Consider the following 71,106-nt stretch of genomic DNA (forward strand, 5'->3'; position numbering starts at 1 on the left):
GATTACAGAGAATTTAGAAACAAGTGAGAGCAGAGGAAGTGAGGACACCTAGTATAGTCAGCTTTCTCAAGGAGTTTAGTTAAGACGGAGAAGAGAGATATAGAACAGAACTTAGTTGAGATGGTAGAATTAAGCAGGAGCTTTTTAAGGTTGGGAGAGATATGAGTAGGTAGAGGCATCAGGGAAAAAGCCAGAAGATAAGAGTACTGGGGGCTTGGCTTGAGATGGTCAGGGCTCCATGTATCACTCGTCCTCTCCTGTCTGTGTCTTTGTTTGACACCCACGCGTCTGTTCCCCACCCCCACCCTCTTGCTATGTTCTTCCTCTAGTTCTCACCAGTGCCCCATGTGGCTGGCCTATGTGTTCCTCCTCCAGTTCTCACTTCTGTCTCTGGTACCCATGTGTCCTTGAACCATGTGCTGGCTCCCTCCCTCCATGGGGGGAGGGACGACCCCTTCCTACCTCTCTCTGTTTCTCCCTTCCCTACATCCACAGGCAAACTCACATTACATAAAAATCGATTTAAATAGAGGTTTGCTGAATGGTCCAGTTCCAAAAAGTAAGAACAGTCATATATAAAACAGGGATGTGCTGGTAAATGTTTAACAACTGGCTTTTCAAAAAAATTTTTATATATATACATATATGTGTGTATGTGAGTATGTGTGTGTATGTGTGTGTGTGTGTGTGTGTGTACGAATGGCACAACACACTTGCAAGTTTAATCTGCATTATTAGTATTTTTCTCCATCATTTTCTTAAGTCTAGACAATCAGCAAAGCAATATAAATCCAGCCTGATTTGCAATGTTTGCTGATTTCTGAAGCACAAATACTCACACCAAAAATTGAACAATCAGCGGGGCGCAACCCTAATATACATATCTTGTACAAATCTAAGTGGGTTGGTGGATTATCTGTGCCAACATCATAATGGTCTTTTTAAAAACCTCCCATTTCTCTTCCTCTTTGGAATTTCATCCCTGTGAGGATCCATCTCTCCTGGGCTGGCTTTCTCTGTAGAATTTTTGTCCATGGGATCCTACCACTTTTTCTTTGAATCCTTTGAAATCTGCTTCCACTAACTAAATCTAGAATACGTGCCAGACTGCGCGCTTTCTTTTCAGTATTGGAGGGAGTAACAAGGGATGCAGTATCTTGGGCGAGAAGTGGGGAACGGGAGCTAGATTTCTTTTCTTTTTCTGTGAAATTAAGAAATCCAGGACAAAAATGGATGTGTTAACAAAGAGTGAAGGTTCCAAAAAACAAAACAAAACAAAACAAAAAAACAATAGTAGACTGTGAGACTAGAGGAAGATATGGACTATGAAAAGTGGGGATGTGGCTGAGTGGGGGCAAGGTAGAATGGGGAGAGGATTTTGGCCTCAGTAGGTATTGACTCCAGGGGGGATAAGGGGAGCAAGAGCTGGTCATTTGACTTCCATAGCATAGGTGAAAGGAAGAGGGATAAATAAAGAATGACCAGTTGATAGGGGCTTCCAAACTCTATGGCAGTGGTCTTCAGGTGACTCAGGGCCCCAGAGTGCCCTGTAGGTGTGTGATACCCAATCAGAGAGTGGATTGAATGGGTGGAATTCCACCTTCTTTGTGATAATCAGTCGTGGAGCTTGTCTTCAACATAACCTCATCTACCCTGATGCTACAACCCTCCCCAACTCCATCCCACCCTAAGCCACACAGGCCCTTCAGGACAGTTGTAACCTAGTTGCCTCATGGCTGGGACAGATGTCCCTCCAAGGATAAGATTTGTGCTCTAAGACTAACTGCTCAGTTTTTGTTTTGGGATAGGAGCAGCAAGTGAGGATGGGCTGACAGACTGAAGACCCCCTAGTCCTACTGCCACCCCTCCTCCAAACTTCCATATTACTGTTGAGGCATCACCATCCTTCCAGTGACCTAGGTTCTGACCATGGTAAGATCCTTGACTCCTTACTGACACTCATCCCACATCCAATCAGTTGCCAAATCTTGTCATTTCTACCTCAATTTCTCTCTTATCTGTCCCATTCTTGCACACAGTCACCATCTTAGGCAACAGCCTCCTCATTGATCTCCTTGCCTCAACTTTTTCCCCTCTCCAATCCATCCTCCATGCAGTTGCCAAAGTGACTTTCTTTTTCTTTTTAGGCAATTGGGGTTAAGTGACTTGCCCAGGGTCACACAGCTAGTAAGTGTCAAGTGTTTGGTCTGAGGTCAGATTTGAACTCTGGTCCTTCTGACTTCAGATCCAGTGCTCTATCCACCATGCCACCTAGCTGCCCCTCAAGGTGACAGTCGTAAAGTGTGTCTGACAATATCACTTCTCTATTCAGTAAACCTCAGTGGCTCCCTAATAACTCTAGGAGCAAATACTATTTCATCTTTATCTCGTCCTTTCTTAATTTCTTTTTTTAAATTTTATAATATATATAAATGTTAGTACAATATAGATAATACATACAATTTACAAATAAGTAAATATGCACATATTTGAGTTGTATGCTCCAAAAGTTCCTACTGAAAGGGTTGTGTGATCAAAAATCTAGGATTTTGTGATGATTGCAAATGAATTAAGAGCCCCCTACTTCTTTTGGCTCTCAGAGTCCTGGAATGTCTTATTGTTCTGAAACCCAGGCGGCAGAAGAATAACAAAGTGATTAGTCCTAGAGGATGGCTTGAATTCAAGCTCTTCATCCCAAGATTTTGGAGAATGAGACCCATCCAGAATTGTCTGCTCTCTCCATCGAGCAAAGACTCAACTTCCAATCTTGTGTCCAGAAGTAAATATCTCCCCCACCCCGAGCTGGTGTGGTGCACTATCTCTTGGGATCTGTGATGGTTTAGAATTCTCTCCAGAGCCAGTCTTCTACTGCCTCTAGTGCCTTGAGGATGAGGTCTTCAAAGGTTGGATCCGTAGGACCTTAACTAAAGATATCTAGGCATGGAGCAGGCCCCAGCTTCTGGTCTCTGATGGTTCTGTCACTTGGGGGTCCTTGTCTGGCACCCAAACACACCCAGAGGCTCTGAGCCCCTAGAAGTCAGACATACCTGATGGTCTGTGTGTCTCTGGAGCTCTGAAGTACCAGCAGAGATCGGAAGCTTCCAGGGGCCCATGGCAGAGGCAAGGAGATCATTGAACGCTGCGAACAAGACCTTGATGTATTGTTTTGTTGATTGTTTGGACTTAATAAAGTGACGTAGAAAACATGAATAATGCAGATTAAACTTCAAAGTGGACCACGCATATACTTTTTCAGAGTGCCACTAATTCAACATTTGCCAGCACATTATTGTTATTGTCATTTCCGTCATGTCTGACTCTCTGTGACTTCATTTTGAGGTTTTCTTGGCAAAGATACTGGAGTAATTTGCTATCTCCTTCTCCAGTTCATCTCACAGATGAGGAACTGAGGCACAGGGTGAAGTGACTTGCCCAGGGTCACACAGCTAGTAGGTGTCTGAGGCCAGATTTGAACTCATGAAGATGAGTTTTCTTGATTCCAAGCCCAGAGCTCTGTCTATTGTGCTACCTAGCTGCCTCCATTTACCAGCATACCACTTCCCATTAGGTCCACCACTGCTAGTACATATACCTTGGGGAATTTATTTTGGCATCTGTGTGGAGGAAGGATTGAAGAGGAGACAGACTGGAAGCAAGTGGGACAAATAAAAGGCTGCTATAACAATCTGAAGGAGGTGATGAGGGGAGTGGACAGTCGGTGGAGAGAAGGGATCAGATACAAGAGATAAACTTAATATGACTTGGGCAATTGATTGGATTTGGGAGGTGAGGGAGAGAAAAGAGTTAAAAATTACTGTTAGGGGGAGGGAATCTGGAGAACTGGCAGGTCAGTGGTGCCGTTGACAGAAATAGGGAGGACTGGAAGAGGGGTGAGTTTAGGTGGGAGGATAATCTCAGTGAAGTAGCAGCCTAAGCCACCTGCTGAAAGTATGGCAACAAGGGTGTTGTTGGAGCTTGAGCAGATGGAGAAAAGTTTGGAAGGCAGCAACAGGATAGGTTTTTCACACAGTCATGGAGGGCTGATACTCATACTTAACTCATGGTCAAATGGCTTTGTTGGTTCATCTATTTGGATGCTCCCTCTAATATAGAGATCCTAGCCTGTCTACATCTACTGATCCTGTGCTACTCTGACCCATGTCCTCCCGTAAGCTCAGCATACAGAGCCACCTAACGTGCAGGGGGCCTCCCTGATTTTCTCCTGACATCTCAAGGACACCAATGGAGCACTTAGGCTGCACACTTATCATCCTCCACTCTTGCCACACACCCAGTCCATTTTCTTTTTTCCCTGATCACATCCTTCACTCTGGTACCTCTTTGAAGTTTCTTATTTAATACATGTTGCAGCCTGCTCACACATGGGATGCCTTTTGAGCCATTTTAGTGATCCTCAACTTAAGTTATCCAGTGATTGTACTATTCCATGACTTGCAGCCAGATGCCATCACCAGAAGAATATCGATATTAAAAATCTGGGCCCCCTTTTTTTTATCCAGGAAGGGCCTTGAGGGTATGATAAAAAACAAATTTCTCAAAGGCAATCCTGCCTGTTTTACTACTCTGTTCAATTCTAAGCCCAGCTCCGTTTTCAGTGCACCATCCGAGTTATATATGCTGACGGAACAGCTCTGTGCATCCGGACAACAGATGTTCTTCATTCACTTGTTTTTTTCTTCTGTGGATGGCTAGATCAAATTCTTTTGAATGGCTAGAGATCTAATCCAGGAGGCTCTGCAATGTCCTATGGCTTGCTGCAACTAATGTGCTATAATACACAAACAGGAGCATCTACAAGACTTTGCTATCCATGGGGAATTCCTCTTCAATCTGGGACTCTATCTTGAGTTGTCTCCAAAACAGTAGTGAATACCTTTGGAGAATAGAGAGGTCTCCTTGTTTGGATTTGCCTGATATTTATGGTCAGAGGGTCATGCAAGTTTATCTCTGTATATCTTTCAAGGAATCTTGAAGAATTTATATATATATGGCTAGGAGATGCTTCATTAGAAGAGAGGCTTTTTGCTCTACTGGAAGAAAACAGTTTGCTCTATTGGATTGATTGAATGCTTTTTTGATAATTAACAACCAATAAGCATAATTTTACTTGCAAGAGCCTGCTAGGTGGTGCGGCAGATAGGGGAGTGCGGGCAAGGGAGTCAAGATCTGAGTTAAAATGTAGCCTCAGTCAAGGGTTGAGATGGGGGTCACCAGTGCCAACAGCTCCAGAGAAGTCAATGAAGATGAAGATTGTGAAAAGGTGATTCAACTGATCTGTCAGAAAATCACTGGTAATCCCGAAGGAAGCAGTTCTGCTTTGGTAAAGTGATGGGATTAGAAGCCTGATGCTAAAAACTGAGAAGTGAGTGAGTGGTGACAAGTGGAGGTACTGACAGTTGGAGTCTGGCTGCAAAAAGAAGGGAAGATTTAGGATAATGGCTTGAGGGCATAGCAAGATCAAGTGAAGGTCTTTTGAGGCAGTAGGACAGCAGGGAAGGAGTCAGCCAAAAGGGAAAAATTGAGTGTGAGAGAATGAAAAATGGAGCAGGCTCTCAGAAAAGGTGAGAAGGGAAAGGACCAAGAGAGGTTGGTTTTAACAAAGGAAGACCACCCCTTCCTCAGAGACTAGGGCAAAGGAGAAAGAAAGGTAAAGATGTAGATGAGTTTTGAGGGGTGGAGTAGGGGAGAGAGTTCAAGGTGAATGGTCTCAATTTTCTCAGTGAAGACTGAGGTAAGTTGTGCTGAGAGGGAGAAGGCAAGGAGTGATTGACGTAGAGGTGCTAGGGACCGCAAAGAAGGTGTGGAGATCACAACTGATTCAATCTGGGAAGAACAAAAGGATTACTCTGAAGCATTAAGGGTCCAGTTGAGGTTCAACAACATGAATCTATAGTAAGCCCAGATGCATGACTTCCCCAGCAGTGTTCAATGGCTCTGGAGTGGAAACAGAGATGGAAGATGGAAGGGTCACCCAAGGTTGAGGATTGGCAGGGAAGCAAGAGGGGCAAAGGATGCAAAGGTGGTGAACAATGACTGGTTCAACAGAACCAAGATTGTGAAGAGAGGGAAGTGAGACCAGAGTAGAAGGGATGGGTTGGGAAAGCAGAGAGTGGGGAATGGAATGAATGGAAGTCACAGTAAATATAAAGAATGGGGAGAGATGAAAGGACAGGAAATTATGATCAGAAATGGGAATTTCAGAGTTCAAGAACATGGAGGTAGCATTCTTGGGTGGTGGTGACATTTCAAGCAGGACCTCTTCTGTGAGTGGCTGAGGTGAAATGAAATGCAGGTCATAGGTGCTGAGGAGGATGATGAACTGGGAGGCAGGCCGATCTGAGGAGATAGCAACAGGTATCCCCTAGGAAGGGGGCAGGGGAGTTGTATAGAGAAAGACTGTAAGCAAGGCACCAAACTCCTCAAGCATTCCCCTAGGCTCACAACCTGAGTCCTTTTCAAGTCCTCCCTTTCCCTCAACCTTCATATTTAATCAGATGTTGAGTCACGTTGATGCCACCTCCACGTATGTTATGTATGTCATTTCTCCCCTCATGCTGTTCTAGCCCAGATTCTCTCACTTGGACTATTACACTAACTTAATTGGTCTGCCTCCCTTCTCCTCTCCCCCTTCCCCACTCCCTGCAATACCGCCTCTAAACAGTTACCAAAATAATCTCATGAAAAGCACAGGACCACATCCCTTCTCTGCTCAGGTATCTTCGTTGGCTCCCCATTTTCTCTAGGATGTCATACCTTGGTCAACCTTGACTAGCTGCAGACTACCCTTCAAATAGCAAGTCCATTGACAAGCACCTATTATGTGCCAAGCACTGTCCTAGACACAGTACACAAAAAACCATACATACACAAGAATACATCTATATATTTTACTTCTATATACATATATACATATATGTGTACATGGATACATGTGTATACACACACATATACAAACTCTATATCACTCCTTGCCCTCTCCCTTTCAGCAGAACTTACTTCAGACTTTACTGGGAAAATGGAAGCCATTCACACCTATATAAATACACACATGTATACACACATGTGTATATATGCTATATGTAGATATATGTGAATAACCTCATATACACACTCATTTTGTATATGTGTAGACATATACACACAGGCAGATACATGCATGTATACATGTGTTTTGTAGCTATACATATATAGTGTGTATATGTTCGTAATGTATATGTATATATGGGTGTGTGTACACATACATACACATATGGGCTATGTCTTAAAGAAAAAGGACTCTGTGAGGCAGAGGTAAGGAAGGACTGCATTCCAGGCATGTGGGTTAGCCAATGCAAAGGTATGAAGACCAGAGAGTATTATGTGTGATGAAGGATCACAGAGTTCAAGGGGAGGACTTTCCAGGGAAGCTGGAAAGGTAGGTTGGGGCTAGGTTGCACAAGGCTTTAGAAGCTAAATGAAGTAGTTTCCATTTGACCCTAGAGGCAGCCATTGAAGTTAAGTGAGTGATTAAGGGAGTCAATCACATGGTCAGAGCTAGACTTAAGGAAGTTTACTTTGGCAGCAGTATGCAGGATGGACTGGAGGCAGGAACACTAGGTAGGAGGCTTGTTGCCATGATCCACACGAGAAGAGATGGAGGTCTGACCTAAGGTGGTAGCTGTGTGAATGGGGAGAAGGGGCTGGATGGAAGCGATATCGTCGAGGTAGAAACAGTAAGAATTGGCAACTGATGGGATAAGAGGGGTGAGGGAGAATGAGGAGTTGAAGAGATTCCTGAGGTCATAAAGGCTCACCCCAGAGACTAGAAGGATGGTGATGTCTGGACAGAAATAGGGAATTTTGGAAAATGGGAAAGTTTGGTAGGGAAAGATAAATTCAGTTTGGGGCATGTTGAGTTTGTGACCCAATTTAAAATGTCCAATAGACTATTGGTGAGGCAGGGCTGAAGCTCAGGAGAGAGACTGGATATGTGAAACTGGGGTCATCTTCTTAGAGATAAGTGTTGAAACCAATGGGAGCTAATGAAGTTACCAAGAAAGTGCAGTGCCAGTCAACAAGCATTTCTTAAGTGTTTACTACACACCAGGTACCATGCTAAGCACTGGAAAGAGAAAAGGCCTAAAACAGAACCTTGGGGAATGTTCACAGTTATGGGGCATGATATGCAGCAAAGGAGACTGAGGGATGGTCAGAGAGAACCAGGAGAGACCACAGACAGCATCTAGGGTGATCAAAGTGTGAAATGCAATCAGTACATATGTCCAAAAGGTTGAGGCCTGAGAGACAATCAGAATTGGCCATCACTGGTAACTTGGGGAAAAACGAGTTTTTAGTTCAGGGATGAGCTCGGAAGGCAGTCTGCAAAGGGCTGAGGAGTCAGTGGGAGGAAAGGAAGTGGAAGAAGCAAGTATAGACATCTTTTTCAAGGAGTTTGGCTGGGAAAGAGATGAGATACAGCATGACTGTCTGAAGGAACAGTCGAGGTTTTTTAAGGATACAGGAGACTTGGGCTCGTTGGAAGGTGCCAGTTAAAAGTTTAGAGGGGTGAGGATGATTGAAGATGCTGGAGGAGAAAACAGGAGGGTTGGCTGGGCCGAGGACTACCACTGTCTCTGACAGACTGGTTGAGAAAGTGGAATTCGCATCAAGGGGTTTTCAGATGAAGAGAGTGGGAGAAGAGGGAGCTCCCATCAAGTGGCCCTCGTTTTCTCAGTAACAGGTGAGAAGGGAAGGAGGAGGAAGTGTGGGAAACTTAAGGAGGAAAGAAGTTTGCGATCACTTCTGTGGGGAGTGAGACCAGATCAGTCAAGGAGGAATAAAAGGACTGCTTGGCTGAAGGGATGGCCCAGATGAAGTGGAAGCCCATGAATTGGTAATGGACCTGGTCAGCACAGTCGTGAGGCTTCCTCCAGCTGTGCTGGACAGCTACTGAGGAGGAGCAGAGGAAGAAGATGATGGGAATAATTCGGGGTTGAGGTTTGGTAAGAAATGCAGTGATGGGTCAAGGGGACCACAGATTGCAGAGCAGGGGACAGCCTAGGGCTAACAACTGTCGGGCTGAGGTTAGAGAGGAAGGTCAGAGTGGGGGTCAAGGTGTGAGAAAGCATGACTTTTCCAGACTGAGCTTACATTAAGCCACCCTGGGTTCCAGCCCCACTGAGCTACTTGCTGCTGTCCAAACTTAGAATTCCATCTCCTACAGGCATACCTCTGCACTGGCTCCCACTGGTCTTCACTTCTACCTCTCTGAATCCCTCACTTCCATCCCACTAGCAAATAAGTGTGGCAAAGGAGTCGGAAAGACCCGAGTTTAAAGCCAGCCCTGGACACTTACCTGGCTTGTGATCCTGGAAAAGTCACTTAACCTCTGACTGCCTCAGTTTCCTCAACGACAAAATAGGGCTAACAATATCACCTCTCTCCCAAGGTTGTGAGGATCAAGTTAGATATTTGTAAAATGCTTAGCATGGAGCCTGGCACATAGCAGGCACTTAATAAACACTTATTTCCTTCCTTCTCTCCTCCCAAGCTCCTCAGGGGCCACGTCCTGAACCTTTCTTGATCTCTTCACTTGCTAGTATTCTCTGGCCTCAAATTTCCTTGCATTTGCCTATTAATAGGTTATTTCCCATTAAAATGTAAGCCCATTGAGGGCAGGGATCAGGTTTTGTTTTGTTTTTCATTTTTCCTTTGTATCCTCAATACCTTATATGGCATGTGCTTAATAAAGCACGGGCTGGTTGAGCTGAATTGAAAGAGGAGAGTCAAGTGACCTGGATGCCAGTAGATCACAGCAACAAAGACCCAGAGCAGAAAGAATTGGGTGAAAGCTCAGAGGGAGAGAGGTTGCTGAGTGATGAAGCAGCAGAGGGAGGATCTGGAAGTGGCAATGAGGAATGTGGAGCAGGCTAGCAGCTCCTCCTCCTCCTCCTCCTCCTCCTGTGCCAGTGTGTCCTGGGCACAAGCAGAGTGCTGTCCAGTATTGGAGAGAGTGGCTGGGAATTAATTATCTTCTGGAAAGATCCTCATTTTCCATGATCACTAGAGAATGAAAAATCTTTTCTCTCCTCTGGGCTTTAGTTTCCTCATCCACAGTATGGGGTTGCTTCTACAATCTGAACCACTGGACTGTTGCAAAGAAAACATACAACCTTAAAATGCTATGGAAATATTATCTGACCTCTAGCCTGACTCGATTAAGTTCCTATTCAGGGCAGGGACTAGCTCATGTCTATCTGTGCCCTCACAACCCCAGAAATCGCTGAGCATGGGCCCTTTCATGGTGGATCCTCAGTAACCATGTATCGATCGTGTGAGGAGCACAGACTCCCCTCTACCCCAGCCAAAGGCTTAAGGACAGGGACTGCCTCCTTCAAGGTGAGGCTCCTCTCTGTGCCCCGTTAGGACCTGAAGGCCTTACATGATTGGGCACCAGGCTCCCCTACTAGAATCCTTCAAGTGTGCCTTTAACACAGCCCCGCCCCCCAAATTGTGTGAACTGCAAAACTTCCAACCTGCGCCCACCACTCAATGCCACTGGGAGTCATCCTCCCAGCTCTGGCCACCCTCGCCCTGGATTTTGCCAATACCAGGCTTTTCCAGGGACCTCTGGACCACGTGGGGAGGAGGGAACAGTACCGTGGCATGACCACCACTCCCCGTCACAGACTATGCTGCTTTGAACCAATCAAAGGACTCCCCGTGCCCTGTCATGGCACAGGCCAGAAGAGGAAGGAGAGAGGATCACATTTATTAGAGCTTTATTGAGAGTAGCTGGAGGGTTGAAATACATCCAGTCCCCCCTCCCCTCGATGCTCTGTCCAGGGGGGGCATTCCCCTCCCCCAAAGGAGGGTAGGGGGACAAAGGGAGGAGGAAGGGGGCTGCTCTGGGCCAGGCTGCAGGGGTGAATCGGTGGGAGTGCTGAGGGAAGACGTGCACCCTCAGACCTTGGGCTCATTCCTCTTCCCTGAAGCCTGAAGTCTGCCCCCACCTTAGGGAACAGGCAGGGTCAGAGGGCAGGGCTCATGCAGCATGGTAAAAGGAGAAGGGGCCTGGCTCAGTCAGTCCCTTTCCCTCAAACTCTGGAGTTGGGTGAGGCCGTGCTGGGGACACGGACAGGGCCACCACAGTCTTGGCTATGGTTTGAACATAAATATATGCACAATTATATACAGGGGGAGGGGGCTCCCTGAGCCTCAGCCTCAGCCCTAGGGAAGGAGAAGGGGAAGAGCACAGACTGCCTTGCCCCTCGCCCATGAGGCAGCAGCACCCAGACTTGAGGAGACAGAGAAGAGAGAAGGGAAGAGAGGTTAGAGAGGGAAAGGAGAAGGGAGGAGTGGAGAGAGTTAGGAGAGAAGAGGGAAAGCGAAAACAGAGACGGAAGGAAGGGGTCGGTGGCCAGGCAGGGCCCAGCCAGGGCTACTCCTTAGCCCGGCCGATGATGGCAAGGATGTAGAGGAAGATGTTGATTATGTCTGTGTAGAGGTTCAGGGCAGCAAACACATATTCCTCGGGGCTCAGAGACAGCTGCTTGTTCCCCAGAAGCAGCTGGGTGTCCACTGCCAGGAACTGGGAATGGGGACAAAAGAGAGAAACCCTGAGATCTCAGAAGGGAAAGCCCAGGCACCCAGGGGCCTGACGCACAGCTCCCTCCCCTAGGCACTCTCCCTGTTACTCACACAGGTAAAGAGCAGAGCTCCCAGCGAGGCATAGACTATCTCCATGATCCGGTTGCGGATGAAGATGCAGAGGAGGGCAAAGATTAACAGTACCACTGTGCTCACCAGGAGGATCCCCATACAGGAGGTGAAGTCATACCGGGTCTTGGGGGTGGAAAAAAGGAGTGTGAGTGCCAGAACCCCAAAGGGAAGGATAGGATGTACGAGGGGCCCTATCTACCTCACCTGCAGGGAGAAGATGACCACAGTGAAGCAGACCACGGTGGTAATGCCCACGGCCATGATGACAGCATCCGTATCATAGAAACTCGCAATCATGCCCACCATGTATGACAAGCTCAGGGTCAGGATGGACTGTTGGGGAGGGAGAAGGCAGAGAAGAAAATGGCATTTGGTAAACCCCCAGCCCCAGAAGCAGGCCCTGGATCAGGTGGTCTTTTTTAACAGGACCAGGAGGACAGTGATGGTAACCCTGATTACTAACTATCACCAGGAAGGTCTTGCCTTGAGGATGATTAGGGTCTAAGGGCAGGAGTTCAATGGCTGGAGTCCACAGGTGGGTTTCATGGGGTCTATGAACTTAGATGGGGGGAAAATTACACCTTTATTTTTACTAACCGCTACCTGAAATTTAGCATTTCCTTCCGTTATAAACTTAAAAAAAAAAAGATCATTTCTGAGGAGGGGTCCATAGGTTTCACCAGGCTGCCAAAGGAGCCCAAAAAATTAGGAACCCCTGATCTAGGTTTGAGAAAAGTCTGGGAGTGGAATCTCTGGACCCCCTGAGGGTCTTTAAGTTTGGCACGTCAGAGTGTGGTGGTCTCATCACTGGGCATCTACAGTTCTAGGGTCTAGGGGTTTACCAGGGCAATGAGGTTCCAAGGGTGCTTTCGTCTAAAATCCCCACAGCAGCTAAGGACAATGAGAGAGACAAAGAAGAAGGCATAGGAGACATAGTAGGTCCAGACATGGGTCCGGACAAAGATCTTCACATCTTCCACAAAGGTGAATGCAGCCACAGAGGAAAGGGTCACAGTCAGCTGCAGGGTTAGGACCAGGAACACCTAGATGGGGGAGAGAGGATTAGTGGTATAGTCCCTGGGCTGGGGAGACCACCCCAGCTGGAGGCAGGGAGCTACCCTGAGGCTCACTACACAATATTCCTCCCTTAGATTTATGTACCTTCCCAGCTAGCTCTTTCCTCCTTTCCATTTCCCCCCATGGATGAGAATTTCTCTTTCATCTTCCTCACCTTTCGAATAAATGCCCTACGGATGCTCTGGTCACTCCAGTCCGTGGTTGGGAAGTCCTGGTTGTCGTAATAGGATGGGGGCCCTTCCCCATGGTAGTTTCCATGCATTGGTGCTAGGTGGCGGAGAATGAAAAGAAGGGAAGGTCACATCTAAGGCCCCTATTTCTATACCCGCACCTCAATGTCTCTACTTCCCATTACTCACAGTTGGGGTCCTGAAAGTCCTGTGGCTGTCCATAAGGATTGGTGGGAAAAGGTCTGTGTGGGTAGGGTTCCTGGGGGTAGCCCCCTGCTGGGTAAGGTTCCTGGGGATAGCCCCCTGCTGGGTAAGGGCCCTGAGGATAGGGCCCCTGAGGGTAGGGCCCCTGAGGATACCCTGGTTGGCCATAACCAGCCTGAAAGGGGGGCTGTGGGTGGGGGGCCACAGGGTAGGGTGGTTGACCATAGGGGGGCATTGGAGGCTGAGACCCCCCAGGGTATCCAGGGTTGGCAGAGGTATTAACATCCCCAGTCACCAAGAAACTCTTCTCATGGGACATGGTGGCAGGTTTGACGATTACCACCTGAGAGAGAAGAGAGAGAGAAAAAAGAGAGAATAAACTTAACAAACCAAAAGCACAGATTCCCAAACCCAGACCTCTCTGTGCGAGAAGGGTTACAATCAGCTCTAGGGCCCGAGTCCCCAAACCCAGCCATTTGGAGAAAAGAAAACTGGAAGAGAAAGAAGATCCTGGCTTCTCTCAGGAAACAGCTCTCCAAATCCAAATCAGGAGAGGTCGGAGGTATTCAGGGCCTTTTAAAAGAGGCCCTGTGGGCTAGAGTCCCTAGAGGAAACATACTAGAGAATGAACAACCACCCCCTTCGCCCCCATCCTTAATGACAGAAAGAACTCTGGTCCTGCACCTTCCCAGAACAAAAGGGAAGAGGTGACTGGGAAAAGAGTGACACACGGGTTCTCTGAGGCACACGCTAGCGCCCCCTCCCATCCGGTATTTACAAGGTGAAATCAGGTGCAATGAAGTTCCATGACAGCCTCTGGGCAGGAAGGAAAAGGCCCAGCCTGAGAGTGAGGGGCCAGGGATCCAGTCCCTACTAACCAGCTGTGGGGATAAACTGGAACAAGATAGTTCACCTCGCAAGGCCGAATCTTCCTCCTCTGTAAAATGGGGGAAGGAGGGAGGACATTGATTTACTAGATGACCTCCCCTTTCAGTCAAGTCACTAAGGGGTGAAAGAGGAAGGGGTTGGCACTACCTTGGCCTAGGTGACGGTTCTGCCCAGGGTCCAGTCTTACAGATGTTAATGCCTTGGATCTCTTTTGGCGTTTAGATGCCAGAGGGAAATGGTTGGCAGAGAAGGCAGGCCCTGAGGCCCAGGCCCTATGGACAGCCAGTCTACCCTCACCCCTTCTTTCCTTCCCTTAAGCAGCTTTGGGAAGGCGGGGCTAATGGGGCTATTTCCAGCCTCAGAAATCCTCACAGCATCTGTAAGGGACTGGGTTGCAGAAGGGGCAAAGGTCTATCTTCCTGATTTCTGACCTTTTCCAACAAGAGTATTCTAACTTAAATTGCCCCTGAAAGCACCCTCCTCCCTGGGGAAGAGACAGAGGGAAGGGAGAAAAATAAGCAGGGAGAATAGAGATGAGGAGGAACCTCAGGCAGGGTAGTGCAGAACGGGTTAGGAGGATGGGGCCAAAGGCCCGTAGGAAGCCAACCCTTGCCGCAGAGGCTACCCGCCCCCCTCCATCTGCTTCTGGAAGCTGAGGCTGCACCCTCCCACCCCAACAGCACTCTGGTTCAAACCCCAGGGTTTTGAGACTGGTGAGAGGCAGGGAATCCGAAGGGTCTTTGAGGCTCAAACCTGCAGTCTGGGGATGGGAGATATAGCAGAAGGGAGAAGCCCTGAAGGAGGGAGGGGAGGAAAGTGGGGAAGGAGATGTGGGGAGAGCGTAGAAGGCCAGACAGCATAAGGGGAGAGAAAGGTGGATGAGTATGAGGTAGCCGGAGGAAGGGGAAGAGGGGAGATGAACAGAAGGAATAAAGGAAGGAAAAGGGGGTTAGAGAAGAGGGTAAGGAAGCAGGTTAGAAATATGGGGAAGGGGATAGAAAGAGGAGGAGGGATAGAGAGAAGAGATAGGAGGCAGAGGAGGGGGAGACTGGGGAAGGATGAGGAAGGGTAGAAGAGGACAGAGACAAGACAGGGAAGGGGAGGAGGGGAGACAGGGGAAGAAGGGATGATCAAGTAGCAGGGGAGAAGGGAGAGAGGAGGGGAGACAGGAGGGGGAGATGGAGAGAGACAGATGGGAGGAGGAAAGAGGAGCGGAGGGGGGCAAAAAGGGGAGAGAAGAGGGTGGATAGGAGGGGGAGACGGGGAGAGACAGACGGGAGGGGGAGGGGCACGGAGAGAGGAGATAGAAGGGGGACATGGGGAGAGACAGACTAGAGGAGGAAAGGGGACTTTCAGGGGGAGGGCGGCAAAGAGGGGAGAGAAGAGGGTGGATAGGAGGGGGAGCGGAGAGAGGACTGTCAGGGGGAGGGGGGCAGAGAGGGGAGGGAGAAAAAAGGCCGGTGGGAGGGCGACGGGGAGAGGCAGACGAGGGGGGGGAGGCGCGGGGGGGCCTCGAGGCCGCGTGGGGCCTGCGCGGCCGGGGGTCGCTGTGGCCCGGCTCGCACTCACCCGCAGCCCGCGGTCAGGGTCGCGGTCAGGGTCACGGTCAGGGCGGCGGCGGCCGTCGCTCTGCGCTCCTGCGCCCGTCTGCCTGCCTGGCTCTCGGGCCCGGCTGCACCCCGGGCTCGGGGCTACGCTGCCGCCGCTGCTGCTGCTGCCGCCGAGAAGCGGGTGGGCGGGCCAGGGGGCGGGAGCAGGCCGGGCCGGGCCGGGCCGGGCCGGGCCGGGGGTGGGGCCGGAGCCCCGAGCTCCGAGAAGGGGCAGTGGAAGCTCAGCTGCCGGCGGCTGGGCAAGCGCTGGGGAGGGAGCGGGGCTCGGGCTGTCTCCAGAAGGTGGGGGTGGGGCGGGCACTTCCGGGGCTGTGTGACGTCACCGGACCGGGAGGGGCCCCGCCTCCCACCCCCCGGGGGCGGCCTCTCGCCTGCCAGGGCTTGGGTACCCTCTCTGTGCCCTTGCTGCTCTCGTCATCTCCCTCCATCGCCCCATCCCAGCTCTAGGCCCGTTCCTTCTCCCCACCCCATCATTCATTCCCCCGTGGTCCTCATCACCCTTCCCCCCATCCTTGCCCCTTTCCTCTGTTCCCTTCTTCATCCACTTCACCTCCTGTTAAGAGTGGAAAACGTATTGGGTTTGAAGCCCAGAGACCTGGGTTTGAATCCTGACTTCTTAGCTATGTGACCTTGGGCACATACTGTTAGATGACCTAGATGACCTCTGAGCCCCTCCTCCCCTCTACATCTCTAGTCCCTAGTTGTCCTTCTGTCCCTGCTTCAGTCCCCCTTGCCCCTTCTCCTCCATCTTCAGCTCCCCTTTCTGTCTTCACTTCCTCTTCCCTAGTGCCCTCCCTTCTTTGTTCTCATCTTTTCTATGCCACCATTCCCCTCTCCTATATCTCCCCCTGCTAGCCCCCTTGCCCCTTCCCCTCAGTTCCTGTACTACTCTTCTTTCTTCCCCTTGCCACTTTGAACTTATCCCTTCCCATCTCACCCCCTTCTGCCCTGCTTCCTCCCTTTCACAAGGTAATCATAGGGAAACCTTTGAAGCATTATATAAGCATTATATAAACTTGAATTGTCTGTTTGTCACTCTCCTCTATGCCCATTGAACCCTCAGACCTGATCCCTAATTTCTGGTTCATATCCTCTCTCTGCTGGGCTTGCCTCCTATCTCCTATCACAGCACCCCAGCCCCAGCCTCACCCAGAGGGTAGAGGGTGTAACCATAACCCTTAGTAAATATGGGCCGGGGAGCCCAGTCTACTGCCTGTTCTTAATATAGCCATCCCAGACCCAGAGGTCCCCACTTTTCTTCAAGAGGCTCTGCCTTGTTAGTCCATGGGTCTGTAGCCAGGGTACTCCTACCACTCTCTTTGTGCTCAGATTGTGATCTACATGTTCCTCTCTGTTTGGGAATTTTCAGAAATCTTTTATGGCCTTTCTAGTCTGTCCTCAGGACTCCTTCTCCCATGTAAACCTCCTCTGGTCATTCTGTCTTCTGTCTGTTCAGCTGCAGGCTTCAGACTAAATTGGGGGCTGGATTTAAGACCCTTCACCAAGGTCTGTAGCCACTCATTTCTGTTCCCGCTCCTTGCCCGGCACACAGCTGCAGGCCTGTGATGACTCTTTGCTCTGGTCTGCCGCCTTTAGACACAGGTCCCCTCCTTGGTCCACGCTGAATCCGCACTCAGTTTCTGGGCATGGGGCAACAACTACCAGTTGGCCCCTGTCCTGGCTCCCTCTCCAGTGTTAGCCTGACCTGTGTTGGATCTAGGATGTCATCTAGGCTGGTCATCCTTTCTAAGAGTGAGGAGAGGTTTATGCAAAAGCCCAAACTTAAACCCCATTAATAAAGGAAATGCAAATTAAAATAACTCCCAGGTTCCACTTCACAATCATCAGATTGACAAAGATGACAAAAGGGGAAAATGACAATTACTAGAGAGGGTATGGGAGGACTGCTTTATTAATGCGCTATTGGTTGGACTATAAATTGGTCCAGAGTAATTTGTAAATATAAACTATGCAACCATATACCCCAAAAGTAACTTTTTTTTTAAAGGCAATCAGGGTTAAATGACTTGTCCAAGGTCACACAGCTAGTAAGTGTCAAGCGTCTGGTCTGAAGCTGGATTTGAACTCAGGTCCTTCTGACTCCAAGACCCAGAGCGCTATCCACTGCACTACCTAGCTGCCCCAAAAGTAACTTATTTTTGCATAGTCTTTGACCTATTAGATTGTTGAATTCCTGGAGGGCAGGGACTGTCTTTTGCCTTTCTTTGTATCCTTATCTCCTTAGCACCGTGCCTAGTACTTAACTGGGTGCTTAGTAAATGTTTATTGAGTACTCTCCTGGGCAGTATATATACCAAAATTGGAATGATGCAGAGAAGATTAGCATGGCCCCTGTGCAAGGTTGACCTGAAAATTTGTGGCGTTGAATATTTTCTTTTTTAAAATGTTTATTGACTAACCCAACAGTACTGCTACTACTATTCTACTACTACTACATTCCAAAAAGACCAATGACAGAAGGAAAGACAAAAATCTTTATAGCAGAATAATCTGAGGTAGCAAAGCACTGGAAACAAAGAGGGATGCCCGTCAGTGGAATGCATGAACAAATCAGGGTAGATAGATGTAATAGAAAGATGTTATGTGGTAAGAAATAAAGGGAAGGATTTAGAGAAACCTGAAAAGACTTACATGAACTGATGCAGAGTGAAGTGAGCAGAAGTAGAACAACTTATACAGTGACTACCATATTGTAAAGGGCTACAGCTTTGAGAGACTTAAGAAGTCTGATCAATGCGACGGTGAGTCCAGAAGGCTGATAATGAAACCTGCTTCCTAGATAACTCTAAGTTGCAAAGCAATCACAGATCTACTTTGGTAGAGTTTCTCATTGGGAATTCCCTACAGTAGTGACATCACAGGTGCTACCCCATCTCCCCAACAAAAGCTATCTTCACTTGTTGCCTCACCTTCCTTTCACTTCTGAACCCCTTGCAATTTGGTTTCCGACCTCATTATCCAAATAAAACCCTCTTCAAGGTTATTAATGACCTCTTAATTGCTAAAGCGATGGACTTTTAGTAGCCTTCCTTCTTCTAACTGGAGGCAACCAGGTGTTGCGCTAAATAGAGTGCTGGGCCTGTAGTCAGGAAGACCTGACTTCAAATCCAGCCTCAGACACTCACTAGCTGTGGGACCCTGGGAAAATCACTTACCTGCTCTCTGCCTCAGTTTCTTCATATGTAAAATGTGGATGATAATAGCACCTACCTCCCAGGGTTATTGTGAGGATGAAATGAAATAATGTTTGTATTTTTAAAAAAGCATTTAGCTCAGCTGCTGGCATGTGGTAGATGCTTTCTTCCTTCCTTCTCCCTCTGCAGGATTTGGTACTATTGACCATCTCCTCCTGGATACTTTCTCCTCCCTGAATTTTTATAACTCTACTCGATCCTTCTCCTACCTGTCTGACTGTTGCTTTTCAATCTTTTTGCTAGATCGCAATATCTGCACTGCCACTTAACTAGGAGTGTACCAAGGGTTTGAGCCCTTATCTCTTCTCTCTTTATCTTAGTGATATCTTAGATCTTCGTGATCTCCTCACTTCCCATAGGTTCCATTGTTATCTCTATGCAGGTGACTCCCCAGATCTCCTGCTTCCAGCCTGGCCCTCACAACCATCATCGAGGGGAGCAACACATGTGGAAAGGGAGCCCACTAACACTAACTTCTCCCCAAGTCTCACTGGCAGAGCATACAAATCACCTTTGGCTGCCAAAAAGGTCAAATCACTTTGACCACCACCTCCTTTCAGACACAGGTAGAAACAGGCCAGTACCCTGAGCGCCCAAACCCCAAGAACAGCAGCAATTCCCCCTCACCAGCCTTTCTTTCAGCCTGGCTCCCAAAATCCTAGTCCAGGGAAGCAACCCTTTTGAAGATGGGAATCTGATAACTTCCTCTCCAGGTGCTGAACAAAGCCCCTTTCCTCCCAGCAACCACAGCTCCTGATGGCTCAAAAAAGGAAGTTCTTACTACCAGAGTCCTTGGCTCTATCAAATGATTCGACATCAGAAAAACAATGTGGTCTTATTGATGGAAATAATATTAAAGATGATGCATTACCATCAGCTTGGCCACTACACCCTAAAGACCAGGGGCCTCTTTATCTCTCTTGTAGCTAAAACCTTCTATATGTGTTATCTCTCCCCACATTAGAATGTGCACCCCTCAAGAGCAGGGGCTGTCTTGCTTTTCTTTTATATCCTTAGCACAGTGCTTTGCATTCAGTAAGCAATTAATTTTTCATTCATTCATGGACAAATCCAACCTTAGTCTCTCTCTTCAGTTCTCAGCACCTGTCACCAACTGTTTATTGGACATCTCATCTCTAATAGTCCATATCTTCATAGATGCAGGTACCTCAAGCTGAATGTGTCCAAACCTCATTATCTTCCCCCACTTCTTCAACTTTCTTTTTCTTTTTCTGTTGTTGGGGGTACCATCATCCTTCCAGTTCCTCAGGTGCACAGCCTTGGAGCCATCCTTGACGTTTCCTTTGAGCTCACCACCCACAGCCAATCAATTATTAATATCTTATTTATTCTACCTCCTCAGTATCTGTCACAGCTGTTCCCTTCTCACCACTCACTAGGCCACCATGCTAGTTTAGTTCTTCCTTCTCACCTGAACAGTTTCCTAATTATGTTCCTAGCTTCTGAGCCATCTTTGATATGGGTATGAGCTCAGTGGGGTCAGGAACTGTGTCATTTTCCACCTCTGCTTCCCTGAATATGGGACAGGGGACGTTAACTGATGAATTAAAAATGCCCTTTTGTCAGAGGGAGCACTGAGTTGAGCCTTGGAGGGAATTAGGGGTTCCAAGAGGTGGAGATGAGAAGGAAAAACATTCCAGGTGTAACTGGTGCTCATGTCATGCACTCTTACCCCCTCTCATACGATTGTCTTTGTGTTTGTTCATAGTATTGTTTATCCCAGAACCAGGATGATTTCATTTTGAGGAGCAGAGAGAAAACTAGAATAGTATCTCTAATGCTTACTGTGCCCTCCAACACTAAAAATATGCCCTAAATGCCTGCTTTCAATGGCCAGGAAGCTGCATAATGAGGAGGGGAACAAAACCTGGATGTTGGCACCTAGCATTGGCTTTCTCCCCTTTTTATCTCTTGCTCTTTAGAGAGTCTTTCTGCCTGCGGTGCTGTATGTGGTGCACAAGCAACTTTGCGCTTTTACCAATACTGCGGGCCCAGCTGCAGCCACAGAAACTGCAGAAGTGACAAAGAATGATCCTAAGACTCCAGCAGCTTGGCTAGTGAGAAAGTGGAGAAACTTTTTCTCTTCCCTGTTATCCAAGTCCCAGGCAGAATCACAGATGTGGAAGCCCTCACATGACTGGGGCGGGGGTGGGCAGCGGCTAAGTGCTTAAGGCCTGGCTCTTGGTGATCGGCAGTTGGTGGGATGGCTAGCCCCTTCTTCCTGGGCTTGTTTCCCTGGACAATGGCTGTGCTGGCACCTGGATCAGTTAGTGGTAGAGGGCCCCATGTGGGAATATTTAATCTTTTCTTTCACTTTTTCCATATCCAATTAATTATGTGGCAACAGTAGAGAGATTTTGTTCCATGATTGCGGGGGGTTGTTTGGACTGAGAGAATAACTTGCAGACCCAGGGTTGGAGTAAAGCCGTGTATTTTTCCTGTTTTAATAATTTGGAGTCTAAATCCAGGACCTGACCATTGAACCTGGCACAAGAACACGAGAGACCATACAGCTATTTCTTCTGATGGCTTGAGTATAGTGTCATCTAATGGACAATTTAGATATTGCACACCCTTGCCGGCATGTAGCAACGAAAAGGCTTCTATTGAGTGCTTTACTATGTGTAAAGCATTTTAATAAGCAATGGGGCTCCAAATAGAAAAGCAAGACAGTCCCTGCTTTCAAAGAACTGAGTTTCTAATGAGAGGATCAACATATATTGAAGGCCTTAACTGTAAGCTGAATAGAAAGATTCCATGCTCCTTACGGTACAGTGGCAAAACAAATGTTTTTTCTTTAATATTTAACTAATATTATATTAATATAATATATTAATATTATATCACAATATAATTAATATTAATAATTAGCATTTCTTCTTTAATATTATTTCCACAGTTAAAACTATATTCATTTCTGATTTTGAACCATTTAACAAGATTGTGGTGGTAATTTTCTTTCCCAGATTTTCAGAACCTGCAGAGGTAGTTGCCAGGTTACATCTCCAAAAGATTTATTCCCATCCTCCTCAACCCAATCTCGCCTATCCCCCTAACCCCCTACTCTAAAGCCACCCAACCCTTCCACTGTGCCCTCTGGAATGCCTACTACATAGGTAATACATTAGATTTCATCTTAGATCTTTTCCGTTCTCATTCCATTTATGTTATCGTTCTCGCTGAGACTCGGCGTTCACCTGATGACAGAGCCTCCCTGGCAACCTTGTTCAGCACTGGCTGCACTCCTGACTCACTGATCATGGTGGGGGAGTTGGATTGCTTCTTGCTGCTCATTGCCACTTCCAGGCACTCCCTCTACCCCCCCATCACTGAGGTTCATTCAATACAATATTTATCACTCAATCAAGATTCTGGTAGCTGTTGTCTTCCCACCTCTAGGACACTCCCCTTTCCTCCCTCAATCCATTCAGTGCCGGGCTCACAGTCTTTCCTCTCCACCTCTATCCCTCCTACAGGGAACTTCAACATACATAGTGATATTCCCTCAAACTCCCTAACCTTCCAATTCTGCAACTTACTCATTTCCCATGACCTATTCCTCCACCCCACCTCAGCTACACAAAGAAATGGTCATATCCTTGCTCTTGTCACAAATACACCAATTCCACGTTCATAAACTCTGAAAATCCTTTATCTCATCGCAATCTGTTGTCATTCTGCCTCACCTTCTGCCTTGAAACTGTTCTTCCTCATTATGACCTCCAATCATGGCACTTCATATTTCTTTCCCATCTGTACTGGCTACACTCTCTTCCCTTCCCCATCTTGACCCTTTGGTCAACTCAGTTGAACCCTCAGTTCAATTCTTCTCTTAAGTCCCTTTCCCCTTCATGCTGTCAAAGATCTTGTCCTTCCAAATCCCAGCCTTGGATTGATCCCACCATCAACTGCCTAGGCTCCTACTCACTTGCTACTGAATGAAGTTGGAGAAATATCATAAAACTGTCCAAACTGGGTCCACTACAGGTTTATGTTACATAAGCTTAACTGGGACATCATTGCAGCAAGACAATCCTTTTACACCTCCCTGATCTCCCTAACCTATTCACTGCAGTGGCTTTTCCAAAGCTGTTCATCTCTCCTCAAACCTCCCATAGCTCTCCCTCTAACCAACCTCAGACTGAGAACCTTGCCTCATATTCCACTGGAAAAAAAAATTGAGGCCATTTGTAAAGAGCTCCCTCTTCTCCCCTTTCCTCATCCTGCCTTCCTCGGATGCCTTCCACCACTATCTCCTTCATCCCTCCCTGCCTTACATGAAGAAGTGGTCCTTCTCTTTGTCAAGTGAAACCCCTCTAAATTCACAAGGGATTCCATTCTCTCTTCCTCCATCATCCCTGCTCTCTCATTAATCTTTAATAGCTCTCTGCCTACTGACTACATTCCCATTGCCTATAAACATGCTCATGTCAACCCTCAAAAAACTAACTTGATTCGTCTATCCCTGCTATCATTCTATATTTCTCCTACCTAACCTTCTTGAGCACGCCAATTGAAATAGATTCATTCACTTCCTTTTCTCTCACTCTCTTCTTGATTCCTGGAATTTTGTCTTCCAGCATTATTATTCAACTGAAACTGCTCTCTCCAACATTACTAGTGATCTCTCAATTGCCAGGCTTTTTCTCAGTCCTCATTCTTTTTGACCTCTGTTCATTATCCTCTTCTCCTTAGTACTTTCTTCTCTCTAGGTTTTCATGACACCTGGTTTTCATCCTACCTATCTGACCACTTATTCTATTTCTCCTTTGTCGGATCTTCATCCATGTCACATTTGCTAATCATGGGTGTTCTCCAAGGCTCTTTCCTGGTCCCTCTTCTCTTCTCCCTGTATATTATTTTACTTGGTGATTTTATCAACTCCCATGATTTTAACTATCATCTCCATTCAGAAGACTCTCAGATCTGCTTCTCCAGCCCGAACCTCACTCCCACCCTAATCTCTCTCAAGGCCTCCAGGCTCACATCTCCATCTGTATATTAGACATCTTGAATTGGATGTCCCTTGGACATTTGAAACTCAATATGTTCACAAATGAACTAGTATTCTTTTTTCCAAAACCTTCCTCTCATCCTAACTCCCCTATTATTGTTGAGAAAACCATCATCTTCCCAGTCACTCAGCTTTGAAACCTAGAGGTAGCTAGGTGGTACAGTGAACAGAGTACTGGACCTGGAGTTAGGAAGACTTGAGTTCAAATCCAGCTTCAGATACTTAATGGCTGTGTGACCTTGGGCAAATCATTTATATTTTGCCTCAGCTTCCTCATTTGTAAAATAGGGTTAATAATAGTACCTACCCCTCAGGGTTGTCTTGAAGATCAAATGAAGTAACATTTTGAAAACATTTTGCAAACTTTAAAGTGCTACATGAAAGTTAATCATCATCATCATCATCATCATCATCTAGGTGTCATACTCTTCTCTTTGTGCTCTCTTGCTCTCCTATCAAATTCTGCCATTCCTACATTCATAACATCTCTTGTATAAGTCCCCTTCTCTCTTCTGGTACTGTCAACACCCTGGTGCAGGGTGCAATCACCTCACTCCTGAACCCATGGGAGCTAATGAGATCACCAAGAAAGAGAGGGCACAGGACAAAGCCTAGGGTAGACACACATACATAGAAGATGGGACATGGATGATAGTCCTAGAAAGGAGACTGAAAAGGAATGGCTTGGCTTGTAGAAGAGAAGTGTAAAGAGCAGTTTCAGCAAATGCCATTGAGGAGAGATTCCAGAAGGAAGTGGTGGTCAACCATGTCAAATGCTGCAGAGAGACCAAAAGAAAATGGGGACTGAGAAGGGGCTATTGAATTTTCTACAGTTTAAATGGAAAGGACAACCACCACAAAACAATTGAAAGTGAATATTACAGAATTACAAAGAACAAGCATGGCCAGAAAGAAGATATGTAAGAAGACACCTCTTTTTTTCAGAGGTGGAAGGTCTATGATTGTGGAACATTGCATATGACCTTTTAATATATTGATTGGTTTGGCTGATTTTTTTCTCTTCTTTCTCTTTTTCTTTTTAAGTTTTTAGGCAATTGGGGTTAAGTGACTTGCCCAGGGTCACACAGCTAGTAAGTGTCAAGTGTTTGGTCTGAGGCCGGATTTGAACTCAGGTTCTCTGACTTCAGGGCAGATGCTCTATCCGTTGCCCCACCTAGCTGCCCTTTTTTAAATTTTTTTTTTTTAAGTTTTGGAGGCAATGGGGGTTAAGTGACTTGCCCAGGATCACACAGCTAGCTAGTAAGTGTCTGAGGCTGGATTTGAACTTAGGTCCTCCTGACTCCAGGGCAGGTACTCTATCCACTGCACCACCTAGCTGCCCCTCTTACTCTGTTTCTTAAAAATATTCTTTGGTGTATGGAATGGCCCTCTGGGAGAGGTAAGGGAAAGGAGTGCTAGAAGGAATTTAGGCAATGTGAAAACAAAAGATATAAATAATTTTTTTTTAACTTAGAAAGAGAGGCAATACCTGTCCTCAAGGAGCTTACTTTTTTTTGTGTGTGTGAGGCAATCAGGGTTAAGTGCCTTGCCCACGGTCACACAGCTAGTGAATATCATGTGCCTGGGGCCAGATTTGAGGTCAGGTCCTCGAGGCTTCAGAACCTGTGCTCTATCCACTGCACCTCCTAGCTGCCCCTAAGGAGCTTACATTCTAACAGATAGACACAACACATAAAGGAGAGTAGTGGCCAAAGAAAGGAAGTTTGATTTGAGGTGTCATGGGGACAGTGAATTGATCCATAGTGCAGGAAACTGACATAAAACATGCATTTTCTAGAAGCAATGGTAACTGGGACCTGATTCCAGAGCAAAATGTGGAAGGGGGGGGCAGGTGGGAGAGAGGTAATGCCTAGGTGAATAGGATGTGATCCAGATGTGATCCAGCTCTCATCTTTCTCCCAGCCTCTAATCCCATATTACCATATAATTGTTGGTTATACAACACCTGAGTGTCCTGTAGGCAATTCAAATGCAAGAAACATGTTCAAAACAGAACGGACTTCTCATCTCCCCCAAGTCCACCCCTTATCCTAACTTCCCTTTTTCTGTCAACAGGAAGAGTACTTGGGGGGGGGGGGAGGTGCAGCTGGGTGGCAGCTAGGTGGCGCAGTGGATAGAGCAGCGTCCCTGGAGTCAGGACGACCTGAGTTCAAACGTGGCCTCAGACACATAACACTTATTAGCTGTGTGACCCTAGGCAAGTCACTTAACTCCATTGCCTAGCCAAAAACAAACCAAAAAAACACCAAAAAACAAAAACAGGAAGAGTACTGGATATAGAGCCGAAGGACCAAGGTTCAAATCTCACTTCTGCTACTTACTCCCTCACTTCTCTTGGCCTCCATTTCCTCATCTATAAAATTAGAGGGTGAGACTAGGTGACCTCTGAGATCCTGTCCAGCTCTAAACCTATAGTCTTGTGATCCTTGCAGTCGCCCAGGTTCACAACGTCAGAATCATCCTTGACTCTTCACTCTCCCTCACCTCCCCCATATCCAATCAGTTGACAAGTCCTGTCAATTCTTCCTCCACAAAATCCCTAATTTTGCTTCTCTTCCCACCTCCCACTCCCACCACAACCAGCCTGAGTCTGAGCCTAATCCCCTCCGGGCTAGACTGTCGGAATAGCCTCCTTCACTCCAGTCTTTCCTTTATTCAAGGACATTAAGAATTCTAGAAGCCTGCCTCATTAATATTCCTGAGATGCCAACATACAGGAAAGCTGATAAATATGCCTCCTCATGAGTTTTGCATTGAATAGAATTCAACCGCAGAGTTTCAGCATGCATCAGAAGACTATGCAGACTCAGAAAATCAGAGGTACTGGATTCAAATTCTGGCTTTTACTTACTAAATGGCTTTGAGCAAGTCCCTTCACCTCTCAGGGTTTCAGTGTCTACAGCTGTGAAATGAGGGGGTGGAGCTGGATGACTTCCGGAGGTCCTTGCCAGTTCCACATCTATACACAAAACCAATAATAGCTAGAATTTAAATAGCACTACTTCATGCTAGGCTTATTAAGAACATCTTATTTGATCCTCACAACAACCCCGGGAGGGAGGTGCTATTATTATCCCCATTTTACAAATGAGGAAACTGAGGCAGGCAGAGGTTAAATGGCTTACCCAGGGTCACACAGCTAGTAAGTATCTGAAGCAGGATTTTAACTCAGTTCTTCCTGAATCTAGACCAGTGCTCTATCCACTGCACCACCAGCTACTTCTTAAATGATAAGTAATCCAACTCTGCCCCACCCCGGGTACTCGCCAAAGTTTTCTGTTTTGGTTTCGTTTCTTTGTTAGGGGGAGTGGCTGTAATTTTCTAGGTCTGGTGGGAGAGCGCCAGACGGCGGCACGGGAACCAGTGCACAGAAGAAAGGCCGGGAGGATGACTGAGCTGGGGTCCGAGGTGCAGGTGGAGCTGCGGGGTCTGCCCCACGCCGTGAGTGACGAGCTAGTGATACTGTATTTCCAGAACCGGCGGCGCTCGGGGGGCGGCCCTCTGAGAGGCTGGCAGCGGCTGGATGGTGGCGGGATCCTCACCTTTCAAAAGTCAGAGGGTAAGGAGAGGCTGGAAGGGCAATGGAGAACGACTCGAGGTGTGTGTGTGTGTGTGTGTGTGTGTGTGTGTGTGTGTGTGCGCGCGCGCGTGTGTGTTGGGAGGAGGATACAGGACCCTGGAGACAAATCGAGAGATCCGTGCTAGGAACCCTGACCTACCCACCTCCCCCTCCCTTTTATTCCAGATGCTCAGCGAGTCCTGGCCCAGGCCAGTCACGTGCTGCAGGGCACAGCTGTGAGTGTGGTGCCTTCCCCACCCCGGGCCCCCCAGCGTCTGTTGTTCCTGGGCCTGAGGCCGGGCACAACCCCAGAGCTCCTGGAATACTATGCGGAGAGCCTCTTGAGCACCGAAGGGGAGTGTCAAGCCCTCGCCAGTCCGCGGCCAGACCGGGCCCTGGTACAGTTACCCACGCCTCTCTCGGAAGCAGGTGAGGGCTCTGAGTGGGCTGAGCTGACACGGGAGACGCCCAGAAATATGGGGAGGGTTGTGCAGGGGGGGGCTGCTAGGGTGGGAGAGAGTTGGGGCCTGGTAAGGGAGAGAAGAGGAGAATTGTTCCAAAGTTCACCAGCCCGTTGTCTTCCGTATGACAGAGTTTGAAGAGCTGGCTACTCGGTCCAGTGGGAAAACACTGGGAGGCACAAAGGTGTCACTAGCGTGGGTGCCCCAGGCTCGTGCTGTAAGGGTTGTGAGGAGAGATCAGCCCCCAGATCCCACACTACTTCAGCTCTACCTGGAGAACCCTCGCCGCAGTGGGGGCGGTGCCCTGGAGGGGCTGCGGACACTACCTAGGGCCCAGGGAACTGTTGTTACTTTCCAGCAGTGGGAGGGTAAGTACCTCTTCTTCACTTGCCCCTGATTCCCCAGGGTCCGGTTGTGCGTGGGGAGAGCAGGTCCAAATGCTAGCTGGAGCCCAACTTCTCTCTCAACCCCAACACCCCACCTTCCCAGTCTGCTCATTTGACCTGGTGTCCCTTAAGCCTCTGTTAGCATGAAATTCCTGGAGGGACTAGCCCCTGAAGAACTCTCTCTCCGTCTCAGTGGCAGAGCGAGTGTTGAGCCAAAATCACCAACTTGGCGATTCAGAGCTAAACATAGTCCCCCACTATGATGTCCTGGAGCCTGAACCTGAGCCTGAGCCTAAACCAGAGGAAGGAGATAGACCAGCTCTGGGAGAGATGATTTCCACAGAGACCTTTGGAAAAATAGTGCCTATGGAGGGACTGGAAGCCACAATGACTATAAAGAAACCAGGGATAACACTGCCTGTGGAGAACGCTATGGCGACGGTTCCCTTGGAGAAAATGGAGGCAACAGGATCTAGGGAGACACCAGAGGAATCAGTGACTGTGGAGAGAGCAGGGGCAGTAGAACCTCTGGGAAGCATAGTGCTGGAAGAAACTGTGCCAGGGGAGAGATCAAGAGAGCCAGTGGGGGACACAGTGCCCAAGAAGGTGGTGCCAGGGGAGGGAGGGGAGATCCTGCTGCCTATGGAGCCAGGTGCCTTGCGATTTCTGCAACTCTACTACCAGGAGTTTCTTGCCAGCCTTAGTGAAGTGACCCTTTGCTCACTGGATGGTCCGGATGTCACTGGCTTTCAGGTGAGTTCCTCCTGATGCTGTGTCTGGGCTATTCTGAGCATAGTGGTAGCCTATAGGGAGCAGTGACATCTTTTAGGAGAATAGACCAGGTAAAAAGAGGTTCCAGCATCTCCAATGGTCCCTGACTCTCTTATCTCCCTTCTTGGGTTTCCCAACTCTCTATGGCAACCTGTGGTCTACTCACTCTCTCCCTGGGCTCTGGAGGTGGTCAGGCTGCTTGACATGTCTTTCAAAGTTGTTTTTCTTTACAATGATGCTATCTTTTTATAAATTGTTCTCCTGGTTTAACTCACTTCACTTCTCAACAATTCATTTAACCCCAAATTCTCTGAAATGTCTCTTTCATCATTTCTTCTGCAATAATATTCCATTACATTAACATGTTCAACCATTTACTAGTTGTCTAGGAGGCAATTTAAAGCACATCCTTAGATCAGAGTTCTTTCTCCCTCCTTTTCAACCCCCCCCATTAAGTACTCTCCCTCCTTCAAGATAAAGAAATTTGTTTTACATGTGGCTATTCCCTTCCTTGGTATTACTTTCTCTCTTAATCTTCCACCCTCCCCATCCCTGATTGTTTCTGTGTTGAATTGGATGTATTTCTCCACCAAACTGTGGGTCCCTTTAACCCTCTTCTGTGTGTTTCATATATAGGTAAGATTCATCTTATCTGATACTCAGTTCTCCCAGCCCTCCCTTCATGTTTGTATGCCCTTCTCATGAGTTCTCATGGATTCAATTACCATCTCTATGCTGATGATTCTCAGATCTACTAATCTACTTCTCTCCTGACCTCTAGTCTCACATCTTCAGCTGCCTTTTGAATATCTTGAACTGGACATCAACCTGTAGGAACCTTAAATAGAAACTGACCCCTGCTGGCCACATATTGACTTAGAAGACCACAAATTGACATAATCTATGTTGTGTTGTATTTTTAATATTCTGTTAAACATTTCATAATTACATTTTAATCTGGTTGGAGTCACACTTGAGTTTGACACCTCTGCCACTGTACACATCTGAAATTCAACATGTACAAAAGCAAACTCATCTTTCCTCCCCTAGGCCTTCCCATCTTCCTATCTTTTTTACTCATTGTTTTCAGGAAGTCCAGTGGTTCTTAAAATTTCTTTCCTTGATCTGTTTTCCAGGTCAGTCTTTTTTTCGTATCAGATATCTTTTACTTTTTTAAAACATTTTTTATTTGTTATAATATTTCTTGCTATCTCATAGGGTTATTGATTGCTTTTTGATCCGCTCTAGTTTTCAGGGAGTCCATTTCGTGGCTAAAGTTTACCACTTTCTCTTCTCAGCTACTTATTCTCCGTCCAATTCTTTCCACAGAAATTTTTATTTTATTTTTATTTCTTGCTTCATTTTTTTTCTAGGGACTTAATGTAGTCTTTGGGGGAAAATACACTTTTTCCCCCTTATAATTTCTGCTTGCAGTTGTGACAGACTTACACTCTCTTTTTGGGGACCTCTAGATTTTCAATCGTTTTTATACCAATCAATGTTTTCTTTAATTTCATCATCCCTCCAGCTTTACTTCTTGGATTGTAGCTTTGTGCCAGGGCTAAACTTGACCCTTCTGTTGTGCATTTGGCTTGGATGGTTATCCTCACTTGGTCTCATTCCGGGTTCCTTCAATGACTTCCTCTCCCTGGGATTAGGCTCCCCTGGACCTTTGATATTCAGAGTGCTGGACCTCCAGGGCCCTCCCTGGCATCCCAGGACAAAGTATTAGGGATCTCCAAGCCCCTGGGCCTGAGGGCCTGAGCACTTTAGCTGTGCTGCATAGGTCATTCCCAGGGATTTCCAAGTTTCCATCCTCCGGTTTTCTCAGGGGTCCTCTGCACTTGCTACCTCCAGGCACAGAGTTTTGCCGGTTACACATATGCCTGACTGGTCATGCTTGGAGGCTACTTTGTGCTGGGGCTGGTGGGCTCCTTTCCCATGACTTCTGGGCTGCTAATTGACTTTTTTGGAGTACATTTCTAGGGACTGAAGAAGTCATTTCTCATATTTTCTCATTGAATTTCTTGATTGTGATTCCATCTGGTCTGAACTATAGAGTTTCATGGGGTTGTACAAAACATTCCACCTCCGTACGTTTGGACTGGCTGTCCCCATGCCTGGGATGCCCATCCTCACTTCCGTCTCTTGTTGAACACCTAGCTCTCTTCAGGTCTCAGCTCAAATACTACTTCTTTCAAGATCCCTTTCCTGATTTCACCTGATTATATTGTGCCACCCAATTACTTTTAATTTCCTTTGTATTTATTAATTTGCTTGTTTAAAAGGCTATTGAGAGGCTTAAATAAGATAACATATAAGCTGCTTCACAAACCTGTTGCTATCATTATTATTATTTACTAATGAATTATCTAGGCCAGGAATAACTATGTGGCCACAGAGATAGGAACCACCTTTCCATCTCCTTGCTAGATGGAAAGTTCTCATCTCTTCATGTTTGGAAGCCTCACTCCAAGGTCTATCCACTCACTACCTTCTTGTTTCCTACCTGAGAGGAACCTCCAGCTCACAGGTCACTGAAAAAGAGGGAAAATTTGGGGTTAATATAAGGGAAATTCTAACAACTGGGGCTGTCCCCAGATGGGTTGGGCTGCTTTGGGGATATAGTGATTTCCTCATTACTGAAGTTCTTCAAGGAAAGGTTAGATGACGATTCTTATTCTGGAATGTTGAAAAGTGACAGGAGAGATTCCATTTAATTCAATAAATTGCTCTATGTGCAAAGCACTGTACTAGACACTGGGATGCAGAGACAAAAATGCCAAGCCCCTGACCTCACGGAGCTTATATTCATCTTATTGGGGGAAGCAAACTACAAGGGGACACAAAATGATTCTAAGAGGTAGAAAGCATTATCAATTAGGGAATTAGGAGAAACCTCATGCAGGACGTGACTCTTGAGTTGTGCTGTGAAGGAAACAAGGAGTCTTTGAAAAGTAGATGGGAGTCAGAGTTTGCCTCTGCCAGACAATTTCTATTTTATACTAGAAGCAATGGGGGGGGGCATTGAAGACTGGCTGTGGATGGGTTCTGAACCAAGGGACTGACCACATTTTCCCAAGTTCAGGTTCCTATTTCCAGCTAGTTTCCCTGGTCTTTCCCATATCTCTTCTCTTTGGACCATCCATAAGAAATATCTCTCAGAGTCCTACCAGAATAGGTTTATGATTTCACAAGCATACCCTCAGAAGCTGTGATAGCAGACATACCTCATTGAGGAAAGAGCTTTCCTTTTCCCCAACTCAGCAGTCTCCCTCTGAACTTTTCTTTATGTCCACAGATCAATGGGGCACAGGAGTCATGCCAAGCTGCCAAAGACTTCCTACAGAGTCTTCTGGGCAGCATTGAGTGCCACATGCTGCCTCTGAAACACCCAGGCAGTGCCCACTTCCTGCTGGGCAGTGAGGGCCAAAGCCTCCTGAAGGACCTGGAGGCCCAGTTCCATTGCATCCTCACAGTAGAACAACAGGTGGTAGCAGCCTTCGATGTAGACCCCGTAGAGGTACCTGCCTTCATCCTTCCCCCTAAGCCCTGACCCTGACCTCTGAGCTAACTGTTGGTCCCATCTCAGGATCTTGGAAACAACCCCCAATCTCAGATCTTGCTACCATCATTCTGATCTTTGAACCTCAGCTCTGGCCTTAGGTTGCTACTCCCAAGAGACATAGGGGCTGCAGGAGTAGGGCAATGAGTGAGTAGAGTCCTGACTCCATTTCTCCCTATCTGATCCTATTCCCACAGCTTGACCCCACGAACCCTCTAGAGTCACCAGAAGACTGGGCCTATGACCCCCCACCCTCTAGCAGCACTGCTTCAGACACTTCAGCTATCCAAATGGGTATGGGCACCACCCAGTCTCCCCTCCACCACTGTTCCTATCTCCCCTCTCCAGCTTCAAACTACCCCTCTCCTATGTTTTACCCCTCTAACTCTATCCCTCTCCCTGCCCTTCAGAGGAGATCAAGAAGTTTCTGGACACCCTAGATGAAGAAGAATGTCCTCTCTTGGAGATGGAGGAGGGGGAACTGCATGAGTCTGAGGAGGGGGTAGCAGCCCCTGGCAGAACAAAGGAGACACTTGAGGAGGAGGCAGCTCTGCAATTGGCCCTGCATCATTCACTGGAGGAGAAAAGCCTGATGATGTGGGAGACAAGAACTCTGAAGCAAGTGCTGATGATGTCTCTGCTGGATGACAGAGAGCCTGATGGCAGTGGTAGTAGTCACAGTAGGGGGAGACTCATGGTGCATGTTGCCTGTGATCAGGACCCCAGTGAGCTGAGCCAAGTTTTGGAGACTGTTCTCAGGGAACAGCTACGAGAAGAGAGGGTGATGGGTGTGGACCAGCATTTACCCCCTGCGTTCTGGTCCCGCCTGGGGAGGCACCATGATGTGACAGTTATCCTGCAGGGAAGGTGTGCTGTCTTAAGTGGCTATGGTCCCCAGCCTTCCTGTGCTGCCAATCACCTCAGAGAACTGATGACTGTCCCCTTGAGCCAGAGCTACACATTGGCCCCAGACTCTGCCAGACCAGAAGGTAAGGCTGGCACTAACCCCTTCCCCCACTACCTTTACCTTCATCTTCCATAGTCACACGCCCACATGCCCAGTGCTTCTCCCTCCCCCCCAAAAAAAACCCCAGCAACACTTGAATTTCAGGACCTTAGGGAGGGAAGGGATGAAGGTCTTTTCTCTGTGTCCCCTTTACTCCTCCCCCCACATCTCATCAGTGGTGCCACAGGTGATGGGGCAGCAGCCCTTAGAGCTGGAGTGCCTGGAAGAGAGCAGTGAGGAATTCCAGGAGACAGCCCAAGCCTTTTACAGCACCTTGGACAGCTCCCGCAGCAAGATTCGCATCGTCAAGGTAAGCCTAAAGTCCAGCCCACCCTGCCCTGGGCACTCCTGAGCACTTCTCCCCCATTATAAACACTATCCCCTTCTCCAGCTCCCAGCAGTTCTACCCAGGGCTGGAACATCAGAAAAGAGGTCCTCTTTCCTTTGACCACCATGGGGAGAGCCTGGAGCTGGCTGGAAATTGTAGTTTGGGAATTAGAGCAGGGCTTCTATTTTGTTTGGTTTTAAAATGGTAGCCACCTTCTTCGGCATATACCTCATTTCTCATCTGGAATTCCTTACCTCTCTACTGCTAGGTGGGAGGTATACGTCCTGACAATTCTCCAGGACTGAGGTCAGTCATTTAATCAGGGTTCTCATGCCTTTTGTGTGCTCTTTTCATTTACATAACTGTAGTCATTGCACATCGTTCCTGTTCTCCTGGTTCTGCTTACTTCAGGCTGCACCAGTTCATTCCAGCAGCTTTCCAAGATCCTTGAAATTCTTCATAGTCATTGTTTCTTGTGATACTATAAAGACAGGGAAAGGGCCTGAATCTGTTATTTCATTAGTATAGAGAACTTCCAGATGAAGAAACTTCCTCTAAAGAAATCAGAGCTATCAATATTCATACAAAATACCCTAAATCACTAATAAATGAAGAAATGCAGATTAAAACAACTGTGAAGTACCACCTCACACACATGAGATTGGCTAAGATAGCAGAAAAGGAAAATGCTGGAGGGATGTGGGAAATAGGTACACTAATGCAGTGTTGTTGGGACCATGAACTATTCCAACCATTCTGGAAAATAACTTGTAACTACACCCAAAAAAACTCTTAAACTGTGCATATCCTCTGAACCAGGTATATCACTATTAGATCTATATACCTAAGAAATCAAAAAAAGAAAAGGACCAATATGTACAAAAATATTTATAGCAGCTCTTTGTAATGGCAAAGAATTGGAAATTGAGAGGATGCCCATCAAGTGGGGAATGGCTGAACAAATTATGGTATATAGTTTATAGAGTTTGGGTCTGGAACCAAGAAGACCTGTGTTCAAATCTAGCCTCTGATATTTACTAGCTGTGTCATCCTGGAAAGGTCTCTTAACTGTTGTCTGCCTCAGTTTCATCATCTGTAAAATGGAGATAATAATAGTACCTACTTATCATAGTTGTGAAGGTCAAATGATATGATATTTGTAAAGTACTTTGCAAACCTTAAAGCATAATATAAATGCTAGCTATTATTATTTCTTTCTTGGTAAAATAGGGGTGATAATCTTTTCACTGTTGTGAAGAAAGTTGTGAATTTTAAATTGCTATTTATTATTGTTTTAACTATTATTATCCGTTCTCCCTGCCCATTATCTCTTCCTCTGCCCATGGCAGAGACAGTTTGAGCTAGGATGTTGAAGGGAGAAAATTGGGGCTTTTCCCAAATCTAAGGTCAGGGTTGGGGGCAGGACACAAAGGTTATGGCATGCTCCTAGGAGGCTTTAAGGAGGAAAAGGGTCCCATAAGAGCTGCCCAAGGTCAAAAGGGCACCCTGATATGGATGCCTTATGAAGGTTTCTCCTGAATCTCATGACCCTCTCCCAACATTACCATTATGGTTTCTGAGCCTGTATTCCCTGCGCCCTGACTCAAGGCCTTTCCCCCCAGCCTGGCCTGGCTTGTGCCATCATCCTCAGCAAACTGAAATGATCCCCTGGAGGCTTCCCTGTTTCTGAATAAGGGCCCAGAGAAATGATCTCTGAGTATAGATGTGGTCCAAAGGCTGGTGTTAGGATTTCAGGTGCACTCAGATTTACATGTTACTTTGCAACAACTATAGGGCCCCAGTGAGTGCAGTTTTCAAAGGAAGGAACAGGCTGCATTTTATAAGTGGAGAAACTGAAACATAAAGAGGTTAAATGACTCGTCCATGATGACACAGCTGGTAACTGCTGAAGGTGGGATTTGAACCCAAGTTTCTTGAGTTTAAGTACACTGCTGTCACTTCTGGGCTCCGAGCTGGCACCAGGAAGCCCTGCCCTGCCCTGCTCTGAGCTTGGAGCTAAAACTAATGCTTCAACTACCCTCTCTTCAATCCCTGTCCCAACCCCTTTCCATTACTAAGTTCTGCTGGTGACTTGGCCAGAGTAATTGTCAAGGGCTGCCTTCTAGGGCCATAGAGAAGTCACTGTAGCTGCTGGGTACTCACTGCATTTGTACCTAGGTCATAGCCTAGGAAATGAAGGGAAATTGCTTCTTGACTTTTTGGTCCAGATCAAGTCCAGGAAGTTGTAGGAGCATTCTCAGGGTCTTTGGAGTATGTTAGGGGTCACAGCCTGGGAACCTTTAAGCTTCTGGCCTGGTTGAATTATTGTCCACTGAATGTCAGCCTCTTTTCCCCTTAGGTTGAGCGGGTGTCTAATCCCCTACTCCAGAGTCAGTATGAGCTCCATAAGAAGAAGCTGGAACAGTCATGTCTGCAGCAACCCATCGAGCGAATCCTGTACCATGGGACCTCTTGGCAAGCTGTGCCTGATATCTGCAGCCAAGGCTTCAATAGGAGCTTCTGTGGCCGCAATGGTAAGAGATAGGGAGACAATGCAAGGGATCCACAAGACAAGTTTAGGGGAACATGGTGAGATAGCATGCATTGAAGAGTGAGGAGTAGGACTTGGATACAGATGGGGGGTGTTATGGGGAAGAGTGAAGGATTTAAGGAGAAGGGTGAGGGACTGGGGAGTAATGACGGGGCCACCTGTATAAAGGCCTGGCCGGGGGGGGTATGGGAAGACTCTGGGGTACAGTGAGGGCAGGGGGCTGGAGTCTCATCTTTCCCCTCTCTCTACCCCAGCCACCTTGTACGGGAAGGGGGTGTACTTTGCTGTACAGGCTAAGGTCTCCATCAAGGACCGGTACTCACCCCCAGATGCCAACGGGCACAAGGCAGTGTTCGTGGCTCGAGTGCTGACAGGAGACTACGGGCTAGGACGTCCAGAGCTTCGGGTTCCACCCCAGAGGGACACTGGGCAGGGCATCCAGCGCTATGACAGTGCTGTCAACTCCACAAGAAAGCCTAGAATTTTTGTCATCTTCCACGACACTCAGGCCTTACCCATCTTCCTCATCACCTGTCAGTGTATACCAGACCCCAGCATACTCAATAATGATAGCTGCAGTGGCCTTAGTACCCACTCTCCATCACCTCCCCCCTATTGACTGTTGAAATGGCCCCAGGACCCACTTGCTGCCTCTCTGCCTGAATCACCCAAGTCTGATTTGTCCACATGGGCCAGGTGGTGTTAGATGAAGTAAGGTGGGGAGAAGAATAGGGGGAGAGGGTCTGGTTCGCTGCACTGGCATGAAACATTTCCTTCATTCTCCTCTGCTGCTACCTTCTTTTTATCCCAAGATACTGTCTCTGACTCCCCCTCCTCTTCTTCTGTCCTACCTCCCTCCCTCTCCCCAAGCTGATATCTGATCTAGAAAGTGAAAAGGGAGCTTAAAGGGTGGGGAAAGGAGAAAACTGTCTCCATAGATCTGCCAATCTTGGTACCAGAAAGCAGCAGGTATGACATAGAAAAATGCAGAAAGCAGACTAGTGGTTCCTTAGAGACAATGGCCAAGAGGCAAACCCACCATAAAAAGCATAGCCTCGGATGTCTCTGTCAAAAGGACAAAAATGTGTGAGGAGCAGTTTTAATTTCATAGGTATCCTGCCAGAAGCAGCATGATGTATAATAGTCAATAAAGATTTATTAAATGCCTACTATGTACCAGGTGTTGTGCCAAGCACTGGGGATACAAATAAGAAAAAAAAAGACAGTTCCTGCCCTCAGGAATCTTACAATCTAATAGGGGAAGCTAATACACAAAAAGAAGTTGAGAAGGGGGGTAGGAGGTGGGGGCCACCAAGAGGACCTAACATGATGTTAAAACCAAGAACAGCTGATGGAAAATGAAGAGTTAACTGGAAGTGTCAGCCCTCTAGAAAGGAAGACTTTGGGAGAAATTTATTGCTCCCCCGCTCCAGCCCTCTGATCAGAGGGGAGAGGCAGCTGAGCTGAGAGCTGAGAAGGCATGGAGTGTGGAGCCTTAGGGACAGAAAGACTATATCTGACACATGCTGGCTGTGGGACCCTGGGAAAATTACTTAACTCAGTGCCCCTGGCAACTCATGAAGACGACAAATTTCAGATGTTGGGAATCTCCTACACTGATGAATTTCCAAGTCTGGACTATGGAAATAAAAAGAAGGGAATGGTATTAGGTAGCTGCAGTGGGATAGAATTAAATGAATGGACTGGGCTAGGGCTCTGGAGGGGTATGTTTGATTCCAAATAAAATCCAACATTTAATAAGCCCCTACTATGTGCAAGGCAAGGTGCTAAAGATACAGAAGGAAGAAATAGTCCCTGCCCACAAGAAGCTTATATTCTAGGGGACACATACACAGGTAAAGAAATAGAAAGTTTATGCAAAGAAATAGCCTGGAGAAGAGGGCAGAGAACTGGCTTGACAGTAAGAAAGACATAGATTAAAGTCCTGCTTCTGACATAACAACTGTGTGTGACTTAAATTCTTGGTGCTCCAGACAACTGCTGTCTTTCGACTTGTCAGTCTATAGCAGTGGAAGAGAATACACTCAAAGGGAGTTCCCTACCCTGAAGAAATCAGACATTCAGGCCAAGAACTAATGACTGGAACTATATGGGTCAGGGTATGGTTAGACAAGCCATAGAACTAACAACACAAGCCATTGAAAAGGACCAAACCTAACAGCAATGAGTGGTGATATTGGCTGAAAATTACCAGAGGCATAACTTGATGAAAAATAACCTTCCGCAGACACTCTATAAAACCATGGAGGATCAGATTCCAGGGTAAACCTTTGATGGAGCCTTACCCAGGGCCATATAGTAAGTTATTGGAGCTATGTAGGTCTTTGGGGGAGGGTTGCTCATTGTTGGATATTAATGTTTTCTATGGGCTTTGAGATGTATTTTCCCATGGATTGACCTGTAAATAAACTTATCTATCCTTTGAGCCTTCAAAATAAAGTATAAAATTGGGGAAGTGGGGAACTCCTTCAGACTTCATCCAGGGTTACAACTTCAGAGTCATCCTGCACTCTTCCTTCTTCCTTGATCTCTATATCTATTCAGTTATCACATCTTGTCAGTTCTATGCCTATGGCATTTCTCACATTCATGCTCTCTTCTCCGATGGCAAAGCTATGTATCACACTGGAGAAAGAGCCAAGATGTCAGGGTGACAGTAAGAAAGAAAGCTGGGTTCCACAACACTGTAACTCTCCATTCCCTAGACAAAAGGGAAATGTCTTTAAAAATGCAAAAGAAACAAAAACCCCACCAAAATAAAAGACAAACAAGGCAAAGAAGAATATCAATAAAATGAAAAAGCATCAGAGTGAATCAGCTATCAGTATGGAAAATGAAGACCGCAGAAGCTGTCTAGAGAGATGTCTTCAAATGGATAGATGATAGAAATTATGTAAAAATTGACAATGCTAAGAAATACCAAAAATCAAGTAAGAGCTGAAGAAAATTTAAAATTGCCAAATAAATTAAGTAAAAATTAAGAAATGCAAAAAATAATCAGGATAGACTACAAAAATGCACACATTTAGTTCATGGCATATTTGTCACAATTGAAACTAGAATTGCACGTGTAGCCATAAGGGAATTTTCCTCTACTCCTCTTTTTGAAGGATCCCAGGTCCCAGAGATTAGGAAGGGGACCTAGGGAGCAGATTCTTAGACCCTTTCTCTGTAAAGTGGTGGTTCTTCTAATCTTTTCTGCAGCAGACAACTATGAAAAGAGAGTAACTTTGATTTAGGTCTGATCTCTTTCTGGGCAGGGTCAAGATACTAGTGATATGTGACAAGAGGGAGAAACAGCAACTCAGGAGCAGGTGGGGCCAACCGGCAATAAAAAGAGAAGATCCAGCATCACAAACAGTTGTTGCCCAGAGCCTGAGACAGGCACCTAGAAGCTTAACTGCCCCACCTCCCCTTGAGAGACAATACTCCCCTTTACCCCTGAGGAGGAAATTTCCCTAGCATAAAGAAGCAGAAGGGGGATGGATAGGTATAGGAAAGAAAGAAAGAAAGAAAGAAAGAAAGAAAGAAAGAAAGAAAGAAAGAAAGAAAGAAAGAAAGAAAGAAAGAAAGAAAGGAAGGAAGGAAGGAAGGAAGGAAGGAAGGAAGGAAGGAAGGAAGGAAGGAAAGAAGGAAGAAAGAAAGAAAGAAAGAAAGAAAGAAAGAAAAGAAGGAAGGAAGAAAAGAAGAAAGGAAGGAACAAAAGAAAGAAAGAAAAAGAAGGAAGGAAGGAAAGAAAGAAAGAAGGAATGGGTAGGGAGGGAGAGAAGGAAGGAAAGAAGGAGAAGGAAAGAAAGAAAAAGGAAGAAGGAAGGAAGGAAGGAAGGAAGGAAGAAAGAAAGAAAGAAAGAAAGAAAGAAAGAAAGAAAGAAAGAAAAGAAAAAAGAAAAGAAAAAAGAAAAGAAGGTAGGAAGGAAAGAAAGAAAAGAAAGAAAGAAGGAATGGGTAGAGAGGGAGAGAAGGAAGGAAGGGAAGGAAAGAAAGAAAAAGAAAGCAAGAAGGAAGGAAGGAGGAATTTATTAAGTGCTTTCTATGTACCAGGCACTGTGATAAGTGTTGGAGATACAATTACAGGCAAGCAAGATGATTCCTGCTGTCGAGGAGTTTACATTCTCCTATAGGAAGATAACATGTAATTCCACTAGAGTTGGAAAGCAGAGCTGGGGGCCCCTGGGGAAGAATCTGAGTTCCAGAGGGTAGAAAAGGAGGTTCAGAATGCATACAAGGTCTGTACCTCACTGGGAATGGTATCTAATCTTGCCTATTGTTGAAGATAAGGTGGCACCTCACCTATTGAGCCCAGGGCCCCGGGGAGTTGGGAGCCTCAGTTCCAGTGCGAGGAGGAGGATGTGCTCCAGAAGGCTGGCAGAAGTTTAGAGCTGACTGGATGGAACATGATAGGGCTGTCCATCTCAGTGGGGAGGAGAGTTTGTCTGTTTCATGTTTACCTTTGTAACTCTGTTCCAAAGCCCATCAGTATGGGATTCTCTCCTTATTGGTGGAGATCAATGCTCTGAGCCTTCATGAGGGGCAGACGGGCAGAGAGAAGTCTTTAGTTTTGGGGGACTCTCTTCATGTCTGGGAGCATCTTTAAATCTCCTTGGGTTTTATGGTCATTTGTGGTACTTTTGGCTTCTAGCTTCGAGAGAAAAAAGTCCTTCAGACTGCTGAAGGAAAAGACCCTGGAAGATTTTGGAAGAAGCCAGCACAAGAGGAATTGGGCAGTCTCCATCATGTCCATATTCCCAGCTTGCTACATTAGAGACTTCAGGGAACTTCTCCTTGGGTGAGATCTAGGAGTCTCTCTCTCTCTCTCTCTCTCTCTCTCTCTCGCTGAGTTACCTCACTCCCAACAGGAGAGCTCCTTCGCTTTCTATTGCCTGGCATATATTCTCCTATTTATATTTTCTCTGATTTCTGTTTCGCTACTGATTTGGATAAATAGATTTCTTAGTTAATTGCTGTATGTGTGTTCATTGTGGAACTGGTATTTGGTGAGAAAGGAGTCAAGCCTTTGGATATAAACCTTGGAATTTTTCTTCCCCCAATAAAAAATTAGTAATCAGAAGTTAGCCTGAACCTGAAATTTTCATCCCCCTAGACTAATAATACTTAAGGGAGCAGAGAAATATAATTCTAGCCCGATAACTCCCAAATCTGAGGAGAGCAGAGTGATCATGCTTCTGATAGCCCTAACCTCTTGCTTCCTTTCTTGGCAAGAATTAAATCATTGCTTGGAGAAGAGTAGGGGGAAGATGAAGCTAGATATGTCTATCCTGCCTCCTCCCTTCAAATACGTAAAAATAAGATATTTACACATCACAACACCCCCGTGCTACATATGGGAGGGGCAGCCCTTGAAACATCTTAATTTCATATATATTAAAACTTGAGTGATCCACATGTGTCCCAAACACTGGATACAGAGGGATGAGAAATCGAGAGAGCAAACTATTCAGGAATTGAGAACACGGACAAGAAGATTTGTAGCAATCTATTATTTTCAGTATTTGTAATCCTAGGCTATAGACTCAGAAAGCTGTAGTACAGACAAGGAGAAAGCGAAAGGGCAAAAGAGATTGGATGTCACTATGAAGAACAGCTCACTGTTTGGGTATCGTCCTCTAACAGCCACAGAACATATTGCAATGTATTGAAGGGCATGGAGTCCCTTAGCCAAGAAAGGGACACTACAGCTAGAGCAGAGTGCCACCTGGTGGCTGACTCATATACTGCATTATGAGTTACTTCAAATGCCTTGAGTGAATTTTGACACAGCTATCTCCTTCTGCATTTAAAGAATGCAAACATAAATGTGTGTCACACACACACACACACACACACACACACACACACATACACAGAGTATAGAGCACCTAGGACTCAAAGGACTAAAAAAAGCACTGATTTATGCCAACTATTTCCCCTCAATTGACAAATCTAATGACCTCTTCTCAATCTTCATCCTTTAATATATATATATATATATATATATATATATATATATATATATTCAATTATTTTTTTCTGATACATTTTGAGTTCCAAGCTGTCTCTCTTTGTCCCTTCCAAACCTACACTAGAGAAGGCCAATATTTGACACAATAGATACTTCCAAATATCAGTTCTTTCTCTGGCAGTGGGTAACATCTTCCTTCTTAAGTCCTTTGTAGTTGATTTGAATATTCATATTACTCAGAATAGCTTAGTCATTCACAGTTACTGTTCAAACAATATTGCTGTTACTGTATACAATGTTCTCTTAGTTCTGCTCATTTCTCTCTTCATGATTTCTTTCCAAGTCTTTCCATGTTTTTCTAAAATCAAGCTGCTCATCACTTCTTACCGCACAGTAGTATTCCATCACAATCATATGCTACAACATATTCAGTCATTCCCCAACTGATGGGCATCCCCTCAATTTCCATTTCTTTGCTACCACAAAGAGAGCTGCTATAAATATTTTGGAACATATAGATTTTTTCCTTTTTCCCCAATCACCTTGGGGAAGACAATAGTGGTATTGCTGGGTCAAAGGGTATACACAGTTTTAAGGGGCAGCTAGGTAGCACAGTAGATAGCACACTGGCCCTGGAGTCAGAAGGATGGGAGTTCAAATCTGACCTTAGACGCTTGACATTTACCAGCTGTGTGACCCTGGACAAGGCACTTAACTCTGCTTGCTTGCTGAAAAAAGGAGGGGAAGGAGGGAATAGATACAGTTTTATAAGTCTTTGAGCATAATTCCAAATTATTTTCCAAAATGGTTGGATCAGTTCAAAGTTCCACCAACAGTATATTAGTGTCCTGATTTTTCCACATCCCCTCCAACATTTGTCATTTCCTCCTCTGTTATTTTAGCCAATCTAACAGGTGTGAGATGGTACCTCAGAGTTTTTTTTTTAATTTGTATTTCTCTAACCAATAATGATTTAGAGCATTTTTTCCATATGACTAGATATAGCTTCGATTTTTTCTAAAAACTGCCTGTTCATATCCTTTGACCATTTATCAACTGGAGAATGACTCATTCTTACAGATTTGGCACAGTTTTCTATATATTTGAGACATGAGGCTTTTATCTGAGACACTCTCTATAAAATTTTCCCTTCCATTTTCTGCTTTCTTTCTAATCTTGGCTACATTAACTTTATTTGTGCAAACCCTTTTAAATTCAATGTTATCAAAATTATCCATTTTACCTCCCTCAATGCTCTCTCTCCCTCGTTTATTCATAAATTCTTCTCAGTCCTCATCCTTCTAGAACCCTTTGGGTTAAGCACTGTTAAACTGACACTGTTAAGCATCCTTTTCTCTTGCATAGTCTTTCCTCTCTGGGTCTTTGTGACACTGCTCTTTCTCTGTTGTCTTCTCACCTGTTTAACCACTGCTTATTCTCCTTGGCTGGATTTTCATCTAGGTCGTGCACACTGAGTGTTCCCAAGGCTCTGTCCTGGGCCTTTTTGTCTTCTGTCTCTATACTATCTCACTTGGGGATCTCATAAGCTTCCACAGGTTCAATTATCATCTCTTTTTGGATCTACTTATCCAGCCCTAATCTCTCTCTTGACCTCCAGTCTCTTATCATTGTCCATTGGACATCCTGTTGATGTCCCATAGATGTCTTGATATCCAAAATAGAATCTGTTATCTTTCCCTCTAAACCGTCTCATCTTCCAAACTTCCCTTCCAATGTTAGGGGCACCACTAGCCTCCCATCACCCAAGTTTGGCATCATCCTCAGTTCCTCACTTTCACTCACTCCACATGGCCAATCTTTCATCATCTTGTTGTTTCTATTTGTATAGATTTTATATATCTCCCCTTCTCTCCACTCACATTGCCACCACTGGGATACAGACTTTTATCACCTCACAAGTGATAGCCAGTTGGTTGGTTTCTCTGTCTCAATTCTCTCTCCACTCAGCTGCCAAAGTGATCTTCCTAAAGTATAGGTCTAAACATGGCACCTTCCCAGTCAGTAAACTCCAGTGGTGCCCTATTACCTCCAAGGTCAAATATGAAAACTTCCTTTGGGCTTTTAAACCCTTTAGCCACCAGGAAACTTCCTATACCTTTAGTCTTCTCCTCTTTATCCTCCTCCACCAGCTCTACAATCCAGCAGCACTGACATTTTCATTGTTCTTTGAACTTGACGCTCCATCCCTAGACTTTATACCTGTTCACTGGCTGTCCTCCTTGCCTCTCCTTCCTGACTTCCTTCAAGAGTCAGCACAAATCCTTCCTTTTGCAAGAGGCTTTTCCTGGTTGTCTCCTTCTTATCTCTGAGATTACTTCCCATTTATGCTGTATATTTCTTGTATGTACATGGGTGTTTGCATGTTGCCTTCCTCCTTAAAATGGGGTCTCCTTGAGGGCAAGGACCATGTTTTTTCTTTTCTTTGTATCTCCAGTGCTTAGCACAATGCTTGATATATAATAAGTGCTTAATAAATGCTCATTGACTTGACTATTGGAAAATGCAGACTGAAATGACAGACCTAGAGGACTGATCATGGTACAGTGTTCTCAGAATTACTGACATTCCAGAGAATTTAGAGGGGGAAAAAAGGAAACTAGACAGGAAATTACTAAATAGAATTTCCCATAATTTGCAAAAACAATTGGTGAAGCAAAAAAGCCACAGGACCCAACAAGAAAGAAGCCAAGATTTGAAACTCCTAAACATGTCATACAATGAGAAGGAAAAAAAATACTTCTAAACTACCAGGAGTGAAAAAAATCCTTACCAGGGAGGAAAAGGGGAAAGCGGGGGGGGGGGGGGGGCGCTGCAGAAATTAGAAAGAACAGGGGCAAGTGGATAGAGCACTGGCCATGGATTCAGGAGGACCCAAGTTCAAATCTGGCCTCAAGCACATAACACATACTAGCTGAGTGACCCTGGGCAAGTCATTTAACCCCATTGCCTAACCAAAAAAAAAAAAAATAGAAAGAACAAAACAAAATAAATTATAGTTCATGAACCCAGAATTATCTTCTCAGAAAACTCAGCATGCTCTATGAAAACAGGGGATGAAAATTTTAGAGTGAAATAGACAATAAGTTTACAGAGAGACATAAGTACTTTAATGAAGCCGTCAAACAATAACCGAGCTTCCTAGCCAAAATTATAAGAACACTCAAGATAAAACAATTACTTGTAAAATGTGAAAATCCATAGAACTGTGTATTAGCTAAACCACTAAAACTTTCAGAGAAGTATTTTAAAAAACAACAAAAAAGGAAATGAAGGGGAAAAAAGCACAAAAGGGAGGAGTGGAGGGTTGTGGACTAGCTTTCTTGCTTTTTCTAATGTATGACATTCTGTCTCCTCTTGCTGTGCTTTCCCTCCTCACATCCATTTGATACAATCCCTGACATCCTCTGAAGCACAGGTGATGTGTTCCCTCTTAAAAGAAAACTTTTCCTGATCTCCCCAATTGTTAGCACTCCTCTCCCCACCCATTACTTTTGCATTTACTTCTTATATCAGTTAATGAATCAATCAACTAGCATTTACTGAGGGAAGGGAAGGGAAGAAGCATTTATGTTTTTGTTGGTGGTGTTGTTTCAGTCATATCTGATACTTCATGACCCCATTTTGGGGTTTTCTTGGCAGAGATACTGTCATGGTTTGCCATTTCCTTCTCTAGCTCATTTTACAGATGAGGAACTGAGGCAATCACACAGCTAGAGAGTGTCTGAGGCTAGATTTAAACTCGTGAAGATGAGTGTTTCTGACTTCAGGCATTCTATCTACTCTTATCTACTAGACCACCTAGCTGCATTTATATAGTGCCAACTATTTACCAGGCACTATGCTAAGCACTCATAAATATTAACTCATTTGATCCTCACAACAACCTTTTGATGTAGGTGCAATTATCCCCATTTTACAGTTGAGGAAACAGGTAAACAGGTTAAGTGACTTGTCCAGAGTCAGTCTACCAAGTACCAAACACTGTGCAAAGTACTGAGGAACACAATGAAAGATGAAAAACAATCCTTGCTCCCAGGGAGTTCACAGTCTAATGGAGGAGACAACAAGCAAACACATATGTACAAATAAGATATTTACAAGGTAAAGTGGAGCTAATCTCAGAGGGAAGGCAACAAGATTGAAAAGGACTGAGATCTAAGGAAGCCAGGGAATCTAGGAGGCAGCAATGAGGGAGAAGAGCTTTCTATAGGCATGGGGGACAGGCAGTGAAAAATATTCAAAGCTGAGAGATGGAGTGTTGTATCTGAACAGCAGCAAGGATGCCATGTCCATGAAGGGGAGTAAGGTGTAAAAAGACTGGGAAGGTAGGAAGGGTCCAGGTTATAAAGGGCTTCAAAAGTCAAGAGGATTTTATATTTGATCTTGGTGGTAATAGAAAACACTGGGATTTATTGGTGGAGTATGGAGAACGGCTTGGTCAGATCTGCATTTCTGCATTTTAGGAAGATCAGCCCGACAGCTGAAGGGAGGACTGACTGGAGTGGGGAGAGACTTGAGTCAGGCAGACCCACCAGCAGCTATTTTGGTAGCCCAGGTGTGGGGTGATGAGGGTCTGCACTAGGGTGGTGGCGGTGTCAAAGGAGAGAAGGTGGCATATTCAAGATGTACTGCTGTGGTAGAAAGGACTCAATAAATGATTAGGTTTTGTATCTACATATCTGTTCACATATTGTCTCCCTCCAGTAGAATGTAAACTCCTTGAGGGAAGGGACTGTTTTGCTTTTGTCTTTGGGTTATCACTTCCTAGCAGGCTCCAAGAAGGCCCTCAATAAATGCCTATTGACTTGGATTGATTCGTTTTCTACCCCGATACTTTGCTAAAGCTTTTAACCAATTTGATTTGTTTCTTCCCTAATTCACTGGGATTTTCTAAGTAAATCATCCCATTCTCTGTGAATAGCAATGATTTCATCTCCTTTTTGTTGACACTTATACCTGCGATTTCTTTTGTATCATTGTATTTCTAGAACGACAGCGATATTGTAGTACCATGCTCCTTTTCCCAAGTGAGTCAGGGTTAATTTAGAGTTTGCAGGAAATAATTGAAAAGGAAGGTTTATCAGATATTCCTATTCAAGTCAAATTAAAAAGCGTTTATTAGCCACTTACTGTGTGTCAGGTCGCATTACTTCCTCCATTTATTGGCGATAGAAATGGGTGGCACATCTAGAACTTACAAATAACGGCGGTCTATTAAAGGCATTCTTTCTAGCCAAGAGTCATCTCAGGACGAATAGAGATGACACGAACTGCTCTTCAGGTCTTCGTCTTGAGTTGGTTCCCACAGACTCCAAAACACAGAACGTTTCGGTTCTGGATCAGCCGGTGGGGTCAAGGGATGGGGGAAAAGGGCGAATGGTGACTCTCAGGAACTGGGGGGGGGGTGCTGCAGCACCGGAGATATCTGAGAGGTGAAGCGGGAGACAGCTGTTCAGCTCGGACCTCCAACCCTGAGGCGGCTTACAAGCACTATTTCTCCACATAGAAATGTACTATTTCCGATACACAGCAGAGATGTTTGTTTTTTAGTTCCCAGGGATTTGAGGCCAGTGATTGGCTGAATGGGATGGTGAAGGTGGGATCAAAAGGCAGTGTCTTTGTGAAGAGTGAGCACAAACTTGGAATACAACGGTATTTGGGCATACATTCAGGGAACCCAGAGGAACACACATTTCTAGTCCTGCAGAGCCTTCTTGTGGGACAGGCCTGTTTCTCCCTTGACTCTCATTTGCGAGGGCCCGTTCATGGTTTGCGGCCAGCAGGCACTCTTTGAACATTGTTGTCATCACTGTTTAGCCCATTAGTTACGTCCGACTCTTCATGACCCCGTTTGGGGTTCTCTTGGCAAAGATACTGGAGTGGTTTGCCATTTCTTTCTCCAGCTCACTTTACAGATGAGAAAATGGAGGCAAATGGGGTTAAAGTGACTTGCCCAGAGTCACATAGCTAGTAAGTGTCTGAGGCTAGATTTGAAGTCAGGAAGATGAGTCTTCCTGACTGCAGGGCTGGCACTCTGTCCATTGTGACACCTAGCTGCCCCTCTTTGAAGCCACTTCTACCCCTGAAATGACTGCCTTTTTGTATCTGTGTCTTTATGCTTGATGGCTGGCTCCTGGACCCTCCTGAAACAACCTCTCACACTACTTAATAGCACAATTTCAGTAGAGGCCATGGTTGATATGGGGAGAGGAGAAAGAAAATCCCTTCCCCTGACCTTCTGCTGCATTCTGATATAGTAGGCACAGGGCTCCCACCACAAAATTGCTCTCATTCTGAGTTAACTATCCTGAACTGACTCAAAATGACCAGTGATGGGGCAGCAAGGTGGCATAGTGAATAGAGCACAGGCCCCGGAATATGGAGGACCTAAGTTCAAATCCAGCCTCAGACACTTGACACTCATTAGCTATGTGACTGTGGAAAAGTCACTTAACCCTTATTGCTTAGCAAAAACAGAAGAAAAATGACCAATGTTTTTCAATTGCCATTTAAGGCAGTTAACCCAAGGCCATGGCCAGTTTTTCACCTAGCCAATGGTCAGGCTGTCTTGCTAGTTCAATCAAAAAACTTTTCCATATTTAATACAAGAGACTAAGAAATCACTGAGTCCCTTGTCGTGGCTATATATTTACAGTTAGTTTAATACCTCATTTTCTGCCCTTTATTTTGTATGATCACATTCTGAGTTTTCTGGGATATTGTCAAAGCCCAACTCATCTTCCTAAGCATCTCTTTCATAGCCAAGAAAATAAATAGCTGTCCTATAATTGAACTACATTGTACATTGAGTACTTTTCTAGAAAGTATCCTTTAATCTCTTTTAGTGAGACCATGAAGGACAGTTATGTGGCACAGTGGATAGAGCTCTGGGACTGGAGTCAGGAAAACTAGAGTTCAGATTTGATCTCAGATACTTACTAGCTATGTGATCTTGGGCAAGTAAATTAACCTCTGTTTGCCTGTTTCCTCCATTGAAAATAGAAATAATAACAGTGCCTACTCTCAAGGTTAGCATGAGGATCAAATAAAATAATATCTGTAAAGCCCTTAGCTTAGTGCCTGGCACATAGTAGATACTATGTGAATGCTATTATTATTATCATTATGCAAGCCAACCCTAAGCTTTGTTTTAGAGATTCTTTCCAACTCCTACTCTAGGTTGTGTGTGTGTGTGTGTGTGTGTGTTTGTGTGTGTGTAATGAGCTAGAGGGTGCAAGAAGAGCCTTATTTAAAGATCAGCCTCCTCCAGAATCCAGAGTTAAGCCTGTTGTAAGTGGCTCCCACCTTGGGCCTTAGGTTTTTCCACAAAAAAAATTGTTGTCTATATATACTTTTGATGGGATTAAAGAAGGAGATTTTTATGCCTATGGTTCTTTTTGCTTGTTTGTTGGTTTGTTTGTTTTTAACATAAATGCATGCTATATTTTACCAACAACTTTGTGCATCAGTTGATATGATCATTTTTATTTAATTAATAATGCTAATTGTTTTACCAATGTCGAACCAATCTTTGCTTCTCTGGAACACGTTTGTTTCTAGTGAATAATTCTTTACCAAGGCTGCATTTAAAGTTTTTCTGTAAGCTAAAGGATTTCTCCTCTGCTCAGGATTATCTGAGCTATTTGGGCACTAAGAGTGAATAGGCAGATAGATGGGCAGGAATAGCTACTCAGAGTAAAATTCCTGCACCAAACACCAGGTGGTGCTCCCAGCTCACACTGAACTTCAGTTTGCCTATCTATAAAATGGAGGTAATAATAACACCTACTTTACAAGACTGTTGTGAGATTCAAATAAGATCTCTCTCTCTCTCTCTCTCTCTCTCTCTCTCTCTCTCTCTCTCTCACACACACACACACATACACACACACACATTTTCTATAACTTTAAATATTTTAATGTTTATATTATATACATAAACCATTTTTGCAAACCGTATAGTGTTATATAAATATGAACTATCATTGTTATTATTATTAAGTTACTTAACCTTTCTGGGTCTCATTTCCCTATCTATAAAATGAAGGGGTTGGATTAGATGGTCCCCTTAAAGCTCTAAAACTATGATCTATGATTCTATCAAGTGTATCCCAAGGTCTCCACTATTGCTTTTGATTCTATTCATTATTTCACCTCTTTCTACTTATTGATTACTTCCCTGTTCTGCCATCCATTAGGGGTGAAAGTAAGCATGCAAGAAAAAGGAGGGAGAATCTGTTGCACTTAAAACTCAAAATGTGTCCTAATTATATTATGAATTTCCTCAAAGACTTTTGCCTACTACAAATATGCTGGTATACAATCTAGCTTAGAGTTGGCTCACAATATCATTTATATAGCACTTGCTATGGGCTTTACAAATATTATTTTATTTATGTCTATTGTTAGACAACGGGGGCTTATTGACAATAATTCATGGGAAATGTCATTGAATAATTTGCTAAGAAAGAAAGAAAGAAAGAAAGAAAGAAAGAAAGAAAGAAAGAAAGAAGGAAAGAGAAAAAGAAAGAAAAAAGCCCAGAAGTGAAGGATTATAAATTTGCTTTGCACCTCACCCCTTGTTTTAGTTATGTAGCAAGAGGTAGAGGTCAGCAAGATCACATTCCTTTTTAAAAACACGACTTCTTATCCAATCAGATTACAGATCCTGTGAAAGTCAAAACAATGCAGCTGTTAGTGTACTCACTGTTTTATTGCCTTTACCCCTTTGTGCTCAGGGGGAAGCCAATTCCAACTTCTCCATACACGTGATATTTTTTTCAGATTTCTGGAAATAAAGCTTCCCTTTCCAAAATAATTCGTAGCAGATACAGAAACCCACATTTAATAAGACAGTGCTTGAAAAAGAAGTCTAATTAGTAGAACCAAAATGAAAGCAAATAGAAAAAGTTTAGAATCAAGAGTCAGGCACCCTTTGGTTCCCTACATATAAAATAATTCTTTGCATAAACAAAATTATCCCATGCTATACCTTCAGCCCTTAATGTAACAAATGTAGGTACCTCTTGTGCCTATCTAAACTCACTTGGAAAATGAGTCCAGTGAAAGTTTTTACTATGGGTTTTGCAAATTTTCAGTTAAATACATATAAAGCCATATTCCCCTCCTCCCCCTTTTCACTCCAGCCCTCCAGTTCTCTTCCGTCTATTGTTTATCCCCATAAAGTAAAAAACTGGTACTTCGGGGTTTTTTCAGAGACATGGTAACCAAATCAAACTAACCTTAGTACACATATATCCAAACAGACGAAAAAAATTATTAAGTATGTCCAAACAGACTATCCACTCATACAAAAATATGTAAACAGATTTAACACTGAAACATAAAACCAATAGAGCAATCATTTGCCTGTCACAGTTGCCCAGAGACTGTTTCAGATAAGATAAAATTTAGTTCATTTTGACAGAATCACAGAATCTCAGAGAAGAGATCTCAGAGGTTATTTAGTTCAACCCATATATGAACAAAAAGCCTTCTCTATGATAGACTGACATGTTTTTATTCTGTCTCTGATTACAATCTTCTGAGGGTTAGACAGCCCATTCCATCTTGGGATAGTTCTCATTGTTAGGAAGTTTTTCCTTATATCAAGCCTAAATCTCTCTCTCTGAAAATTCCATTCATTTCATCTAATTATGCCCACTGGATTCAAGCAGATGTTTCCTCTTCCATATAGCTCTTATGCCACCTGTAAGTCTCATCTTTTACAGGTAAAACATCCCCAATGCCTCTAACAAATCATCTTATAGTGTGACCTTAACACCCTTCACCACGTCTTCCTTTGAATTCTTTGCAGCTTCTCAATGACCTTCCTAAAATGTGGCATCCCAAACTGAATCCAATACTTCAGATACAGTCTACACAGGACAGAATACTGCAGAGCTCTCACCTCCTAGTTTGGGATGCTATGTTTCTCCTGCTGCAGCTTAAGATTTTAACAACTGTCTTTGGTTGCCCCTGACTCACATAGAAATAGATATCCTCCCCCAAAATCCTTAGATTTTTTTTTTTAGATTGTTGCTGTCTAGCCATATCTCTCCTATCTTTCACTCGTGAAGTGAATTGTTTAAAAACCCATGTGTAAGGCTTCATATTAATCCCTACTAAGTGTCTTCTTAACAGATTGGAGCAGAACAGCATCATGTTCTCTCCATAATTAGTTATTATTATTTAATATCCCCAGAGCAGCAACTTATTATCTTATCTGATTCTTATATTTTCCCCAACATATATAAGACTCATTGTTGTCTTTAGCTTTCTCACCAATATCAGATCATTCTGAACTTAAGCACTCCTGACACTATTCTTATAATAAATATTTTTGATTGATTGATTGAAGACCATACCATAATTTAATTTTCATCTTCCTTTACCTACCCTTGCTTACCTCTTCTCTACACATCTTCTTAATGTAAAGAAGTATCCTCTCTGGTTGACTCCCCAACTTATACTCAGAGATTTTCAAGTTGGGTCACTAAAGGGATAACCACTACCTCAGGTCCTAGGACAAGGGTGGGGAACCTGCAGCCTTAAGGCCACATGTGGCCTTCTGAGTCCTTAAGTGCAGCCTTTTGACTAAATCTAAATAAAGGATTTGTTCTGTAAAATTTGGGTTCAGTCAAAAAGCTGCACTTAAGGATTTAGAAGGCCACATGTAGCCTTAAGACTGCAGGTTCCCCACCTCTGTTAGGAGGTAATCATGAGTCTAGAAGTAATCGTGTGCAAATTGAAATAATATCTGTAATATTTGACCTGACATGTAATAGGTACTTAATAAATATTTGCTATCTCTCTCCCCGATAACACAATAACTCAAGAGCCCCCACTAATATTCTTCCCTCTAACAAGCTACTAGTAGACACAATTATCTCTTAGTAAAGGCATTAACGAGAGTCTGGGATAATACAACATTCAACATCCTAAAAAAGGAGCAGCAGGACTAGCCTAGATATTCCCTCCAGAAGTGTACAGAGCCCAGTCCTAACATAAAATCTATTGTAAGGAAATAGGCTGGAATAATGAGCAAACCAAAAGAAGGTCTCTCAATAAAAATCTATTATGGGGCCAGACATGTTCAGGATGGAAACTCACATGAAGAGAATGACATCTAAATATCTACAAGCAAAGTCTCCAAGAAAAACACTGGTTGGGCATAAAATCATGTCGAATTCCTAGAAGAGATGATGTAAGAGTTTAAATTTTTTTTTTTATAAATGAACCAAAAGTGCTTGAGGAAAAAAATGGAAAAGAAATACAAGCTATGGAAGAACAAATTGGGAAGGGCATTAATAGCTTGGTACAAGAGGTACAAAACCTTGCCCAAGCAACAAACTTCCTAAAAATTAGAATGGACCAAATAGAATTCAGTGATTCCATGAGGAAACAATACTAAAACAAAGTTAAAACACTGGGACGAGGAGGTGGGGAAAAGAAGAAGGTATAAGGTATCTCATTGCAAAAATAACTGACCTGGAAAACAGATCAAAGAGAGATAATTTAAAGATCATTGGACTACTCAAAAGCCATGACCGAAAAAGAGCCTAGACATCATACTTCAAGACATTATAAAATAAAACTGCCTAGGTGTCTCAGCACTAGAGAATAAAGTAAAAATACACAGCATCCACTGGTCACCTCTTTTTAAAAAATCTCAAAAGGAAAACTCCCAGGATGCAGAGCTTCTTGGTCAAAGAAAAAACACTGCAAGCAGCCAGGAAGAAAAAATTCAAGTAGAGGAATTGCAGTCAGGATCATACACAATCTAGCAGCCATCACTGTAAATGACTGGACAGTTTAGATTATGGTACTCCAAAAGGCAAAGAACATAGACTTAAAGCCAAGAATAACTTACCCAGCAAAACTGAGTATAATTCTATGGGGGGGAAAATAGACTTTTAAAAAAAATAGAGGACTTCCAAGCATTCATCCTGAAAAGACTAGAACTATGTAGAAATTTTGAAGTAAAAACATAGGTGTTAAGAGAAACACTAAAAAAGAAAGCATGAATGAATGATGATAAAGGACTAAATAAGGATAAACTGTGTACATTCAAATATGGGAAGATGATACAGGTGTCCCTTCTGAATCCTATCACAATCAGAGGCATGGAAGGAGTTTAATTAGACAGAAGGTCTGGGAGTGGTTCTGTTACATCTTGATGATCTTAGAAGAATGGAAAGGAAGAGTAAAGAGAAGTATACTAGATGGGGAGGGGAATGGAAAGTTAGGGGGAATTATCTCATATGATCAGGATGCACAAATAAACATCTATACAAACAAAAGAGGAAGGGGTGAGGGAAATGGTTAACACCTGAACCTCACTCTCATCTGAAATGGTCATAGGAGGGAAGACTACACACACACACACACACACACACACACACACACACACACAGAGGAACACACAAGGTTAGAGATACAGAAATACATTTCACTCAGTGGGGAAATAGGAAGAAAATAGGGCATCCAAAATTTCTCCAGGGATCCCAGAAACATATAGGGATTCCAGCTGGCAGTCCCAATTCACCCTTCGCTAAGGCACACTAACAAGTGGAAAATTAATTCAGAAATGAACTGAGAAATGAGATTTTTAAAAGTCCCAAAGAGATTTGGGGCTTACAAAAAAGGCTTAAGTATTTGGGAGTTGATAACTCAGGGTTTACGTGCCATCAGTCAATCCTTATCCTGAGGACTTGAAGTCCATAAGGACCTCACACAAGCTGTCTGCACTCATCACAATAAGACACGCAGGCTAGTTCAGCTTGAAGTTTAAAAAAAGCTACAACGACCCATAACTGATGTTTGAGCTTCCATAGTGTGCTCTAGATAAATTGCAAGGAATTAGACTTCCAGGGATGCAAAATCCTAGTATTCCATCATAACCATCTACCACAATAAAATTAAAAAAAAATAAAATATAGGGATACAAAATCCATACTGTTCACATTATCTTCCAAACTTATCATGGGTGTTATGGTACAACAGATATGAATTGTCTGCATCAACAATGCAGAACTTATCTAAAACACACTCTTCTGATTTGTAAAGAAAACACATTGGAAAATCGACTGCTCAGTTGCAGTCTGAAGCAAAGAAGGAAAACAACATGAACCATAAGTGTAACAATGTAAATGGAATTAACAATGACACATCCAAAAAATTTTTAAAAATCAAAGATAAAATTATAAAGATAAAGTGGGACTTAAAGGAAGAAATATGAGAAGACATCGCCAAACTGCTCCTTTGTAGAGGGGGGAGGTTCATAGTGTTAAACTTTGCACATCTTTTCAGACTTTCTCAATGTATTGATTAATTATGCTGGGGGTGGGGAGTTCTCTTTAAAAAAAAATAACTATTTGTCATATGGGATGGCTCGGGGGGGGGCAGAAAGGAAGGATCTGTGGGATACTATGGTGATGTAAGAAAGAGACAATATGAATAAAAATATAAAAAAAAAAACAAGGAAAAATGCCTTTTTTGTTTTTGTTCCTCCAGTGGATCCCTGAAATACTAGGGAGAGGAGAGTTTCATATGGAGTCTCTCTCTCTAGTGGGTCGTGGCAAATGCAGAAGGGTCCCAAATATATCCTGGGCAAGCTCCGGAAATTTAAGTAATAATCCCTCTGGGATTCTCCCCAATTTACAGGCTGGGTTGCCAGAGCTTGGCCGCTAATTTGTTTGCTCAGCCAATTATCTCCCTTCTTTTAATTCCAGCAGAGAAAGGAATTCAAGTAGACACTCATTTATTTTAACACCCCCTTAACCTTGTGATTACATTCTGTAACTATAACGGTTACAGTGTGAAGGGGATAAGTTGTCCTTTACTTATCAATTGTTGCAAAAGTCTCTTGCTGCATAGACAACACATTTTCCCTCTTACATTTTCTATTAGTTGCCACAGAGGACAGGAAAATGTGTTTGGGGTAGGGTCATGATAGGTCATAAACAAATTGAAATTTTAAAAGGGGCTGAGGAGCACTCTGCCTTTCTGTGTGCATCTCTCTTTCTGTCTCTGTCTTTGTCAGATGATTCGGTTCCACAGATTCTTTCAGTTCAAACTGTCCGTGTGTACTATGGGCATTTCCACATCCTGACTGGAAATTCCAGGTATGTGGCTGGGACTTGCAAGCTGAAATGTGGTGGAGCCATTTCTAACCAGCTTTCCAAGAGTCATCTTTAAAAATTCCCTGTGTGATCATTTATACCTCAGAAGCAGGCAATCACTACAAATCGGAACAGGATTTATTGTTTTGTTGATTGTTTATAGTTAATAAAGTATTAATATTGCAAATTAAGCTTTAAAGCCAATGTGTATATATACACCTCCCCCTACCTTAGTCTAATTATTAAGTATCCACCAGCATAATAGCAAATTCAGGAAGCAGGAAATATTTGTACTTCCAGGAGAAGACAAAGAAAAGGAATTGAGCCAGCCAGCAGGTATATAACAGTGCCTTAGCCTAGGTGGCAGCTAGGAGTTTGAGGTGGCAGTCATTACGGGAGCAACCAAATGGTAGAAGGTGAATATGGTTCACTCCACCCCTTCACTTTTGAAAAATAACTATAACCTGTGTTTGTACTTGGTGGGTATCCCATATAACAGCAGAATAAGCACTTAGGGAAATCTACTAGGTGTGGCTGTGGTCTGAAAATACTAGGTAGTGAGCTAGCAGCCCAGAACTGGGACTTCCAGACGTCCTCACAAATACAGTTACTGGAGCTGGTAGCTTAACTTCCTTTAGAGAGATACCAGGTGGCTTGGGCAGTTGTAGACTCACTTTACATTAAAGCAGTGCTTTTCCTTAAAAGCCAAATTGTTTGGTTAGTGAATCCACAATGTTTTCGATGAGACTTTCCCTTTTCAAGGCATCTTGGAGGCTTGGTGGAGAAAGTGCTGGAACTGGAATCTGGAAGACCTGGGTTCAAATCCTGCCACTGATACCAGCTCTTCGGTTCTATTTATTTCCCTCAACCTGTTTCCCCATGTGTAAAATGAGCATCTATCTACCAGAGCTTCCATGAGGATAGAAAGAGACTGAATTTGTAAAGTGTTTTGCAAATCTTAAATGCTTGCTATCATTTGTTATTGTCCTCTTAAGGAAGAATGGTAAGGTTCGGGGCTGGCCAGAAGGCAGCATAGAAACGCAGGTTTTTGTTACTGGTAGATCTGCATAATAAAGGCAGGAATGTGGAGGGGGAAGGGGAGGGTGCTGGCCTCGCTTTCTTCACTTAGCTTTTGTTCTGGTCCCTTTACTCATTTGCATGCTAATCAAAGAGGATCTTGAAAAGGAGGCTCCGCTAAGTGCCCCAGCCTACGCATTAATCTCCCAAAGTTTTGGGGGGGAGGTGGGGTGGGACAAAAATTCCATCATTTCCACCCCCCAACACTGTATTTCTCCTCGGTGAGAATCAGACCCAGAATAGAAATTCCCTTTACTGGATTTTTAAAAATTTTTTGAAACATGAAATTACCATTAAACTGAATCAAGAAATCTTTAGCTGCATTGCTTTGGGCAGAGGTTTAGACGGCAGAAATGACCCAACACTACTATAGCATACCTCCATGCCAGGTCAGTCAATAAACACGTATTAAATGCCTACCATGTGCCAGGTATGCTGCTAAGGTAGAGGGGAGGCAGAGAGGAGCAGAAATAAGCAAAGGTAAAAGACAGTCTTTGCATTCGAAAGACCTCCCGATCTAATGGCGGAGACAACATATAAACAACTGCACAAATAACTGCTGTGTGCAAATAACAAGTTGGCAATAATCAACAGAAGGCAAGCACTGGAATTAAGGTGTATGGTGGGGATGGGGGGAATCAAGGAAGACTCCCTGTATAAGGTGGGATTGAGACTCGAAGGAAGCCTGGGAAGCCAAGAAGCAGAGATGAGGAGGGAGAGCATTCCAGGCACGGGAGAAAGCCCGAGAAAATGACCAGAGGGACAACAAGGAGGTCAGTGTCGCTGCATGGCAAGTAGAAGAAAAGGTGGAAGAAGAATGGAAAGGGGAAGCAGGTAATGAAGGGCTTTGAACCTTGAAGAGAAGATTTTATGTTGGATCCTGGAGGGAATTTATTGATTAGAGATGCGGGTGGGATGTGACATGGCTATTTGCTGTTGTTCATTTGTTTCAGTCGTGTCCGACTCTTTGTGACCCCATTCAGGGTTTTCTTGGCAGAGATACTGGAATAGTTTGCCATTTCCTTCTCCAGCCCATTTTACAGATGAGGAAACTGAGGTTAAGTGACTTGTCTAGGGTCTTACAACTAGCATCTGAGGCCAGATTTGAACTCAGGAAGATGAGTCTTCCTGACTCCAGGCTCAGCATGCCATCCACTGTGCCACCTGGCTGCCCCTACATGGCCATACCCATGCTTTAGGAAAATCACTTTGACAGCTGAATGGAAAATGGACTAGAGGGGGGAGAGAATTGAGGCAGAAAGACCAACCAGCAGGCTATTGTAATAGTCCCGGTGGGAGGTGTTGGCATGTGGGTATTGGCTGTGGCAAGGGAGAAAATGGAATGTATGTGAGAGATGTTATAGAGATAAAACCGACAGACCACAGCATCACATTGGGTTTAGTGGGGGGAGAGGTGATAAGAGAGAGTCTGAATCCATGCCAGGCCCCACAATTTACCTTGGGTTTGCTTTTGCTCACCACTCTTCTATATTCAGACTGGGGAGGAGGGATTATTATCTTGTCATTTTCCTCCTTTCCATCTGCCTGCTTTTATGCTGAACTGTCTTTTGAGATCTATAATCTTACCCACTGGGCAAGAAGCTTCTTCAGCTCTAATCATGCAGCTACCATTGCTGCCTCTTTGGAGACAGTGCTGCTAATTTCATTTGCTTCCTGTAATTTCTGTAATTCCTCCACAGCCAATTGGAACTCTGCCATGAGCTGTGAGCTTTGCAGCCCCTGTGAAAGCAGCCACCCCCATTATTGACTTTGTTCTGTACCTTTTCCTCCTAGTGAGAGGCGAATAGGCAGGAGGTAACCATTACATATTAAGAAAAATATACTCATGGGAAGAAATTCAGGGACTAAAAGGAGGAATTTATGGGGAAGAGCAGTTGAACCAGGATCAGTGGAGGGAGAAACGGAAGTGATTTTGTCAACAGAGTATACCAGAAACCACCTGACCAGAAAAAGGAAAACAGCTGGGTTCAGGAAACAGATTACAAGTCTGGCCCACAGGCATAATTTAGTTAGTAGTGAGGGGGGAGGGGAGGGTTGGGGGGACCTCAGCCACTCAGATATATACTGAAGCTCTCCCTCTCTGCCAAAAGCAGGGCAGCTAATAGTTTCTTGACTTGCCTTAATGATCATTTCATCCTTCAAAAAGGGGAGAAGTTAGTGGGGCTGTGTATGAACTATTCTGGAAAGCGATTTGGGTCTGTTCCCCAAAAGACTATTAAACTGTGCGTACTCTTTGACTCAGAAATATCACTACTAGGTTATACCCCAAAGACATAAAAAAAAGGAAAAGGACTCATGTACAAAAATATTTATAGCAGCTCTTTTTGTAGTAGCAAAAAATTGGAAGTTGAGAAGATACCCGTTGAGGAATGTCTGAATAAGTTATGGTGTATAAATATGATGGAATATTATTGTGCTGTAAGAAATGATGGGGGGGGCAGCTAGGTGGCGCAGTGGATAGAGCACTGGCCCTGAATTCGGGAGGACCTGAGTTCAAATTCGACCTCAGACACATAACACTTAACTAGCTGTGTGACCTTGGGCAAGTCACTTAACCCCATTGCCTAGCCAAAAAAAAAAAAATGATGGAGGGGATGGTTTAAGAAAAACCTGGGAAGACTTCTATGAATTCAGAGTGAAGTGAACAGAACTAGAACAATTAATACAGTAATAGCAATATTATAAAGATAATTCACTGTGAAGGACTTAGTAACACTGATCAACACAATGACCCATGACAATTCCAAAGGACTCACAGTGAAACTTGCTATCCATATTTTTTTCCTGCTTTCCTTCTTTTCTTCCCTACTTGCTTCCCTCCTTTTTTCTTCCTTCCTTCCTCCCCTCCTTCTTTCTTTCTGTTTCTTCTTTCCTTTCCTTTCTTTTTGAACATGGCTAGTGCAGAAATCTGTTTTGCATTATTATATATATTATTTGTAATAGCTTTCTCCTCCCCTTGCTTCTCATTAGGTGGGGCAAGGGGAAGGGTTGGGGGAGAGTTTGGAACTAAAAAAAAAAAGAATAAAAAAACTGTGCTTTAAAAAATAAATAATTCTTAAAAAAAAAAAAACCAAAAAGGAGAGAAACACACAAGGGAGAAGTTCTATTCTGAATCTGATTCTCATTCACATAGAGGAACTGGTTACCCCGGTGGAAATGAGAACCATAGGAGGAAGTGCTCACTACCTGTTAGAGTTTATGAAAGAAGAGAGGATAGCTGGGAGTAGTTTGAAATGCAACCTAGATTTTGGGAGAGAAATTTTCAAAGGGTTCAAAGAAAAGATAAGCAGAATTCCATGGACTAAAATTTTACAAGGAAAATTAACCCAGGAGGAAAGAAAACTCTCAAGATTGAAATCCTGGAGACACAAACAATAGTGATGGGGAGAGGGGGAAAAAAAAAACCAACCAGTAACTGTCTGAAGAGACCGATGAGGATTCACAGAAAACTTACTAATTTCAGTTTGTAAGAGACATGCAGAAGATGGAAACAAAGATGTGCAGGAGAGGAATAGAGAGTAGACCTATGATGTCATTGATACAGGGGACTTCCTGGTAAGGAAATTCCCTCTACCACTATTGGTTAGCACCGCTGAAACTAATCTGTGTTTGAGAGTGGCGACAGCTAGGTGTTGCACTGGATAGAGCACTGGCCCTGGAGTCAGGAGGACCCAAGTTCAAATCCAGTCTCAGACACATAACACTTACTAGCTGTGTGACTCTGAGCAAGTCACTTAACCTCATTGCCTAGCCCCCTTCCCCCAAAAAAATGCAGATGAGAGTTGCCTAGGCTAGAGCACAGGGAGGTTAAGTGACTTGTCCACAAGTCACATGCCCAGCATGTCTCAGAGGTAGGACTTGTGCCCTATCTATTATGCCACCATGTTGACTTTGATGTAACAATAATGAATACAAAAGCCAGCACGGTATTGTAAGGGGTGTACAGGGTGTTCGAGGAGGACCAGCTCCTCTGGGCTTGCTGTGTGAGGGCTTTCAGAGCTCTTTTCTGGGCTGCTTATCTGGTGTCCATCTGTCACTCAACTCTCAACTGTGACTCCAAGAAGCTGGAGCATACACAATGGCCACACCCCAAGAAAACCTTCTAGGCAGATGGGATAAACCAGGTTGAGGGTAATTGACAACCTCAAACTCATTGGTGAGAGGGGAATGTCTACCCAAGCATGTGAAGACTCCTCCCTGGCAGAACTGGCAGGTGAGAACAATTTGTTCAACCAATGACCGTCTCGGTAACTGAAGCTGTGGAAAGCTTAGAGTTTGGTCAGATATTGAAGATGCCAAGATCATCCATTGCATCCCAGGCCATCATCAGTCATTCTGACTTTTGTCTTGCCACTGGACTTTGATGACCCTGGAAGAGAGTGAAGCTGACGACTTTGTGCACTTAACCGATTCACATGCAAGTAAAGACATCAATCCATGATGATTGATTGGACGAACAACGACTGTATTGTAAGAAGCACGTCAATAGTGCCAAAATTCAAAATGAGCTTATACTGCTGAGGAAACATAAAGACAACACACACACACACACACACACACACACACACACACACACACACACGGATCCAAGAAGGGACAAAGATCGCTGTTTGAAGTGGATGGGACAATGATAACTGACCACAAAGAGAAGGCAGAGAGGCTCAATCCTTATTTTGTTTTTGTTTCCCCCCAAAAAAACTGACCTTTTTCTCTCACCAAAACTGAACTCATTACCTTTGCCTCTAAACCCACCTCCCTTTCCAAATTTCCCTATAACTATTAAGGGTACCACCATCCTCTCAGTCTCTCTGGCTTGCAACCTAGGTGTTATCCTCAGTTCCTCCCATATCTAATCTGTTGCCAAAGCCTATTGATTTTGCCATTGTAATGTCTCTCCCAGGTTTCCCCTTTGCTACTCTGATGCTGCCGTCATCTTTGTACTGGTTCTTATCCCCTCATACCTATAGACTATTGCAATAGCTTGCTGGTGAGTCTCCCCACTCCAGTCTCCTTGGGTGAGATATGAAACTCTCTTGGTTAAGCTGTATTATCTCAAGCCCAATGAGAGACCTCATTTACTATGTGTATTATCTGTTGTATAGTCTCTTATGTGTACTTTCTGTGATTTCTGCTTTGCTATTGATTTGCATAAGTGGGTTTATTCACATATTCTTTGTGTGTTCATTGTGGAAATGGCATTTGGTAAGAGGGGGGTCAAGCCTTGGGGCACTCCTTCTCCATTAAAGAACAAGCAGAAGCACAGTTTGAGCCCCAAAAGTATTTCTCCTAGACTAATGATATTTAAGGGAATAGATAAATATAATGCTAACCTAGTACACCCTCTCTCTGAGGAGAGCCGAGTAGCCAGCCACCAGTCTCAAACTCCTACTTCCTCTTCTAGTAGGCTTTCACAAAATTAATTAATTGGACAGGTAGGGAGAGGATAATGTAGTATATCATTTGGGTATGACAAATAGTTCCAACTACACACAAGTAACCTGCTTCCCCTCTCATCAGATCTTCTTTTCCAGAGCCTGAAACTGGCTGCAGCTGGCCCTGGGTTCTATGTAGATTTGAGGGTATGACTAGGAATATGCTCAAAATAATTACCAAAATAGGAAATCCCCAACATGTCTGCCTCAAGGTCAAGTACTCACATTTGGAAACTTCTCATTCACCTTCCCTCACTTATAGGATTTGATAATTTACTGTTTTTCTTAATGATCATGTGATTTATATATATTTATATTTATAAGTTAACTAAAACAGTGGCCTAACAATTAAAAAAAACAACCTCAAAACATCGAGGATGCATTCAAACAGCAAGCTGTATCAAACCTCAGGTTCTGGATTTCCTCCCATACCCACCCACCTCCCTTCCCTGCCCCAGTTAGTGGCAAGGAAGAAAGAAAAAGGAATGGATTTGGCAAGGTCTAGGACTCGCTGTGGCTTGCCTCAGCGAGCACTCTGAAGTAACAGGAGAGGAAGTGCCGATGGATGGCGCCACATTTTCATGGTTCATGGTACATCTGTCTCACCAGTCTCAAAACCGCTCTAGTCTATTCTGCCTCCACTGTACTCATTCCCATCTCCTCTAGGTCTACAGGTCTCTAGGTCTCCCCATTTCTCCAGAATCAGTCCCAGCTCTTGCTTTGCATTGCCCAACTGGGCTTCAGCACTACCACCCTGCTGCTGGCTTCTCTTCCACTCCAGATATTCAGAAGAAAAATAAAAATGGCACAGAGTTCAAAAGGATGTCTCTTTTATACCCAAGCCTGAGAAACTCATAGAAAAAGAAAAAGAAACTTGAAGACTCTATTAAATGTCTGTCTACACACATTTTCTATCTCCCCCATGGCTTCACTGATCCATTATTTCCACCCATTCCTGGGAATAATGACATTAGTAAAGCCTTGTTACAAATTGATTAGTCTTTCTAGCTGTTTCTCCCTAAATGCCTCCCCCTCCTTTCCCCTCCCCCTCTCTCAGTAAAGGGATCTAGACTTCCCAGACTACTTCAAACATATTTTTTTTCTGTCCTGTGAGATTCTTTAATAAAACTACATATAAAATTTATCACAGTATTTATAACACTACCTGTTTGTCAGCATGCTTTTATGAGCTCCTCTCTGTTCTCTTTTATGTATCTTCTTGAGTTTCACTACCCCTCCCTCATAACTCTCTTCTTCCATAAAAAATTAAAAGCAAAGAACAAATGAGCATTGTCAAGCAATACATGCCCACACATTGGACATGCCTGAAAATGTATGACTTTGTACCTCGAATCCATCATTTTTTTTTTTTTGGTGAAGCAATTGGGGTTAAGTGACTTGCCCAGAGTCACACAGCTAGTGAGTGTTATGTTTCTGAGGCTGGATTTGAACTCAGGTCCTCCTGACTCCAAAGCCAGTGCTCTATCCCCTGCGGAATCCATCATTTCTCTGCCAAGATTTGAGAAGCCGCAAAAAAATCTTTGTATCAGATATCTCTGATAAGCATCTGATGTCCAAGATATATAGACAACTAGTGAAATACACTAGGCCAAAAACCATTCTCCAGTAGAAAAATGATAAAAGACTATGAACAAACAGTTCCCAAAAGAATCATAAACTATTAACAACCCTATGAAAGAATCCTCCAAAATACTACTAATAAAAGAAGTACAAATCAAAATAAGCCTGAGCAAATTGGCAAAGATGGCAAAAGATGGGAATTATTAATACTGGAAGTGAGATAAGCATACTAATGCATTATTGATCGAGCTGTGAATTGCTCTAAATATTCTGGAAAGCAATTCGGACTTACGTAAAGAGAGTGATGAAAATATCCATACCCTTTGACCCAGAGATTACACAGTGAGGCACATATCCCAGGGAGGTCAATGACAACAAGAAAGGTCCCATAATATACTGAAATATTTGTAACAGCACTTTTCATGGTAGCAAGTAACTGAAAACAATTAGTTGCTCACCAATTGAGTAATGGGGAAACAAATTATGGTAACTGAATAGAATATTATTGTGTTATAAGAAATAATATGATGAATACAAAGGAACCTGGAAATACTTATATAAGGTGATGCAAAGTGAAGTAATCAGAACCAGGAAAACAATAGACAAGATGAACACACCAACGTAAATGGCAAGAACAGCAACTAGTTCCCTTCTAATTCTAGCTATATTGTTTGTGTTTTGGTTGTGCGAAACCTTCAGTTTTATCTATTTAGAATTGTCTGCTCAAGAACTCTTCTCCCACCCATAATTGTAATTAGTGTATCCTTTGTTTGTAATATGACTTTTTATATCTAGGTTATTTGTCCATTCAGAGCTTATCCTGCAAGATGTATGGTGCTGTCCAAACCTAATTTCAGCCAAACTGCTTGCAGTTTTCCCAGCAGCTTTTCTTAAGTATTGAATTCTTGCCTGAATATGTGGAATTTCTGGATTTATTGAACAATTATGTTTGATTGCATTTGGGTCTTGTGTACCTAATATGTTCTACTGCTTGGCTTTTTTTTTTCTTTTTCCCTTTGGTGAGGCAATCAGGGTTAAGTGACTTGCCTAGAGTCACACAGCTAGTAAGTGTTAAGTATCTGAGGTCAGATTTGAACTCAGGTCTTCCTGACTCCAGGGCCAGTGCTCTATCCACTGCACCACCTAGCTGCCCCTTGGCTCTTTTTTTTAACCAATATGCCACAGTTTTGATGATTATAGCTTTGTAGTATAATTTGAGATATGGTATTGGTAGATCTCTTTTCTTTTGCCCTCTCCCCACTTTTTCCCTTTCTACCCATAGTTTACTCTTAAAATAATTGATTTTCTGTTCCTTCAAATTAATTTTATTATTTTGTTTAGTTCTATAAAGTAATCTGTTGGTAATTTGACTGGTATGGTGTTGAATCTGTAAATTAACTTAGTTGTCATTTTTAGTATATTTGCATGGCCTGACCATGAGTAACTAATATCTCTCTAATTATTTGTATATCTTTATTTCTATAAAGAATGTTTTGTAGTTGTATTCCTATAGTTTCTGTGTGTCTTGGAAAGTATACTTCCAGATATTTTGCACATTCTCTAGTTGCTTTGAAAGGAATTTCTCTTTCTTATAGTCTCTGTTGGTAATAAACAGAAAGGCTAACTATTGGCCTATACTTATTCCTTTACTTTTTTTCTTCTCTTATTTAACATTGCTAGTATTTCTAGAACAATATCAATATGAAAATGGACATTTTTACTTTACTCCTGATTTTGTTATATATGAATTTATGATGTTTACATATGTTATATATGAATAGTAATATATATATATATATGTTTATGAACATTGTCATGCCTAATTACATCCTATACATCTCAGTGATTCTGAACTTCCGTGGGTCATCATCCAAATCCCATTCTCCATCCCCATATCCCCATTTCTTATTCCTGTTCTCCTCAACCCTCACACCCTAAAAGCTCAAACCAAAAGCTATCTCACTATTCCATTGTGCCCTTTGGAATGCCTGTTCCATGGGCAACAAACTTCCCTTCAACTTAAATCTTCTACTCTCCCATTTCTTCCATCTTTTTGTAATCAGTGAAACTTAGCTCCCGTTGGTGACACAGCCTCCATGGCTACCTTTTCCAATACTGGCTGTACCTTCACTTATTCGCCTCAGCTCACTGGTCAAGGTGAAGGAGTTGAGCTACTCTTTGCTCCCCAATGCCACTTGTAATTTCTCCCCCTATCTTCATAACTCAGTAACCTCTCTGCCTTTGAGGTAATTTTATTTATATCCAATCAAAATACTGATAACTATTGTCTACAGACTTCCAGGTCACTCCTGTTCTTTCCTCAGTGAGTCTGGTACCTAGCTCACAATTTTTCTCCCCTTCCCAACATCTGCCCTCATAGTAAGATACTTTAACACACATATTTTTTTCTTTTTTTTCTTTAACACACATATTGACTGTCCCTCGAACATCCTAACCATTCAGTTCTTCAACCTTCTCACTTCCCATGCCTACTCCTCTGCCCCACCTCATGACAAAGATGGTCATACCCTCAATCTTGCCATCACCCACAAATGTACCACCTCTATTTTGGGGAATTCTGAAATCTCCTTATCTGACTATAATCTATTGGCTTTCTACCTCTCCCTCTGCCTTCCCATACCAAACCCTACTCTTCGTCCACACTAGAAGTCCCAAGACCCCCGAGTTCTCTCTCAGGCCATCTCCTCTGCACTAGCCCCTGGCTCCTCCTTTCCCCACCTTAACTCCTTGGCAGATCAGTGCAGCTCTATACTGTCCTCTTCTTTTGAGTCCCTGGCCTTCTTACCATATTGCTGATTGTGCCCTATCCAACTGCAACCTTGGATAGCTCCCATCATCCACAATCTTCATTCCTGCAATGTGCTTGGAGAGAAACTTATGAAACCATTCTGACTAGGTCCACTATAAATTTATGTTATATAACCTCAACTGGGCCTTCCTTCTGCTAGGCAACCCTTCTACACCTTCCTTATCAACTCTTCATCCTACTTTCCACAGCAGCTCTTCTAAACCTTTTCATCCCTCCTCAAACCTCCCATGGCTCTCCCCACCCTCTCAGTTGAGAACCTTCCCTCATATTTTGCAAAAAAAAGGCCATTCACCATGAGCTCCTTCATATCCACTCATACTTGTCATATGTTATTCATATGCCTCCTGCCACTGTCTCCTCCTTTACCCCTCTCTCACTTTTTGAGATGGCTTTACTCCTTACCAAGGCTCAATTCTCTACCTGCATAAGCAATCTCATTTCATCCTGTCTCCTCCAACAGGAGGATTGCCCCCTCTGTTATCCCCACTATCATTTATCTTCAGTCTCTTTCTGTCTACTGGCTCCTTCCCTATTGACCACAAACATGCCCATGTCTCCCCCCTTCTCAGGAATCCCTCACATGATCCTTTAATCCTTGATAACCATTATCCTATATTACTTCTGCCCTTTGTGGCCAAATGCCTTGAAGAGGCTATCTATATCTAAGACAGCTCCAAAGGCCCTGAGATGGAAAATGCTATCCACATCCAAAGAAAGAACTATGAAGTTGGAATGCAGATAGAAGCATACTATTTACTATTTTTTTCCTTCTGTTGAGTTTTGTTTCCTCTTTCTGGTGGTTCCTCCTATTGGTTCTAATTCTTACTTACAATGTCACTAATGTGAAAATATGTTTAATAGGAATGCATATGTATAGCCTATATCAGATTGTGCACATCTTGGGAAGGGTGGTGGGGAGGAAGGGAGAGAAAAATTTTAAACTTAAAAGCATATGGAAGCAATTATTGATAAAATAAATTAATTTAAAAAAAGAAAAGGCTATCTATAATAGGTGCCTCCACTTCCTTTCTACCTACTCCTTTCTTGACACTCCAGTCTAGCTTCCAACTGTATCATTCAACTTATCTCTAAAGTTATCTTAAACTTAAAATGTACAAAACTGAACTCATTATCTTTTTCCATTATCTTTTTCCTCTCCCTCTTCTAACTTTTCTATTATTATCAAGGACAACATCATCCTCCCAGACTCTTGGTCTCAAAACCCGGTTATAATCTTCAACTCCTCACTATTTCTCACCACCTCCCACCCATATCTAATATATTGCCAAGGCTTATCAATTTCACTTTTGCAACATCTCTCCAATATGTCCCCTTCTCTCTTCTGATACTGCCACTACCCTGGGACAGGCCTTCATCACCTCATATGTGGACTACAAAAATAGCCTACTGGTGGGTCTGCCTGCCTCAAGTCTTTCCCCACTCCAATTCATCCTCCATTCAGCCAACAAAGTGATTTTCCTAAGGCATGGGTCCAACCATGTCACCACTCCACTCCAACCCATACCCTGTATGAATCATACTTGTTGACTTGACTTAACTTATTTTACTTGGAAGCTCAGATTTTGGCTATTCCTGGATGTTTTCAGTTTGGGTTTTTCATGAGGTTATTGGAATAGACTCTATTTTCATTTTGCCTCCTGAATCAGAGATCTGGGCAGTTTTCTTTTATGGTTTCTTGATGTGGTCTAGTTTTTCTGTTTGGTCATGGTTTTCAGGAAGTCCAGTGATTCTTACATTATCTCTCCTCAATCGGTTTTCCAAGTCAGTTGATAGTTCACATTCTCTTCTATTTTTTCAATATCTCGACTTTATTTTGATATTTCTTGTTGCCTCATGAGTTCATTTAGTTCTCATTGCTTCTTTCATTTTTAAAGGAATTCCAACATTTCAGTGAGGATTTCCACTTTATAATCTAAGCTATTTATCCTCCTTTCAGTGTTTTCCTGCATAGCTCTTATTTAAAGTCTAATTTCCTCTTTAATCTTTCAGTTAATTTCTTCCAGACATTCTGATAGTCCTTGTGGCCTTACCATTTTTTCCCTTTACTTTTATCTTTACTTATACTTGTTGTATGGTTAACTTTTCACCTGGATTTACCTATTTAGTTTTTCATAAGCTATATTATTTTTTCATCATGTTTTCTTCTGTCTATATATATTTTCCCTGATGCAGCTACTTTTTCAGGACTCCTAGGCTTTGGGACTGTTTTTAGAGGCTTAGGTGGGCTTGGAGCCCCTCTCCCAGGCTCCACTGACTTTCAAAAGCCCCTTTCTTCCTTTCTGGGCTGGATGAAGGAGTTTATTTCTGTTTCTTTTTAGTTTGTTGGGAGGGAGGTGAGTGGGAGAGCTGGATCATTTATGTTTCATATTGTCATAGGGTTGGGGGGATGAGCAGTTGATAGAAGGTGGTGATGAGGAAGATGATATTTTGATTCTTGTCTCTCTGTATGCTGGCTAGTCAGTCTGGTTTGAAGGGTGGGAGTGGGAGGGCCTCAAATAGTTTCTGGCTGTTTGGATCAGGTAGCCAGAAGGGAAGAAATGCAATCTGCTTCAGCCTCCAGTGGTTTCTGGTAGGATGGGTTGGGGAGCCAGAAGGGAGGGAAGGTGCTCACTCCAATCTCTGACAGTAACTTGTTCTGTGAGATTATATCAATTTGGGCCGATTTCCCCAAGGGATTTCTGGGGCTCCTAGCACCTTTCAGTGGTTCATGAAAAAATGCCTGGTGACATGAACCACTAGAAGGTGTCAGTGTATTGAGATGATTTATCACATTCAGAAAGATAAAGGGAATAACTGAAGGTATTAGATCAGCAAGACACTGCTGGTCTAAAACTGTGAATTGTAATTGCCATTTCTACAGAGCCTTTCTCATATGCATGTACAAAGTGGTTACTAATCAAAGAGTTAGCACTATGCCCAAGAAAATAGAATGCTAATCACCTGGCCTCATCCAAAGAACCATCATGAAGACATGGGGACACGGATTCAGGACATTCTTGAGGAAATTATAAGAAGAATCTCACAAATTATTTTCTCTAATAGATACCATCTTCAAGGTCATACAATTCCATCAACCCATCAATTAATCAAGAAGCATTTATTAAGCACCTACTATGTACTGGGTACATTGCTAGACATATGAAATGAAACAGTCCCTGACTTAAAGGAACTTGCATACTATAGGGGGAGACAACACACACACTTGCTAAGTTTAATGAGCTCCCACTTTTAATGGGGCTCATGTGTAGTAATGATAGTCCTGAGTATAACAATGCTACATACACGGCCCCATCTGCAAGATCTGATAGGGAACTGAGTTGGGTGCTGGAAATCCTTCTAGCTTATTGACGAGCTACAATAACCCAAAGTCAAATGGTTTCCATGTCTGTTGGCAGCAGCACCCCAGTTCTCACCCCTAATGAAATCTTTCTGTGGCTCACATTTGCTTTGAG

At 44.0% G+C, this 71,106-nt stretch overlaps 2 protein-coding genes and 1 non-coding gene across 5 annotated transcripts; 2 read left to right on the forward strand and 1 right to left on the reverse strand.

Moving 5' to 3' along the window:
• Positions 1–10,764: 10,764 nt before the first annotated feature.
• On the reverse strand, positions 10,765–15,940 carry GRINA (glutamate ionotropic receptor NMDA type subunit associated protein 1). Of its 2 annotated transcripts, XM_020995278.2 has the most exons (8): positions 14,208–14,312; positions 14,051–14,109; positions 13,158–13,515; positions 12,953–13,065; positions 12,564–12,764; positions 11,926–12,054; positions 11,701–11,844; positions 10,765–11,590 (listed from the first exon to the last, which is right to left on the reverse strand). In XM_020995278.2, the coding sequence occupies exons 3-8, from the start codon at positions 13,489–13,491 to the stop codon at positions 11,441–11,443; spliced, it is 1,071 nt and encodes a 356-aa protein (XP_020850937.1). In that variant the 5' UTR covers positions 13,492–13,515; positions 14,051–14,109; positions 14,208–14,312; the 3' UTR covers positions 10,765–11,440. The 2 variants fall into 2 exon arrangements, with proteins under 2 accessions (XP_020850937.1, XP_020850936.1); XM_020995277.2 differs by lacking the exons at positions 14,051–14,109; positions 14,208–14,312 and adding an exon at positions 15,630–15,940.
• A 2,020-nt stretch (positions 15,941–17,960) lies between these two features.
• Positions 17,961–18,067, forward strand: LOC144457241 (U6 spliceosomal RNA). Its single transcript, XR_013486568.1, has one exon. It is a non-coding gene; the product is annotated as a U6 spliceosomal RNA (small nuclear RNA).
• Positions 18,068–27,236: 9,169 nt separating this feature from the next.
• Positions 27,237–37,735, forward strand: PARP10 (poly(ADP-ribose) polymerase family member 10). 2 transcript variants are annotated; one of them, XM_020995249.2, is made up of 10 exons: positions 27,237–27,500; positions 27,687–27,929; positions 28,093–28,329; positions 28,541–29,100; positions 32,420–32,608; positions 32,881–32,977; positions 33,094–33,672; positions 33,866–33,999; positions 36,377–36,551; positions 36,823–37,735. In XM_020995249.2, exons 1-10 carry the CDS (start codon positions 27,329–27,331, stop codon positions 37,185–37,187), a joined length of 2,751 nt encoding a protein of 916 aa, XP_020850908.1. In that variant the 5' UTR covers positions 27,237–27,328; the 3' UTR covers positions 37,188–37,735. The 2 variants fall into 2 exon arrangements, with proteins under 2 accessions (XP_020850908.1, XP_020850907.1); XM_020995248.2 differs by having other exon boundaries at positions 27,241–27,500; positions 32,420–32,641.
• The last annotated feature ends 33,371 nt before the right edge of the window (positions 37,736–71,106 follow it).

This window comes from Phascolarctos cinereus, unplaced genomic scaffold (genome assembly GCF_003287225.1).
Source record: "Phascolarctos cinereus isolate Bilbo 61053 unplaced genomic scaffold, phaCin_HiC Scaffold_4;HRSCAF=312, whole genome shotgun sequence".
NCBI lineage: Eukaryota > Metazoa > Chordata > Mammalia > Diprotodontia > Phascolarctidae > Phascolarctos > Phascolarctos cinereus.

Bases quoted from the DNA above. Each gene is read 5' to 3' on its own strand.
- GRINA (XM_020995277.2), bottom strand. From the start codon at position 13,491: ATGTCCCATGAGAAGAGTTTCTTGGTGACTGGGGATGTTAATACCTCT. The intron at 11,845-11,925 runs GTGAGGTAGATA...TCCACCCCCAAG, and splicing joins TGGTCATCTTCTCCCTGCAG to ACCCGGTATGACTTCACCTC. The intron at 11,591-11,700 runs GTGAGTAACAGG...CCCCATTCCCAG, and splicing joins GAGCTCTGCTCTTTACCTGT to TTCCTGGCAGTGGACACCCA.
- PARP10 (XM_020995248.2), top strand. From the start codon at position 27,329: ATGACTGAGCTGGGGTCCGAGGTGCAGGTGGAGCTGCGGGGTCTGCCC. The intron at 33,673-33,865 runs GTAAGGCTGGCA...ACATCTCATCAG, and splicing joins AGACTCTGCCAGACCAGAAG to TGGTGCCACAGGTGATGGGG. The intron at 36,552-36,822 runs GTAAGAGATAGG...TCTCTACCCCAG, and splicing joins GAGCTTCTGTGGCCGCAATG to CCACCTTGTACGGGAAGGGG.